At 38.6% G+C, this 72,089-nt stretch overlaps 1 long non-coding RNA gene across 1 annotated transcript; it reads right to left on the reverse strand.

Moving 5' to 3' along the window:
* Positions 1-1,413: 1,413 nt before the first annotated feature.
* On the reverse strand, positions 1,414-37,866 carry LOC144050634 (uncharacterized). Its single transcript, XR_013293891.1, has 3 exons — positions 37,723-37,866; positions 32,609-32,736; positions 1,414-3,660 (listed from the first exon to the last, which is right to left on the reverse strand). It is a non-coding gene; the product is annotated as an uncharacterized LOC144050634 (long non-coding RNA).
* Positions 37,867-72,089: the final 34,223 nt, after the last annotated feature.

Consider the following 72,089-nt stretch of genomic DNA (forward strand, 5'->3'; position numbering starts at 1 on the left):
AAAATAAAAGCAGTATTCTTACTGTAACAGTAAGACTCTACTGTCAACACACAGGCCATTGTCAAAGATGAAATGTTTTATTGCTTTTATATTGATGATTCTTAACGTTGGTTAAGCATTGCAGTAGTGATACATGTTGGAAATACTGGTGAGAAATGGAATTTTATCTCTGCTGCACCTTGGGATAAAACGAACGAAATAGCTTTACTTTGGCCTCAGGACCTGAAAAACAATCAGGACCTCCGAGCAGACAGACCATGGATAAATAATGCAAATACTAGAAGACACCATTTTATTGAAGTTTCTTGTGTGACGAGACTCCAGATGTTTATAATGAGCATCTATCTGCCATGGGAAATCTGCTGTCACTGCCAAGTACGTGAAATGCTTTGGCATTTGTTAGTGAGATGGACTTGAATTTCAAATTAAGCTTAAAAATATTTTTGAGAAGATAATAATGGATCACAAAGCCCAACACCCACACTAATCATAATTCAGTGATAACAGGTGAGACATTTAATCATGCTTAGCAGATGTAGGTATATTTATTGTGAATTGATTGATTCATTCATTGTTCAAAATTATAAATGCAGTGTTTTGGACATAATTGGAAGGTTATGTATAAGTAGTTCTGAAAGTCAGTTTCACACATTTGAAATACAGAATTAATTAATTAATTTGTATATTTCTATGGATTATGAATTCTAAAGAACCTACAGATAACCATTCACTCCCACATTTGCAATTTCGCTTGATGGGAACTGAACCCACCCACCTAAAGTGAAGTCAAGCGAATGGACCACTACGCCATCAGAGTGTTTCATGGATTAAAAGATTTATATTACCAAATCATTCAAAAGCCCACAGGAATAATTTACTCTGTCTAATTTAGCGCCATGATTGACTTTATTGTAAGATACTATGTGTTGCTCTGAATTTATTCATTATTCCAAACTATGTAAAATATGATTTTATAATTGTACTGTAAAAGGAATTGTGACCTAAGAAAATGATTACTGTAAAATCCCGTGTATAATACGCCCCCAGACCCCAATATCAATCTTTAAAAGTTTTTTTTTTCTCTGTACCCGTGTGTCTAATATGGTACCCTCAATTGCTGGAATCCATTATTAACTCATTCACTGCCATTGACGGCTTTTTCTGTTAGTTTACATTTTTTTCCACTTTTAACAAGAGTATGAAAACCTAGAAAAAAGTTGTTATTCTACATTTAGAACAAATATAAAATTTGTGATTAACCGTGAGTTAACTATTGAAGTAATTTGATAATTACAATTAAAAAATGTAATCGCCTGACGACCTAATTTCTAATAATCTTTTTTCTTTTCTTTTTTAAAATAATTTTTTTTCAAAAAACTAATTTTTAATAATCTTTTCTTTTCGTTTTTAAAATTATGTTTTTTCAAAAAAATAACAGATTATTAAAATTAGGGCGTCAGGCGATTATTATTATTTTATTGTAATTAATCGGATGACTTCAATAGTTAACTCATAATTAATCACAAATTTTATATCTGGTCTAAATGTACAATATTTTTTTAACAAAAGTGGACAAAAATGTTAAACGAATAGAAATAGATAAAATAAATGTTTGATGTCTATAGCCGTCAATGGCAGTGAATGAGTTAATATCTGGTGCATCAAATTAATTATAAAATGTTTCCACGTACCCCATGCAATGTGCTCACATACAAATCTTTGCTTTTTGGTGCATTGAATAAGTATTTCTATGGATGCTTGAAATGTGTATTACTATGCGAGTGGTCTGTGAATGCCAACTCCTTAAAATGTAACACAGGAGGAAAATATTCTCTCCGTCTGGGAACATATGAGGAATGAAAAGTATTTGCTATCTTAGATATAATAAGCCAAGTTTTGTTCTGCTTCTGGTGTCCTCTTACACACTATTAAATGTATGGTGGGAGTTTATCAATAACACCTCGCTTCCTCCTGCCAGTTGTCACTTCTCTTGCTAATGTTTTTGTGCTACTGCGCAACAAGCTGCATCACGGAATGCAAAGGAGCGCTGTTGCAGACTAAGGTCGAATAGATTCTTTGTTTAATTATTGTTCTATTTTAGACTGCAAAGTCATATTCGCATAGTTGCTTTGGTTGACACCAAGTCAAAAGTAAATCGTTGTTTTGCTCGTGAATGCTATGCACAGCGGTTCTAGCACTTTGTGGTACCAAATAATTAGGACACTTTGAAAGGCACCATGTATGTTTTTTTTTTCTTCCTTTAAATGAGAACATTTCCACCATTTTGGTATAGCTATTGTGATCCCAGAACATTCGTAATCTTTTCAAGGTAGATGCACTTTAACTGGATGGTTAGTCAAAAGCCAAATCGTATCCATTGCCAAGTAAATGGTACGGAATGTAGCGGAGGAAGTGCAAAATTATTAATGATAGTGTGAGAAGCAGATCCAATTTCATAGCTATATTATTCAAGAAATGGTCAGACGTGTGGCACATAATTTACTGTTATTACACTGCTTTTTAATTCAAGTAAAAAGAAAAGTAAACCCAGCTTGGATTCACACGAATGTTTAGTTTTGTTTCAGTATTAAATAATGCACGTGTTGTCATTCATAATAACAATAATAAAGGTGTTCATTCAGTTTTACACAAAAACTTGATGGTTACTCACTGCATCAATTTGTTTACAGTACCACAGTGACGGTAAGCAGATTTTATTCATTCATAGTTTTTGTGCGTTTTGTTTTTTGACTTTTCAAGGGCAGATGTTGAGTAGAAAGTAAAGATTATTTGAGCTTTTTGAATTTGGATTGCTTCCACAGCTCCACATCTATAAAATCTGTACTGTAGTCCACATTCTCTGGTTCAAAACAGTTGATGTAACTTACATTGGTCTGTCATTTTGCGGTACAATTTTAAGGCTATTTTAAGTTTTACATTTTAAGGCAAATTTAAGGCTTTGTTACTGATAAAATATAAATCTACCTACCTTGCCGATTTAGTGGTGGCTTATGTTCCCTTCTGAAACCTTTGTTTAGTCTTTTGGTCACTAGAGCTAAAATGAAGGATGCAGGTTCTAGAGCGTTCTCTATTTGACTCCAGCACTCTAGAATGCCCATGACGAAATGGTTTAAACCTTGATTTAAGACTTCTTCATGCATATACTGTACTCTTGCAATTACTTAATCCACGCTGCATTGTCGGCCTGTTTTACTGTCGCTTTTCCTCTCGTGCCCCATCCCTCTACTGCTTGAAGAGGAGAGGCAAGGTGGGAGTGACTGAATCTGACGCTTTTGCTGCATGGATTTTGCATCGACTGACCAGGACAAGATCTGAGGCGGACCACTTCCCCGAGGCGTTGTTATGGAGGATTTTGCATCGACTGACTGGACCAGGTCCTGAGGAGGAACCACCCTGATGCCGTCTCTCTGCGGCGCTTCATCTTATTGAATGGACTCCCACGTTGTCCTAGTTAACATTGTATAGCGTCACATTATGTGTTAAATGTTGCCCACTCTTCTTCCATTGGAGCCTGGTTAGCCTGGAAGAGGATCCCTCCATCTGTGGTCCCTTCTCAAGGGTTCTTTTTCCATCAAATGGGGTTTTGCCTTTTTCCTCGCCCGGTTGGGGGGTTTAGATCGCTGTGGTACTGCAAATGGGCTGCATCAGAGACAACAAAGAGGATATGCTTATCTGTTTAATTAATGTTCTATTTTAGAATACCAAGTCACATTTCTACAGTTGTTTTGGCTGACACCAACCCAAAAATAAATCCATTTTTTTACTATTGAATGCTAGGCAGAGGAACCTATCTTAAACTATACAAAGGATCAGCTGGCAGGATATTTTATTTTTTTAAATAATTTGTAAACCTGATGCAGATTAAAAATAAATAAATAAATAAGCATTTTGTCAGTTGCTCCATTTGTGGTTCTTGTCGCCAGTTTTTAGATGGACTCTTGATTTTACTTCCAATTAAAATTACCATGATAGTAGTCATACAATTTTTCATATATATATATATATATATATATATATATATATATAGTCAACAAGTGCAACGAAACAGTAAAGTGCAGGCCATTCGGTGCAAAGACAAATAAGTATTTAAAAAATATTATACATTATAGAACGCAGACTAAAACAACTATCGCACAGATATCTACTCTTCTTTAAATTCACAAACTGGGTTTTAAAACACTGAAAAACATATCAGCAGCTCTGACTCAGTGGGCATCAAAGAGAGTGCCAAAAGCATTTTCCCAATTCTAGGATAAGCTTGGTTAATATTTTATTTGTTTGATATGAAACTGACCTCTCTCCCACACATTCCAATACAGATACATTAATTTGCACCGTTGCAGTCATGCAAGTTTTGATTGCTGCTCACTTTTTCTTTCTTTTTTCTGAAAATGGCTCTGCTGCCCCAGCATGCTCATTAGAAACAAATGATAGATGCTGTTAAGAGAAAACCACTCTGATAAATGTTTCTCACAAAGTATCCACGTTGCTCAAAACCAGTCTTCTAATCAAGTTTTTTCTTCTTTTGCCAGTTGACCTTTGTTTTTCTTTGCACTACACTGGACCATCATTTGTTACTTCAAAAGCCCATTTTATTTTGTTGTAATGTTTTTTTTTTTTGCAATAGAATGTCCCCATGTATTTAACATAAAACTATTTACTAATTGCATTTAAATGTGTATTGAATGCTGGGGGAGTAATTAAAGGCACAAACTCTGATAAAATGAATGCAAGTTAAATAAGTGCCATCAATCCAAATAATTTAATGCACTGACCTTAATTTTAATCTTATTACGAAGGAAAAAAGAATTGGTGGTCGGGGACATTGTTTCCACCAATTTGCACTCTGGTGTACAAAATGTACTTTCTCTTCTAATAGTTTAAAGGTATTGATTGTATTCATTTTTGCTTCAAAGTAAAATAAGTGTTTAATCATTTATGCATTCCTCCTTTTTTATTTTTGGGCCATTCTCTGAGCTTGGTCACAAAAATAAACGTGAGGAACAAGCAATAAAACCAGGTGAATGCCTGTTTGTTTAGTAGATTTATGGAGATAGCACATCTGTGTCTCACAAGCTAAAAGTTTCTGGATTTGGGTGGAATTATTTTCTAGCGTATGTGGGTCTACTCTGGTTTCTTCCCATCTTGGAAGAATTCTCATCAAATTGATAAACTGACATATTGAGGCTAAAATGGCTCGCACACACATCCGTACTTCATCACTGCACACAGTTAGGAGATTGCAATACAAGTGAGATATTTAATGATAGTAGAAGATGTGTTATGGGGTAATCTGTCTCATGCTTTAACTTGCTACATACAGTGGATATAAAAAGTACATACCTCAGTTCAAATTTAAGGTTGTTGTGACTTCAAAAATGAGACCAAGATAAATCATTTCAAAACTTTTTCCAACATTGTGACCTACAACTTAATTGAAAAAAATATATATTATTATTATTATTATATCCACATTCTTTTCTTTCTTCCTTTCCATCTCTACGAAGAGAAATGCTCTCCAACCACTTTTATATATATATTTTTTTTTAACTGCCTGCTGTGATCCCTGATTAGCACATATCTGATTCTTATCCACATTGGAGATACCTAATTCCATTATGATGATATCCAATTCTACAGTGTTGTTTTTTTCCATACGCATGAATGATACCAAAATTGGGTCATATGGAGCAAACCAAAAATTGTAGTGTAAACTCAGCAAGTATGGTAATGATCATATTTAATAAAATAAAATAAACACACACACACACACAAAAACACAGCAATATTATAAGAGTAAAGATCAAAAGACATATTTTTCATTTCATGTACACTAGATTTGACTTCACAGCTATGGAATTCATGTTTTTAATCGGAAACGGTATTTTGTTGTGTGGCTACAGAAACTTTTTTCCTACAGTAGACTACATTGTGCAGTTGGTCAGATGATATGACGATATTGTCTGTCACCATTTGTAATTAACACAAAAGGGTACATACAGAAAACCTGCGGATCTGACAGTATTCCCCTTGAACGGGCTGAGGGCCCAGGGACACCATTACCCTAACTGATGAGGGCTATTTCTCATTCCTGGCCAGTCGCTCCACAGCCATTAGTGTGTGCATTATCGACCTGTGGAGAGGTCTTGGTGCTCACGGGGAAACCCCTGCAGGTCAAATCAACCTAACGCCCCAACCCTCCCATGGTCCTCCCTAACCCTCATCAGCAGGCATTAAACGTGAAAAAATGCAATGAGACCGGGGCTGAGACTAGACGAGTGTGTCTGAATAGAGGTAGAGGAGGCGTTAGAGCGCCTGATTTCAGACGCAACAGCAGAATAATTGAGGTAGCCACACAGCTTAACCTCTGTGTTTTCATGGATATTTATAGTAGTTATTATTGGGGAAAACAACCTTCACAGTTATACAAAATGCTATCCATTTGTGGCCACATCTAACGAAAGGGATAAAGCTTACAATATTAAATGTTATGTACAAAAACAACCACAGTGATTGATCTTTGCTCTGATAACTTTGCCTTTTATGAGGACTTCTATAGATAGTACTCATTGACATCACGAGATTGCGAGTCGGCCTCTCATGGTGGGTCAACTTTCCAACAGTCTCAGCTGTGTTTCTATTGTGTTTACACCGAATGTTCTTTTGTTATGGATGAATGTCACTTCCTCTAACGTTACTTGTTGTAAGCAAGATGTATACGAAAGATTTAGCTCAACACTCTTTGCAATGGAACACGTTGAAACTTTTGATTGGTGGAATCGATTGGATTACAAAAATTTGCCGATGTTACTGCCCGGACCGGACTAGATGGCAACACCACGTAAGCTCTGAGGTAGGATGGCTCGATCCCAAAGCACGGACATACATGCGTCTTCTGCACTTTCGGCTTTTATTGGTTGCTATATGCATTTATCATTTGTGAGTTTGAGGTGAAGAATTATTTATTTCATATCCCGACTGCGGTAGCTAGTAGCGCTAGCATGTTACAGCAAAAACAACAGCAACATTGTTGATTCATCATTTATTTTCGTACACTAACAATAATTTCAATATTTGGGCTGTTGGGAAAGGAAAATAAGAGACCTTAATGGAGGGTATTTGGAGAGATCTCAAAATCGAACATCTTGCCCACCAGATCTGTTTTTAGCTAGAGCTAGCAGCTCACATATATCATGATCGCATTATGGTAAAAGCATTTTTACCATCTTACAATGACATTTACCTTAATCAAAATGGTCAGAACACACTTAGGTGGACTTTGTCCGTTGGAAATCCTTTCCATTTAATCTTTTCAATTCCGGGCCCGTCTTTGTCCGTTCCCATTCGACATTCCATGGGCTCGTGAACGGCACACAATGTGGGGCACATAACGTGATGTGAATACTAACTATAGACAGGTGGGAGCAAGTCATGGGTAATAATTTGTATTGAACACAGGTGAACTCGAATCATTGTGGATAAATATTTTAAAGATGGTCAAGAGAAATTAAAGGACAGCATCACACACCCAACACATTCCTGAAAACTTTTTTTTTCTCTCCATTATAGTATAGTGGGTGTAAAAAGGTTCCAAATACTCTCAATGCACTGCATATTTTGCCATTATTTACACATGACATAAAATTTATGAATACAATTATAGCTCTTCTTTACTTTGTAATTTTTAGGGATGCATTACAATCGCATGATTCGAATGTGCAGCCTTTTAACATTTAAGATGCATTGCATAGCAAATCTTGACCAGAAGAGCCACTGTCAACACACTCAAAGATGAAGGGGGCTCTCACAAATACTTTATATTGCTTAGCAGTGAGCCAACCCTCTGCTGGACCAAGATGAAACAAAACCAAGCTAGCATTGAAACATTTGCAAATTGAGCAGATTTTATGAGTGAAGCTCAAATTTGTGTTAAATGTTATATACAGTATGTCCTCTTTTTCAAAGAAAATCAAGTATTTTAGCAGCTGTGATATGAGTAGAGTTATGAGACATTAACTCCAAAATGTTAGCATGCAGTGCACCTGTGCGGCAATACCAGCTTTCAAAAATGTTTTCCTAATCATCCATTTATTCAGGGTTGTTCTTTCACTCGTCACCCATCTGCATCCCATTAGAAAAGAAAGGCTTCGTTAGCATACCGGTTTTTCTCAGCTAAAACTCATTCATTGGTCGTGAAATTAACACTTCAAGCCAGAAGGGCAAATTGCAGACGTGTCAGCGGTTAGGTGTCATTTGTTGCATAAAAAAAAAAGCCCATGCATTCACGGTAAAAAACTGAGTGTGTACTAAATTACAAATCAGTCACATACCAATCATATTGGATCAGTTGTCATTGTTTACATTTATTCGAATTTATCTGCACTGAGGACTCTGTACTTTGTGAACACTGGCAGAAGCTGAGATTTTAGCTCATTGTCATTTAACACAAGTTACCCTCCGCTTACAACAGTCAATAATCGTCATCTATTTTTACATTCTTTCCATTTGACAAAAGTCACCTTTTGTCTGCTCACTTTGCCCTGTTTAAACACGGATAGGGGATCCAATCAGGCTACTGAAGAATCCCTGACAAGAAATACTGTACACAAGTTTCAAGAGCCTCAAGCTGTTTGTCTTAACAACCCTTGGGAACCACTTGGGCAGACTGAAGTTCTCTTCAGCTAAGTGGATTGGCAGAGGCAGGCATTTAATGACTGAAGTCCCCACATAGCTTCTAGAAGAAAGCATTAACATGCAGACCGACCTGATCCAACTGGGCTTTTACTATTCTCTGTCCCAACACTTAATACTAGTCAAATATTGGGAGTGTTTTGATTGCCTCCAAACGTCGAAACACTTTGTAAACCTCCAATTACATTCTTCTTCTACTTGTTAAAAAAGCATAACGGCCCGATTTCAAGGGGATTATATTATATGCTGTAATTCAAATAAATACATATCGTAGTAACAATAGCCTTTTATTTATTTTATTTTCTGGTATTTCAGTTTAGTGGCAGGTTCTCTCTCACAAACCATTTGAGGGAATGGCAGGTCCTACTTTTTATGATTATAGTGTGAATTCAGAGATAAAATAATTCACATTAATGCTGTTATGTTAAATGAGTCCTTGTTGTATGACAGCCGAGAAAAGTAAGCTTTCACACAATGTACTTCTATGGGAAAAAAACAACTTCCATTGTCATTCATCAAAGGATTCAAATTCAATCAAAGACTGAAAATGCATTTCTCCTCCGATATGGGAAAGCAGTTATTTTCTTCAGTCCAAACACATCATTTCCAAAAAATCGGAACTGTAGGAGTTTTTCTGCAAGAAGATTGAAGGCAAGATCACAGACTGAAAAGCCATTACGGTTTGTCAGAGCAAGATCAAAGTACTTGGGCATTAACTGTGAATTAAACAAGTTTCAAACCATATTCCGAGTCAGCTGAGTCACTTCAGAATCATGCAAGATTTCAAGTCTTCTCGAGGAGTCATTGGAAATTCTTGACTGGTTGTACAAATGTTGAATTAATTTCTACAATGTCAAAGAGTTTTTGAATGTTTTGGACGCAGGTAAAGGCATATAGTAAAAAGAAGCACGCTTTGTTGTTTAGTGTTGTTTTTACCATTCGCATTTCCAGTCTAATAGGTTGACCTTTTTTCTTTTTCTTTTCAAAAAAGAGGGCATCTCGAAATACTAAAATAATACTCAGTTTACCGGTACTCAACGATGTATGCCTACTTTGGATGGGTACAAAATAAAACTTATAAATTACTTTATGACATATTTTTCTAATTCCAACAATTTTGCCCCAAGATGGGGCGGTGAAGGGGTGAAGAGGCGAAGGGGGGGATTTAGCCCACGACCTCCAGTTTAAAAGAGCACAGATCCAACGATACAGCTCAGGTTGGGAGTTGCATAAAAAGCAGGCCTACTTTTATTTTTATTTTTTTTTAAAGTACCAAATTTATTTTTAACAATAATAACAATCACACACAACACCCCGCCTATTTCCCCCCTACACCCTCGCAATCATTTTGAGATCAGTCTGCGGTCTACCAGTCAACAACACTGCACACCGCCTTTCATTTGTCGCGCAAAGCAGCAGTCAAATTCAACACATGCTAATTGGTCCAGTGAAAAAAAATGAAAACCGTACATATTAATGAATTGATAAATCCACACCCAGACAGGATGTAAAAAAAAGTGGACATGACCGGGCAAAAGAAGACATTTGGTGATCCTAGCTAACTAACATTTGAAAAGCATGTCCTTCACGAGTTAAGTGGAACAACAGTGACCTAAATGTAGTGGCAGTCATGGAGTATCTTGACTTTGGATTGCATTCTGTTCCTTACTAAACTTAAGCAACCAGTCAAGTTGGTCTAATGACATTACCTGGACAGGTCACAGCCCATGCAGGACGCAGGAAACAGACATTGCTTTCTTTGGCATATTAATATTCATTTCTCTTATGGGATAAATAAAATATCTCCATTAAAAACAGCATTAGCTTTTTTTTCAAAATGTACACGCAAATTGTAGTTATTATATTCAGAACATCAAAATCGGATTTAGATGACATGAAAGGACCGTCGGGCTTTTCAGGAGTTGACGGTGCATCTGTTTTGCCTCTTAGTGTAACTTCAAAGCAAACGTCTCCTTGCCATAATAGCTTTTATCCACTGTAAAGAAAACGAGATAATGCGGAGGTGCGTGCATGTACGTGTGCATGTGCATCTCGTTTGCCTGAAGAAACGAATACCTGATGTACACTTTCAACCTTTATTCACCCACTCATCAAGAGTCTTCTTTTTTTTTCCACATAAATGTAACTTACATTTTAACATTGTCCTCTGCATAAGCCAACAAATGTGGTTGCCCCCTCTTTAGTGCTACACAGGCTGCTATAAAATGCTAATACTAATTCTATTAACATTCCAAGCATGCAAAGTGTCTCACTAATGGCTGCTTCTATGGATTGGATGGAAGTCATCTTATTTAGGCAGATCCAACTTAAGGCATTCAGCAGAGCAGAGATATCATCACACATTATATGAGCAGCTGCATATATTTTTCATTGGCTTGACATTGTAGGGAGATGCGAGTGTGGCGCCACATAAATCAAACTGACAATACAATGGACCTGAAATGGATCAGGGTGAGACGCAGAGGATACAAGTAGCATGCACATTTTCGTGCAGTGACACACACAAAATACGAAATGCAAATGTTATCGTTCTTCCACGGTTCATTTCTCCAGTATGGATGTTATTAGTCAACATTTGTTTCATAATTCATTGAGGAAAATATCTTCAGCTGCTCTTTGGCGTAATCAACTCATTATGCTATAGGAACAAAAGCTTTATGACATTTAAAATCATTACGTTAAAATATTTCCTGGATTCAAATCACATTTTGTTTAACACCAAAAGTACCAATTTGTAATACTCTAAACCAGTGGTTCTTAACTCTTTCACTGCCACTGACGTTAAAAGACGTCAAGTAAAATCCTACGGAGGGCCGCCAATGACGTTAAAAGACGTCATCCAATTTATTTATTTTTTTGAAACGGGTAGAGGGAACCCTTCCGCATCTGTGGTGAAAGTTTCCAGCAAGTCTGTTGTGCCTAATGACTATTTTTGGCCCCTAGAGGGTAGCGATGACTCTCGTTTGACAAGATTGGGTGGGCGTCAGTAGAAGACGTGAGGCGGGGCTAGAGTGTTGAGGGGACATTGGCTGACGAAGCCATAATGGCGGCCGCTTGCAAGCAGCTCACGGTCGAGCCGTTTTTTTCAAAGACATCGACCAACAATAAAGAGCACATTGATGACGACGATGATCATCATCGATGATGATGGTGACTCCGAGGTTGACGCCGAAGTTGGAAGCGCTGACGCGGCGGCTATGACGACGTTATAAAGGTTCACGGGCGAGCGATGCTGACACCGGAAAACACGGAGCACAATGCTCAGGCGGACGTTCAATCGGACGACGAAGAGTGCCCCGAGTCCAATGCATATTCATCGGAGGAGTGTGTACAGTCTGCTACTTGCTATTTATTCCCCGGAAAAAAAGGCCGTCAAGAAAGTGTAACGTCTGCACGCGAAACAGACAAAGCGAAAGTGAAACTGATCTGTTGTGCGAATCGTGGTCCCTCTCCTTGCACGCAGGAGAGCGTTATAAAAAGAAAAACTGTATTTGAAAAATCCACATAATTATAAGTAGTACCAGAGCTGCACACATTTGTAAATAGTTTGCGAAATTGTTTTGTCAAATTGTTACACTGTTGAATGGAAATAAACGTATTTTGCAAACTAAAAACACTTTTTCATTGTTGGTGAAAGCGTTTTACAGAAGTAAAGCACTATTTAGGTGTTTGTGGCATCATTCATGGACAAAAATAAGTGTACAATTCACTAGAGTGCATGAAATAACATCGTTTCACAAAAAGCTCTTTTTCTCCGCTTTTTGTTTCAAAACAGAGAATTATCTTATTATTACATATCTGTGCTGTAGGAAATTTGGTGTGCTGAGTAGTTGAACGAATATTTGCAATAAAATTAACATATATAACAGAACGTATGGCATTCCACAGGGTTCAATTCTGGTGCCTCTGTTGTTTTCATTGTGTCTGCTGCCCCTGGGTTCCTTCTTAAAAAATAAGCAGTGGTTGTCTAAAGTACTATAAATGCATAGTTAAGTTGACTGATTAGAGTTAGGGCGTCCCAAGTGCATGATTTGTAATGCGAAGTTGAGCAATTCTAGTCTAGTACAACTAGCTATCTAGCAAACTTTAAGGAACATTTCCTGAAGCCGAATGGAAATGGGGATGAAAAGGCTACTCTCCCTGTGCCTTTTGTTCACAAGTAAACCCTTTACCTATCTCTTGAGTTTGGAGGAAAAAAAAACTTATATATTTCAATAAAAAAAGGTTTTGGTGAATGCACATAGAAAACTGATGGGGTTCAGTACCATCAACAAGATCAAGAGCCACTGCTCTAAACGTATTGGAAGTAAAAAGCCCTTCAATCCTGATCTGTGGTTGAGTTTGTTGAAGAAAATACAGACATTTTAGTTTCTGTAAAACAATAACAATTTATATTTTTGTCATGTTCTGATTTGGAAAACAACAGTGATTGTCAAACGTTTAACACCAAATACCACCCAAAAAATATTTAACACTCCAAGTAGCACGTTGGCTCCCGGTTGACATGTAAACAGCGTGACAACATGGGTAATGTGTTCAAACCAAATTGACGCTGAACTTAGTGGTTGACTTTTGGTGCGTTCTCATCCGCGCCTTTGATGAATGAGTAAAAACTTGCGATGCCATTGCGATGACCTGAAAAAATATAGGCACTTAACTATTGAATATACCTATTACACAACTCCGGGTAATCACACAGAGATTATTTTTCAGTCAGATAGAATCCAAGTAGCTTGTAACATAATGACAGCGGAATCTTGTTATGCCATCTGACCTCTGCACCAGAAAAAACTTCACATATGTTGCTTTGCATAAGGTTCGTTAAAGTGTAAATCATTTGCAGTATCTTTTAAAACTTGCATATTGTGATTTGTATAGTATATTACCTACACACATTAAAATTAGGGATGTTCATTACCACTTTTTCAGACAGATACCAGTACGAGTACTCAACTGTACAAAGTACTGATCTAACCTAGTACTTTTGATACATAAAAAAAGACAGATAATTTTTAAAGGAAGACATCAATCCATCCTTTATCTGAAACTCTTATCCTATTGCATACATCAAGATAACTTCATAATTTATCTGACAAAGTGTTATTCCATGGGAACTGAGACAATAATTACCTGAAACTTTCCAAAAGATTCAAAGTTGAGGGCACACAGCGTATAGCAGCACTCTATATTTTCAAGAACATTCTATTTCATTCAATGTCTTTGGCCCGAGAGCAAGGGCTTAAATGACAAGCAGGTAAACAGATAAAGTAAATGACATTTTATATCTTGCATGGAAAATGAAAGTATCCAAGAGAGAACAAACATGGAGTGTGTCTTTCTATTCCTCGTGAAAACACTTTTGGTGCAGAGGCTATTGTTTAGACTCATGATCCCTGTAGCTGCAGAAGCCTTAATGAAAAGTGCTCTAAACCCTTTCCCCCATGCCTTCACTTTCTCTAAGACTCTATGATAGATGGTCCATTTTACAGCCTATTTCATCTGCAGTGCTCTTCTAAACTGTATTTTTAGGGCGCTTTTACGTGAACCATAAGTTTTTTGCGACTTAGTTATTCATCAGAGAGGTGGCTGAAAGAAACATTGGCTTCCAGGAAATTGTAGTCCTAATCCATCGTCCTCTCCCTGTTTCATTGTTGTTTATCCCCCTCAATGTCTTCGAAATCTCAAAGCTTGCACCTGGCATTGTCCATTCTTGACCTTGCAGATGGCTCAAAGTTGAAGTAGATGAGTTTGCGAGATGAGAAGATAACAATTTAGACTGAAATTCAAGAATCAAAAGCCAGGGAAAATGTTGATTTAATTATGGGCAAGCCAGCCTCAGCCTCACTACGTTGGTCATAAACTAGTCCCTCTTATGTTGTGACACCCTGAAGCGAAGTCCGAGTAATGAGGCGACCCAAGGGGAATGTGGAGAGCCAGTCATCCAGTCGGTCCTTCAGGTCACACTAACACAAAGAAGGGACATTAAATACGATCCGTGGGACCTTGTGAGGGTTTTATATGGTTATAAGGTCTCATCTGCGTACGGTTGTGACAATTACGGTTGTGATTTCCATTCTGCCTGATAAATGGCATCTAAAATTTTTACTTGGGTGATTGCTTTCCATAAATCTCCTCAGATTAAATAGTGTACTCTGTGCTGATGGCACTTAAAAAGCAATCTCTTTTTCTAATGCATCCCAGAGTTCAGGAGGTACAGTCGACTCAAAATCTACTCCCCGGCCTTATTTCATGGTGATGAACTAAGTTTTGTTTTGGATCGCACACATTCAGTATTTCAAGCCACCAGTGTGCTCCATGCAACAATGTACTGCACTGAACCAGTGTCCTGCCCCAGGGGGAGGTCACGTCAACCAAGGCCACAGTTGACGCATGGCTCCGAGGTGTTCACACATCTGGACCCCTTCGCCCTGCCCCCCCGCTGGTTCCCACAGGCCGAATTGCCCTCGCCTGTGGACAGTCAGTGTGTCGTGGCAGCTGGGAACTACACATGTTTTTCTCCTACCCTGTCAGCAAAAGGTCAGGAGGGTTCCACAACACTAACCAGAGCACGCTCACATAAGGGACATTTGCACTTTGTTTCTTACAGTAAGTACAATGTGGTGAGGTGAATAATGATTTTAATACAGTCATCATGGACCACAAAAATACAGTATACAAATTGTATATTGTATTTCACTAATATGGTGTGCGTACAGAAAGACACTTGTAATCTATTGTATTCTCCCCCTTTTGTCTAGTAGGTAGCTGAGCACTAAAGCACCACAAGGGAGACGTTGACCCTGTTTGAGAATCATTACCCCAGCATCTGTCTGCAATACAACAACACAAGCTGGAAGCTTGCCACTAGGTATAATCCAGAAAAGCATTTTTATAGCAAGTATTGTACAGTATAAGTTTTATACGGCGTCTACTATAGTCAAATTGGAGTAAAGGGTCATTTAAAATCCTCTGTTTTGAACAAATACGTAAATTGGGAAAAAAAAAAAAGAGCGTAATACAGTTTGGATGAAAACACAGCTTGACATGTTTTGATAGGTAAGGGCATCCATTGGTTCAGCGCATTTAATAAGGGATTAGAAAGTAACACGTTTGTGGTAAGCATTAAGAAGATTATACATGCACAGTCAACCTCAAACATAACAAAACTGACTTGATACAATTTTACCTTCCATCTTGTGTGATCATGAATCACAGTCAAGAGATGCTGTGTTCAAATGTCAGCTCATACCCTCCTGTGTGTGTGTGTGTGTGTGTGTTTGATTTGCATGGAATATCACTGGGAAATGAGGCTGCCATCCACAGGTGTAAATTGTTGCTTGTCTTTTAGTGCCCTGCGATTGACCAGTCAGGGTGTGCCCAACCTCTCGTCCAATATCACCTGCAAGAAAGACTAGCTGACTAGCACCCTAAAACTAGGAGCGGAATTATGTGTTTAAATTAATAAATAAATGTTCTGATCAGTGACCAGTAACCAGTTACCAGTTCAAACTAGCAGTTTCCTTTTTTTTTTTCTTGAAAGAGAGCACAGTATTGTTCATTTGGCAACGGTTTCCTTAACCCATGGTTTGTGGGTTCAATCCCATGCCATTGTTACCACGTCGCAGTTGAGCAAGATACTGAGCCGCTGAATGAGTAGCAGAGGTGAATGAGAGTAGTCTAAATGTAAAGCACTTTGAGGGCCTTGTAAGGTGGAAAAGTCTGCCCCAAGTGAAGAGAATGTTTTTAAGTCCAGTTTAAAAACTATTCTTTTATGCTTATGATGTAGCTCTTTCAATGCATTTTTAAAATCTTAAAAAAATAAAAATAAAAATTCTTGCACTGTATGTTCTTTTAGTAAACTGTCTTTTAAATATATGTACTTTGTTCTCAAATATTTTAAATGTACCTGTAAAAGCACATTGCGTTAACTTGTGTATGAAATGTGCTATATAAAGGTCACACATTCAGTCTCTACCATCTCTACTTGGCTATTCTTGTCATTGTGTGACAAGTTTTAAAGAAATAAGAATTTAACAGAGGCATAAGATGATGGCAGAAAGGGATGGATTGTTGTGAATGGAGCATGTTAATATTCTACTGCCAGGTTATACAGACATTGTTTATACATGCAAAAAGTGTTTGTTTTTCCAAACTGCAAATTTCACCTTTAAGTGACAGTCTCCAAAATGTTTTGACAAAAAGGGGAGGAATAAGAGAGGTTATCTCCTCTGCATCCACACAGAAGGCGGATGCTGTGTCAGTCACAATAATTATATTAAAAGCAGCTGAGAACTGAGAAACAGTGGACGGTTTAACCATGTGACCAATACTGTGGGAACACATTGTTTCTCATCATTTACTGGAAGAAACTGCTTTGGGGGTGAAAACAAAACAACGACAACAAACAGGCATGTGGTCTGATTGGATCACATTATGACATTACAGACAGGTAAACCATCCATAAGATTAGACAAGGTCAACAGAGTGTCCGTGTTCATGTGCTGGACAAGACAAAAATGACGCAAACTTATAAGAATCAATGACATTTAAAATATCTCTGCGGTTTGTTAAGACAACGGACATGAATGTTCATGTCACCCAAGATTAAAATCCAGTCAACATACAGTCATGCTGCTCTGTGCGATAATGCAGGTATTGACATTATGACTGTCTACCAAAAAGTCCAGAGAATGGTTCCCGAATCAGACCTAAAGCCTGTACCCCCCATTGAGAGGCGAACATTTGCGACGCTAACGAATGTTAATTTCATGTCAGGGTTCGTTCAAGATCGATGTTTTTCCTGCAAAAACAGTCTAAATGGTTCTTTTAACAGTTTTAATGGTCTTTCTTAATGGTCACTAGGACATTTGAATGAATGAATGTTGAATTAATTAATTTTATTTCTCAAACACACACACTTCCATTGTTTTTAAGTACACAATATCCATACATTTCAAGATACCCGATCCTATAAATAACTGATAGTTGTTTTCCTGTCAACAACCTTATTTCTTATTCGAATGACATGTGAGGTAATACAAGTGAACCTGTTCAACAAAACAAGAAAGACCATTAAGAATATTTGCTAGCGTCGCAAACGTTCATCCCTCAGTGGGGTTTTTAATTTCTAATTAGAAATATGAGAACATCAATACCTCACATATGGAGACGTCAGGTCAGAAAATAATTATACGAGCATATTAGAATCGTGTCACTCCCTCCGTGAGAGTAAAATTTGAATTTCATTCAATTTGTCACAAGGACAATCTGAACATGAATTGAAAATGACTCATGGGTAATGGTTTGGCTGTAAGTTTAAAATGGATCTGCCCAAGTTCACTGACTAAAAGTTCGACAAATCTGATGAAAATTCCGTGCATGACTTTTGAGAAAACAACAATGGCCTCTTATGCTGCTGTCGCGCTGTGAGTTGAATGTTAGTGGAATACAAACCATTCAAAATGATCTGCATTTGCTATTAGTGCGTCTAAAAAATAAAGCCCAGCAAATAAATGGAACAATTACACATAATGAACTCACCTTAAATTGAAGCTATTACACAGCCGCTTGAGTTCATTACATTAAATGCAGAACTTTGAGGCACTGCTCTCTGGTAATGCCACAGTTTACTCAAGCTGCTCCCTTCTCCAAGTCATCCAATTCCACTCCCTCCCTCATGGCCTTTGTAAATAACATCCAATCATTTACAATAAGTCCCCCGCGGAGATCTAAGTAATATGATCATGCTGTATTTCTAAAACTGGGTAGTATAAAACAATAGCACATGAAAAATAGAGATGGAAGGCCCAAATAGAGGCCCTGTTTGGCTATACAATACACTATAGAGGCAGTGCAGGGAAATATGCTGACACCAGGCCTCTGCCTTCCTTTCTTGCCCTCCGTGGACACTTCATAAAACAAACAGCGGGTGTAAATTTAGAGTATGCAGCCGTAAACAATGGGCCACAGGGAAAAGTTTAGAGAGTTCAGCTTGGATAACAGTTTAGCCGGAAGAACCTGCTGATGATGAATAGGTTTGTTTGTCACCTTTCCTCCTTCTCTGGGGAGCAATGATATGGATCACGGAGGAAAAGATGAGAGAGGGATACAAGGGGGAAAGACGAACAGCGTCCTAAATAAAAGCATATTGCAAACAGAAAATATCTGCACTTACCACCACCATCAATATGGCGTATTACGTTTTATTAAATACTTAGTGGCAGCTGTTTTATCGCGCAAGTCCACATTTTAGCCAAAAGCATCTACAAAAAGACCAAAAAATACCTGAAAAACAATAGACACATTTATCTAGATACATACAACTGTGCATTGTTACACAAAAACACAAACCCTGCCTTTGAGTTTATAATAACCTTACCTCTACACAGATAAACAAGGTCCCCAGAGATGTGAAACACACTGTTCATTGAGTAGAGAACACACATAGCTTAACAAATAATGCATCAGTGTTTCACTAAAAGGATTTTTTTGTGTGTGGAATAAGACCGTGTGCAGGCGCGGAGGCATATGAGTGTGCATGCATGAGAGAGACGGGTGAAATTACATCTAAATGTGAATCTTACGTCAGAGCAAAATGTGTTGTTTTAGATAATAACAGCACCCGCGCGTTTGCTGATACCTGGCTCTGCAATATGCCATGAACAATCACCATTTTCCGCTTGTTGTCATCTATCAGCTACACACGCTCTGAGTCAGTAAACAGTTGCTGCTAGCCTATAAAGCTTACATAAATTGGTTGTGATGTTGATGATAATGGCATGTGTGTATGCACACCTTTGAATCTGACACATTTTCCACCAACCGAGGATGAACATTAGACCGTGGTAAAATACAGTAGGAATTTTTTCGCAATTGACTGTCATTATGAATAGTTTAGATGAAAAACAGTGTAAAACTTCAAACAAAATCAAATGTCATTGGATATAATTCATTGGTTGGGATCACAAGCAATTGTTATATTATATGAATTTGGGTTCAAAAAACCCTCTCTGTGCCGCCAGATGGTGGAGAGGTCTGTGAGTCCCGACGATCCTAGGGCAGACCTCGGCAAAGGACAGCCCAGGGGCCACATCTGGCCCACCCACAATCAATACCTGGACCATGACGTCAACGTAAAATGTAAATTATGCAGGCTTTTATTTGGAAAGTTTTGCTTTTATTATATATGCACATGAAGGGACATTGGTACAAGGTACGAGATAGTAAGCAAGGACATGGCAAGGCAAGACAAGGCAACACTATCCGGTGGCTAGCTTGCGGGGTATTAAGCGGAGCTGTGCAAAACCGTCGTTACCTTTCGGCAAGTGCGTCCACATTTTTGGCGAGTGCTATATGAAGCCTCGTAAAAATATTTACTGACCTGGATCAACGGACGTAAGTCTGCAACAGTCCGGTTAAAGCCAGAAAAAGCTAGCCGCTCACTGCCAAGACATAAGATACAATACAGTATGTATGCACTTAGTCATATTTACAATTTCATATGTACCAAGTGATAAATAGTGAGCCTCGGGGTAAACATTTTTGCGAATCGTGCGTACGTCGCTAGGTCTATTCTCATTAATTTTGACTTGGTGAGAGGCAGCCCTATCTTTTTCACCTAAAACCAAGAAACGGTATGTGCAGTGGAATTTTTGGCCGCTTCGTTTAAAGCATAGATGTCAAACTCCGGTCCTCGAGGGCCGCAGTCCTGCAGGTTGTGGAGGTTTCCCTCTTCCAACACAAGCTGATTCCAATCAGCAGGATCGTCAGCAGGCTTATGCAGAGCTGATCATATATCAGCTGTGTTGGAGAAGGGAAACATCCAAAACCTGCAATACCGCAGTTTGACACCTACGGTTTAAAGAAACAGTTACATCTGTCAGTCAATCAGATGAAAGTGACGTCATGGTCCTTCTTATTCTGCGTTCAATAAACAGGTTGGAAGAGGTTTCATTGCAACCACACGGACCCGAAAATGTGTAATGTGACCACACCGGTTGGAACCAGACTGTTTTGGGGTAGAACCGGTACAATAGAAAAGGTGCTTTTGAGTGACAGGTTAGAGTGACAGGGCATGTTTCTAAAATTTTCAGGAGACACGTCTACAGCACTTGAACACTAGGGAGAATCCTAATTTGTCACAAGTTTGAAGACTGATTTCATATATTTGATGTTCATAACACTCTTCTTCTTTGTGGTTTGCCAAATTCATAGTACAGTTTGATTTTCACCTTTATAGAGTCTTAAGTAAAGTATTTATATAGTATCTATCTAATTGTGTGTGTTTAAAATTGTTGCAATAAGACATAGGAATTTATTTGATGCTGGGTGAAATGAGGTCTGGTGAGGTGGGCTGATGTATTGCTTTTTGACAGAATGGGGGGGGGGGGAGTGCTACAATCATTCTCGACTTCAAACATTATGAGATTTAAGACCACTTCCCAATGTATTTAGCCATTAAGGAGGCTGTGTAGAATTCTAACCTGGGAGACTACAAGCTGATGCAGAAAGACCTTCGCAAACGTTGGCTGTATCTTGTCAAAAAACTATTTCAAACTGAAAAAATATCATGTGGTGTTTGATGTGTTTATAGCCATAGTAGCTGCAAAAAAAGCTTTTAGAAAACACTTGGCATGTTTCTTTGGAAATGTACATTTGTGTCAATAAAGATTTACTTTTTGGCAGCTACAGGCTGTAAGCGTGACAGAATAAAAACTACATAGATTTTGCGAATGTTTATAGGGGGTACTTGAAGGTGCAATCTTCTCTCATAAAGAACCAAGGAGGAAATAAACTGGGGAGGCATGTCTTCATGATGGATGAGTTTTCTGTCATGAAAAGGGCATTTTTCACTGTTGTTCCGCTGACTGCTGTTTTGATATACAAAATGGGCCTTGTCCTTCAAGAATACAGAATTTATTTTGCTGGCTCTGGGCTGAGCAGACTTCACAAAAATATCAAATTACATATTTGGTAACAACGGAGAAAGGGCAAGCTTACTTGCACATTCAGGCTAAAATCTGAGGAAGCTGTTTGAACTGTCTTTCTGAGTTTAGATCAAGAGTGTGCTTGGAGGAAGAAGAGGCGCTGGAATATTGAAGACGCGACCTTGCCCTTTGCTGTCTATCGACTGACTGTGGGAATGTCTTCACTAGTAACTTTGAGACAGATGGACATCATTGATGGAAATATTGGAAAACACTTGCCAGCAATCTAATGACAAAAATTAAAAATAAAATAAAAATCCTGCTGGATATTTTCACTTAATGTATTAATGCTGTCTACTTCAAGACACAAATTTATCTTTCCAGCAGAAATTATCTTTGGTTTGATGTGAAACAAAATAACATTACAGCGCAATTAAATGGAATGAACAAATGAAGATTTTAATTTATTAAAATATTTCAAATCAGTGGCCAACTCTTGGGTAGAAAAAAAATAATGATTACATTTAATGTCGTCTTTATGGCCACTATTGGATTTCCACTTTGCCTTTGGCTAATAGAGTCTAACATGCTTGCGCTAAAGAGACCCAAGTTTTTTTTCACTCACTCCAAATGTATTTAAAGGCTATCCAGGCTCAAATGCTATATTTTCCATTCTCTTTTATTTGCTATTGCATGGGTAGCTGGTATATAAATTAAATGTTGCCACTTCAATGACCTGGCAGTTAATAAATAACTTATCAACTTATAATCACTTATCAACCACACTTTTCTATATTAACAGCTTAGTCTTTCTGTTCCCATTTACTGTAATGAGGGCGGGGTCAGAAGAGTGTAGTTTCAAATGTAAAGTGTGTTTTTCTTTTATCTAGATTTAGAAGATTTCTTCTTCACGAGGGCCACACCAGCATATAGAGGAGGGCCTTGCCTCAAGTACAAATGCCATCAACACTCATTGATCAAAGGCAAATTAAGTTGATTTTTTTCTGTAGAACTGAATTGAATCATAGCACACTAACTCCAACCACAAAACATACGTTATACATGTTTTCAAGAAACTTGTTGAAATCATATTATGAAAAGAATGATAACAGTGTATTTACATGTTGAATTGTGGAAACTGCTCATCACCATTTCAGTTTTCCTGATGTTTTTTTTCTTTTGTTTGAGAGGCTAAAACCATGCTTAGTGACACACTTGGTCTTTCTGGCATGAGTTACTCCAACCCCCATTTTGCGGACTTGCCCCTAGCATTCAAGAGGTTTCTTGAGACTGTAGCTTGATTTGTCACGGTTTTTAAACCTCTTTTTTATCGATATTTTTTGAATCATTCAAATTTGGCAGAATTGGTAACACCCCTCCTCTCTGTGGTGTGTTATAAGACACAGGCCTATTCCTTTTCACTTTACAAGGACCACTAGAGAGATGTTGGCAAAGGCAGGCAATGCACAAGTATTGTCTGGTACCTGAATATGCAGTCCTCAAAACCTGGCTGAAAACTGCAGTGACCCTTGGCTGAACCTAATTGCCAACCTGAACAGACACCATCACTTCTTCTGGCATTTTCATTACGTGGAATCCATTCAGTGGTGATTCTACACCTGCATGTCAACAAAGCTGCTTTGACACACCAAATTTGTCAAACTAATGGAAACAGCATCCAGTGAAGGTCAGTGATGTCACATGGTGATGAATACTAAGAGAAAGGGAAGAGCGGCTTAAGGAGGCTTTCAGGTGACTACATTAAAATGGGAGGGTTTTTTTTTTTTGGGGGGGGGGCATAACTATGACTCAGGTCAATAAAAGAGGCAAAACGATTATAAGTAAACACAGATACTGCAAAGACTAGAATGCTGGCATTTGGCTGGCGAACAGTCTAAGCTGTACCCAGCCTCTTACCCAATGTCAGCTGAGGTAGGCTCCAGCTCACCCGCGATCCACCAGAGAAAATGGATGGAGGGATAAGCACATTATTATGAGCACTGAATTATATTTGGCTTTTAATTAAGGGCACTATCATGCATGTTACCTCGACTCATGATGGTAAGTCTTTCCGATTTCGCCATCAAGAATGACTTTTAAAAGACATAAGCTGCATGAAACAATCCAGATGGCGTATAAAATTGCTTAGTATTTTTGGACTAAACATCCACCAATCATTTCAAAGATTATGATAAACTAAAGTCAAGTGCATATTTGTCATTGCCTGCTTGAATTAATAGTATGGATTTAGATACTTCGGGCAAAATAGAAACGCTTTACTTGCCAAGGAAAGCCAAATGTCTGGACATTTCGATGAATAGCTCATTTTAGGCCACGCTCGCGGAGATGCACTGACAGACGGAGTGAGGTGCCCGTCGGTCAGGGCATTGGCGAGGATTCATAATGACCCCCGGCCAGATTACCAGCCATCTGTACACTGTTACAGATATGTGTAGTGCTCTAATGGTGGAGGATGGAAATAGTCAGAATGGAAGCATGAGGGAATGACCTTTAGGTGAATGAGCAAAGAGGCCAGGCTCATAGGAAAGACAGAGCGTGTGAGACAAACAGAAGAAAAAAGAGAATCGTGACTGACAATGATCGATGGAGACCCTCACAATCTGGAGGAAACGGAAGGAGCATGACTTACACCCCAGCCATGTCCTACAGTATATCACTTATAGCGACTACGTACAGCCCAATGCTTGGAGAAAGAGGAAAGGTGAAGGAGTCTGTCAGTCCCATCTTTTCACAGGTGCTTGGAGACAAGCCATTTGTCAACGTTTGTCATTGGCTCTGAGGTTATCTTGCCTATTTGATAAAAGATGATAGGAGGAACAGTTGTGTGTGTGTGCATGTGACAGGCAGATGTGTGGAAGTGTGTGGGGGATTTTCATTTAGTCTTTATATATAAAACATCCATCACCCATCAGACGTGTAGGTGTCACCTAACCAGGCAAATCTAATGATGTGATCCTCTGGAACTGAGGAGGAGGAAATCGATCTTGAAAAGTTGTGAGTAAACTTTAACCACATCGGCTTTGCAAACATGACCAGCCAAAATCAATCATCAAAACAAATAATAATGAAAAATGAAAAATGTGTCCAGTCATGGTAGATTTGTTATTAAAAACAGTGTCAAGATATGAACCACAGTAAAACTGCATGTAGGGGAGCGCAACTCTCAATCACAGTAAAATGTGAAACCTTTTAGACACCCATCTCATACATCATCATCAATTATGTTATTACATTTCATACAGTACAATTATGTGCACTATTTATTGAAACATTAAAGTATAAGGCTGAAAATTTAATCCATTTGAGAAATGAAATGAAAGCAGACTTTTATCTGAAACTGCCCTAAATTAGCCTTTCATTGGGGGTTTAGATCAGGGAATGTCATTAATATTTGTCAACTGTGAAGCCCTTGGAGGCTCTTTTGTGAATAAGGGCTATATACTATAAATAAATTTGACTCGACATTGTGTGTCCCACCCCACAATATTAAAAAAAAAATGAAAATAGGTTGAGTTAAGTTTTGCTGTTGACAGAATGAGATGGTAAACATTGGAGGAGGATTACTCTCATTGCCACATCTGGGCCACCCACACAAGTGTTCTTAATAGAAATTGTAAAATTAAGGTCTAATTTGGAATAGACATATTGGCGTAATTAAGCTTAGTATGATTTTAAATTAATTTATATTTTATTGATCTTCGTGATGGCCTCTATCAAGGACAGTTTAATAATGTATTTCAAAATTTGGTGGAAGAGCCATTATATTTTGGTGCAGGTCTAAAAAAGTTGCAAATTAGTGCATACCATCATTGTCGGTGAAAATGTGATCTGTGCCCTCTTTGACCATAGCTGCCTTTCCAACAAAAAAAGCCCAGGATCTTTCAGTTCTGGGTAAAGAAAAATTTTTGGTTGTTAAAGTTCCACAGGGAATTTGTAATTGTGTTACCACAGCGTCTTAGAGTGATTGGTAATTTATTCAAATGAGTTTGGTGAGCTTAAAAACGACACACACACACCAAATTTGACCAACCAATCAGCCTTGGTCAGTGCAGCCCGCCCCCTCAAAGTTCCAATCTGGCTAAGAAAGACCCCGCTGCTGAAATGCCCCTTGGGGAATTTAATTACCCCGGAAATTGTTGTGGGTGGAAAAACACGCAAACTGAATTTTACCAAGGTTGGTTTCTCAGCGGCTGGATGAATCGACACAATCCTAACATACATTCCCCTCCAAAAGTATTGGAACAGCAAGGTCAATTTGTTTGTTTTTGTTGTATACTGAAGACATTTGAGTTTCAGATCAAAAGATGAATATGACCGAAGAGTTCAAAATTTCATCATGTAATGATAACTGCATCACGTCTGGGAAATGCTTTTCTCCAGCCTCTTTCGACTTGTTTGTTTCTGGGGCTTTCATCCTTCAGTCTCCGCGTCAGGAGGTAAATCACATGCTATATTGGGTTAAAGTTTGGTGATTAATGTGGCCAGTCTTAGACCTTACGTTTTTTTCCTTGATGAAGTCCTTTGTTGTGTTCCACTGTTCCCTGTGTGTATTTAGGTGTCCATCTATTACCATGCACCGGTTGGTACTATTCAAAACTACGATTGTTTAGAACCTACAACCGTCAGCATTCTTCTGCATGCAATTATTTGGGCCTTTTTTTTTTTACATGCATGATGATGTTCTCCTTTGAAGCCTCACTGTACCCATTGGCAAATGTAAAATGTAACCTGGTCTTCACATCACTATACTGTCATTAGTGATCCACTTGGCTGTCGATCAAGACTAAGGCTGTCAAACAAATCTCACGTGACTTACCTTGCTCTTCTAATCATACATGCTCAGGGAGAGTCATCTGACATTTGCTTAATGCATAAACATCCAACATGACCTCAGCCATGCATGTCTGAACCCCTACCAGTAAGTCGACGTTCTTTTCTATATGTAGAAAAGCCAATTGAAATAGATGTACGTATCTTTACAATCACACTATCCAAAGGCTGACAATCTTCACGCTTCATGCAGTCTGTCTCATTTCTCTCCAAGGCAGCACTTTGTGCTCACATTTCAAACACAAAAGGACATTTGGCTTCTGATGAGAAACCAGTGTAACCTTTGTAATTACCACTTTGAATATTCTATTAAACCATAACAGAAAATGGGCATATGGAAAACAGACTCTTAGAGACACTGGCAAAATGATTATAGAAATGCCGTATAATGCAGTTGTTCAGCTGTTGCCAACATGGCAGAGCGCCCGAGACAAGGTTGGCTTCCATTCTCTATGATAAAATGATATAAAAAAATTAATAAAAAAATAAAAAAAATAGAATGACCTTGAATTAGCAAGGCCTAGCTCTCTGGCACAGCTGACATGAAGTCTAAAATTACTGCTGGGGGGGGTCAGTGAGGGCCTCTATCGAGGGAATAGAGAAGCACGGACCGTGTTTTGCTCTGCCAGTTAGGTGGAAGAGAAACCCTCAGTGACATGAGTGAAAGAAAAAAAAGGAGAATATATCCTCTAAAGATGTTATGTTTTTTTCCCCTTTCTTGGTCCAATTTGCCCTTGGCAAATGCAAGGTTACATTGAATGTGTGTTGCAAACATTAAACCTTGAAAGCTCATATATAAAATCCCATAGTACTTTTAATCATTTTATGGAAATAGAAAGCAATCCTTCTAACTTTTTACCAGCGATTGAAAATTGATGTAGTAAAATCTTTACACGACAATGTAAAGATAACCACATATATTTAAGTGGATGGCTGGAAGATGAAAGACTGATAACATAAAAAGGCACCTTCCGCAAATCACCCAGTAATTTTTATTTATTTGTAAAATCTAAACATAAAAGTAGAAAAGGCAGCTTCTAATGTTTAAAGTTCTTGAGCAAGGTGATACAGCTTTTGTTTTGCACGGTAGAGCCTTACAAGGCTTAATATGTACAATGGTGTTAAATGCACTGTCGGGTTGATGAGATCCTGAGGCTGCACGAACTTTTCACTACCTCTACAAAAGATAAAACCGAGAAAAAAAAGGAATTGCTCATTTTCAACAGCAGTGTTATTTTTCTTTTACTATCTCCCTATGCCAAGCGTAATGCCTAGGTCAGTGCTAAAAATCGAAACAAACAGTGTCAAGGAAGGTATTTTCTTTTTTCATGGTTTGTACAATGTCCTTATGGAAACAGTCCTCCAATAAATACGATCACATACTGTAGGTCGTTTTGAAAAGGTGCCAAATTACGACCAAGTGTTACGTATTTTACTTTAGCAACCTCTATCGTCCAAGTTAAATTGGATTTAATTGAAAATCCGAAAGCAAGATTTGAACCCGGATCGTCTAGTCCCAAAAAGAGTGTTTATCTGACTGAGCCATTAGGCCAGTGGTTGTTTTAGTGTTGTCTACTTGTTTTGTAAGCGTTGACTACATGTTTTGTAGCGGTCTACAACCTCACTGTGCCTTTCCCTATCCTCAACCATTAGTGTCGCATGTAAAGACGTAACGTTTACTGTACAACATGGCCGATAAACTATAATACGTAACACTTAGTCATATTTTGGTGCATGGTAAAACGACCAATATGGTCAAAATTGTTGAAAAGTTTGTTGTCCTTATGACTTGCTGCCCATTGTAGATTGTGTAGATCACAGTAACAGTCAAGTGATAGCTAGTGCAAATGATGCTCAGGTGGCTACATCATTAAATCTGACAGGCACAAAGCAGTTACGCTTGTAAATTGTATTGGTTCAATAAAGTTGTTTGGAAAAAAAAGCTTTGGTTGTTTATTTTATTTTGTATTTGCCTTATTTGTTGTTCCTCTGCGTTTTGATGTACAGTACTCACCCTAATTGTCTGTTGACATCTATTTCTTCGTTTAAAAAAAATATATTATTATTATTATTTTGAACAAATGAGGCAGTGTGGACGGAATTTTAGAGGAGGGAAATAGTCTATTATAAAAAATACCCGGCTACTTGCAGACAATGCCTCAGTCGTAAGACACCCGCAGATTTTCTTTAAATGTTTTTGTAAAACTGCGACATTTATTTTAACAAATTTTCTCTTAGCATGTTCCCCGCTGGCATAATTTTCCTAAAGGCATTAAACCTTTCTCACACCTTTCCTCTGAACACTTAATCAGTCCAAGTACACATCATTAAGCACGTTATGCGACTGTTGCCTGTTACAATATGGAATGTTCCAAGTCAGTGTCTTGTTTAGATTTTTTTTGCCCCCAAACTACATGGTAGATTTCAGAATGGTTTGTTACAAAAATATTTAGAATATTTGATGATTTGTAGATGTATCTTTTGCAGTATGAAAATATTTGCTCTGTATACAAGGACAACACTTGACCTTGTGGCAGTTGTAACATTCCGTTTACAGCCTCCTTTCTTCACATGGCACACTGAAAAATGGGAACATTTAACCTATGGTTGCACCCATAACCTTTGACTCTTTACAATCATAAGCAGCTGAGGTATGGTGGATTTTTCTACACATAAATGAAGAGCTGAGGAAGGCGTTTGGCTCAAGATGGTGCATGACTGTAGTCTGGAGGATGGCAGGGCAAATGAGCATGACGGGTCTTTTGCCAGCCATTTAATTAATGTACAATGACAGAGGCAAACACAATGCATCAGAAGTCATACATCAGTTCCTGGCCTAACAAATGAGTTAGCAGCGAGAAAAGGAAAATTTCAGGAATTAGCTATTCCTCAGGCTGCATGGCGTGCCATAGATATATATTCATATATATCTATATGTATACATTATTTCTGTTGGGCGGAAACCTTGTACAGTATGTCCAAAAAAAATGTTTTTTCTTTTTTCTAAAAATGTATACTATTAATCTGCCCCCACTTTCTTTTTTTACTTTTCTTTTTTTTTTTTTTACACAATATTAACCAATTTAAAAAGCAGTGAAATTGCTTCAGAACAAATCTATTAACGGTGCAAGACACACACATACACAACTGCCATAAGGGTTGGAGCTGTCTCTAGATTTCAAACGTTTCTCATTCAATTTCTCTCAAAGTGTAATAATTTCCATCTTAGAAGAGATTATATTGGAGTGTCACAATGGCTTCAATAAAATCGCTGCCCCCTGAAGCCATCTGCAGTCCATCTCTATTAGAGTCAAGGATCCTCATGAAGGCTGCCTCTGTTTATTTCACCTCTCATAAAAATGTTTCCTCATTGCCACTATTCACTTGGTTTTGTTATTGAGGCCAACAAAGTGGCATACCTAATATAGTCACATAGGTAAATAAAAGCAAAGGCAACAAAAGGACTTTTCTTTTACTGGTAATTATGTAACATCCTGCAGATTTCCCTTGTCACAAGTCAAACACAGGAAACATGTGGAGACAGGCAACCATTCACATTCACACTGACAGTGACTACGTTTACATGCCGTCAATATTCGGGTTGAAGTCTAAATTCCGGTTTCAGAAATATTCGGGATCATTTACGTGACTGAGCGCTACTCCCGTATACGTGGCAATTTAAATACCCTGACGTAAACAGTGACGCATGGACGACAGATGCGAATAGCTCCGGTAGGTTGCGCACCAGACGCACGGTCTTATATATGCAAATATATGTGCGTATCAACATTGAGGCATTTTCACTGAGATGGAAAATAACATGAACATGCTGCGGATAAATCAACAATCAAGGTTGTTTAGTGTGTGGCAAGGCAAGATGGCCGCCGCACAGGTTTTTACGCGTTTACATGGCCTTTGACGAGACTGTCCGCCAATTAATACGGCCACATAGGTTGTTTTGAAATGTAACCAAGTGTTACGTATTGTAGTAGTAAATGGCCCAAAAAATTGTCAACTGAACCAAAGGGAGTTAATGGGACTAAAACCCAGGTCATCGTGTCAGAAGACGAGCGACTATCTGACTGAGCTAACGGGTCAGTAATTGTTTTAGTGTTGACTACATGTTTTGTAACATCAAATATACTATAACCAGCCTCTTCCTAACCTGTCTTCAACCATTCGAGTCCCATGTGAAGACGTAAGATGTACAACCTTACTGAAAGCTTAATACTAACCCCAACCTTTAGTATCCCATCCCAGAAGTGACGACGAATTCCCAAAAGTGGCGATGAATTCACGTCAAGAAGGAGCATGCGCAGAACGTACAGTTTTGTTCGTCTTGTCGTGGAATATGCTCTATTTGGTCGTATTTTCACGCATGGTAAAACGACCAATATGTTGACTGCATGTGTACGTAGTCACCGAGTTGGAACTGATCTCCTGCTGTCTGAACCAAGAGATCCACTACACTGTCAGAGACAATTAGGTAACATTCAAGTCCCAAATTGATTGTCTGTATGTATTTACTCATTTAAAAAAAAAAAAAAAAACACCTAGCTATTGACCAAAAAGAACACCAGGGTATTTTTAAGCATATTGATATTGTGTCGAGTAGAAACCACTTACACTTGAATTAACCTACATTTTACACACTTGAATAAACAAATATTGGCAGCTAACTCACTTTACTTTGAATAGGGAGTTAAATGGTTGAGTGTGTTCCTAGGGTCCAAGGTGGAATATGAGCATGATGTGACGATCAGAAAAGTTCATCTCTGCATCATTCTGTTCAACTTTCCACCTGATACCACTAAACTTTTGTCTTACATCGGTCAGCAAGACTCCTGAAAAACGAATGAAATGCTGGTGCATTGTTTACACTAATTTAACATCATTTGCCCACAGTGATTTATTTGTGTGGTTGCATATATCAATTTGCGGCTAACTGTCAGGGCTGGTACAATTAAGATCTTTCAGGCGTGTAAATGTGGTTTGCACTCTGGGGAATGGAAGACTAGAGAATGCATTCATTTAAATATGCAGCAGTCTCCCTACTTGTATGAAAGTGTGATCTGCATGACACTTGCAGTGAGAGGGAATTTCCTGCTCAATTGTTTTTGTCATGGTGAAGCTTTTTGGAGGTTTGTATAGCACTGGCTGGACGGTGAGTGGGGCATTGTATTTATTTTTTTAAATCAATGAACCAAAACCCCATATCTAATTGATTTTAAATGTGGTGAAAGTGAAAGTATACAACGCAAAATGTGGTTTTGTTGCTAACTATAGTATCTTCAGTGTTGCATGGCAAAGGCTTGTCTAGCTCAAGGGGAATTCACTTTGACTCTCAAGGCATCTGTGCTAAACAGTGTTCATAATTCTCGTCCCCAAGCCGTGTGGACTCATCTGCTGCAAATGCATGGCAGAGTGATGATGCTTATTATAATAACACTTTATTAATTGCATAATTGAGGCTGTGTGTGCATTTAGAGAGATCATTACTTGACTGTTCGGTACTTTGTGTAAGATAATTAAAATTATTTTAGTCCAAGATTAACAAATAATTATCAATGAAAAAAAAAAAAGGCTATTCAATCAGAATAATGAAATGAGGCCAGTGAGGGAGTGAAGACACTATTTGTCGGAGTGCAAGGTGTGGATGGTTATTTCCCCCTCGTCAGGTTGGACCCAATAGCAAGGATCTTTTCATCATTACAGGAATCATTTTATTTAGTCAAAGGACTTCAGTCTAAAGGGAATTTAGTCAAATATCCTGCTTACAACTTAATCAGACATAATCAGAGAAAATCAAAACTACTCATTACGTAGAATAATTAAATATTCCTGTCCTAAGTGGGGCATAGCACTCTAAGTAACCATTTTGGTGGCACTATTATTAATTACAGCTGCAAAGAAGTGAAGAAGTTCCACATTCATTGTCATGTCAAGTTGTGCGTGACTGAGGAAATAATTGTTTTGGTCTGCATTGTTTCACTTTAAATCTGAAGTCATGATAAACAATTCAGTGTGTCATGCCTTAATTGCCTTTCCTATAAAGTTCCCCTCTTAAAGTGAATTAAACAAAAAAAAAGTTTCCTTACCACAAGGTCTGCTTTTCCTGCTCATTATTTTAACTCCCTAATCCTGGCCTCTATTATGCAGCAGTCACCATGGCTGATCCACATTGAAGCCCGAAAGATTTCAGTATACCACTGTGAGAATCTGGAAGCTAGAAAGAAACACACACACACATACACACACACACACACACATGCTTAGTACTAAGCATAAATTGGGGGGCATCTGAGGATCCTGTGGTCATGTTGGAATTAATGTAAATTTTCTGTTCTTCTCATATCTAATTTGACGTTCATGATCATAAAACAGCCACAAGAGGGCCTTACCTTGGAAATGGACAGCACAATACTAGGCATGGGCAAGTATCGGTGTGTATCGGTACTCGTGACGGTAGCCGATACCAGTATTGGTCACCCTCTAGTGGCCGCTTTATAATCTGGAAGAAATTAGATTTTAGAGGAATAGAAAATTGCCATTAATTTCATGCAATTTTAAGGAAAAATAATACATTGTGATTTATAAGTCTTTCTTTAAAATTATGTCATATTTTTTTTTTTTTGGGGGGGGGGGGTTGTCTATTGATATCGGCAACCGGTATCGGTCAGAAAAAAAGTGGTATCGAACATCCCTAAATAATACAGATACCTGGTATCTATCCCCAATAAACATGCTTGAGTATCTTCAAATACTGCAATTAGAACCTCGTTTAATGCAATATTTGATCTTTTCTGTATTGTATTGCGTAGTTCATAAACAAATGAATCACGGTTAAGGCAATGGCCTAAAAAATTAAGCGTCATGATTAGACATGAGATGACAGTAAATGTTGGGGAGTGACACTTAAGAGATACAGCATGTAGTCATAGTAATGTCACATGTAAATGACATGCATGAGAAATTACAATCATAATGCAGCAAGAAACAACATAAGACATCTTTTTCTCATCACACATAATTGTCTCAGGCATAGGCTCTGTAATCTGTTTACGTGATTAAGTCTTGCAGAATGAATGTGTCGTCTGCAATTCAGAAATAGATGAACATTTTGTTTATTAAGCATGACGACATAAATCACAAAAGGTGGGGGTTTTGCAAAGCACTTTATTGGCACCTTGCCCCTCATTATTTTAGCTGTTCATGTTAACTAGTGTTTCCCTTCTTGCAGCCATCAGACAGTCCATACGGGAAGTCTACAAGGTCTATAAAACAAAACAATAAGATGATAATCATCAGTGCATTACGATAATACATTGGTATGGATAACGTAGACACAAGCCCCTCCTTACCGCACCTGACTGCCGTTCCATATACAAATCTTTTAGAGCACACAGCAATCAATAGAGTCACACAGATAAGAGCTTTACGCATCTGATAAGGCTCTTGAAACATTCCCAAAGGCTAACCTTTCATTCGAGCCACTACAACGAGTTGGAGATACATGTGAGATAAAACATAGGTGCCTTGCTCTGATTTTCCTTTAAAGTAACACACGCAAATGTTTTTTACCCCACAACAGCAAAGTTACTATTATTTGCATTAAGCTTTAATATATAAAAAAATTCAATAAATATTTGATGGTTACTTCACGGATTTATTCTATTGCGAACATAGTATGGAACGTAACCACGCCATAAACCAGGGAGTGGCTGCTACGTTTGCTCATCTGGTATTTGGTTTGGCACTACGTCATACATGCTAAACAAGAAATACAAAGACAAGCAGTCTAAAATTTGGAAATTAAATTGTTAAACTCATTCACTGCCTTTGACAAGTATACTTGTCAATTACATTACAATGTGGCTAGATTGGGCAGAATCTGATCCAATGTAAATGTCAAACTTGGTAACAACTTTACTGATGACCGACCACCAGTAGATGACACCATTGCCCCATTTTATACGAAATGAAATCCATGGGAATAATGACATTTTGTGCAACATACATTTTTGTATTGTCGATTATAAAATAACGTAAGGAGAGAATCTATTCTGTCATTTGGCAGATTTGTGTATAGATAATTATTTTTACATAATATTGTTAGGGTATTGAAAATGTTGAATTTTTTTTAAAATGGCTGGCAGTAAATGAGTGTTAATAATTAAAATGTAAAATCAATTTAAATTGAAATAAAATTAAGAAAAGTGATTTCATCCCTATATCTTATTGATATTCAAATGCAAATTTTAGGTCATTTTTGCATGAGTCAGTGATGATTGAAGATTACTTTATTCAATTCTGTGTTGACTTCAATTGGCCCTCCTTCGCCCCTAACCCCAAAAAATTATTTAAATAACTGCAAGATGAATAGATCGATAAATACACCATACAGGACTAGCTGCCATCATAACTTACACAAGGGATCAATACACTCTATTAAGGGGTGGGGAGAAATAATTTGCCATTGCAAATCCCACAAATCAATTATTAATGAATGTCCTCTTTATATGTTTGTCTACCATCATTAGTGTTATTTATTTATTCATTTTTATTAAATATCAAAGTGCAGGTGCCGTTATTGACGCCAAATTATTATAAGACAACTTACAGAATGCTTAGGAGAAGATTGTTATTGATTTAACCTTTATTTATCCTGGTAAATCAATTGCGATTATAGACGTACCGCAGGCTGAACCTGCGGGGTCATGCCTATTGCACCATCTGTTAGATGACCATGGGCAACATTAGCCGCGTTTCCACTGCAGGACGTTGGGGTATGGGAAGGGGGGTAGTGACTTTCGCTATATATATATATATATATATATATATATATATATATATCAAATGTCCATAGTGCGTTATAATTACATCTATTATTATTATTATTATTATAAATACATCTATTATTATTATTATTATTAATTTGACTTGCAGTCAGGAATCAATTTTGACTAATGGCATATTGTCTAATAACTCTCCTGCCCAACCAGGGTTACCGCAATGGTCACTGACTTTCAGTATTAACAATAACTGTGTAAGATATGTACATGAAGTTAACAATGACATATAGTGAGGTTTTACTGGTGAGGTATGGCAGCAGCTATGTGGATCCAGTGGAATTTTTTAATGATAGAAAACCTTAGTCATTCACAGCAACACAATAAACCTTTTCTGTGAAATCTTGTTTCTTGAAAAGTTGTCTCACAGCATCTCAGGCTTTACTTAGAGTAGAGCCCAGTACAGTTGTGCTCAGTTGAACATTTAGATTGACAACATTTTTGTCAATTATAGATGGAACAATACCTGAAACATCACTTTTCCTTTTAACAACATTCAGCAAAATGATTGGGAAATGAGGATCTACATTGTTCAATTTCTGCAGGTGGAATTCTTTCCCATTCTTGCTTGATGTATAACGTCAGTTGTTCAACAGTCCAGGGTCTCCGTTGTTATATTTTGTGCTTCATAACAAGCCACACATTTTCAATGGGAGATAGGTCTGGACTGCTGGCAGGCCAGTCTAGCACTTGCACTCTGGATGGTCTTTTTGATGGAGCCCAAGTTTTCCAAAAACTATTTAAAATGTGTACTCATCAGACCACAGCATGCTTTTCCACTTTGCAGCATAGAAGGGTGGTGTGTAAAATAATCCTGTTTAGTGAAGAAGATTAAGAAGACAAAGGCAGAGCAGAGAACCATGTGGTGAACACTGAGGAAGAGTGTTGTGTGGCTTCTCAAGAAGAGGTCAGACGGGATTTTGATGTACAGGAGATTCTAGACGATTGGACCTCTACAGCCAGGGCGATTAGAGACAGGAGAGTACTAGGAATGTCTTCTGGTAGGAAAGACGAAAAGGAGAGTTGGTGGTGGAAACAAAGGGCAGGATAGAGTACAAGGAAATACCTTGGATAAGAAGAAGTGGGACACTGAGAGGACTGAGGAGAGGGGATAATAATACAAAGAAATGTGACATAAGGCAAAGGTGGAGGTAAGCAAAGGCCAAAAAGAGGGATATGATGACATGTATGCTTGCTTCACAAAGAGAGAAAGATATTTTCAGGTTGCCAAGGCAGAGCGCTTATAGATGGAAAGGATAGGCAGCAGGTTAGGGTAATTAAGGACAGAGACGGAAATGAGTTTACCCGTGCCCATTTTTAAGACCAACTGTTTTGTGCAGAGTTTTGGGAACGATCCAGAAATCAAGTTCTGTGCAACACTATGAAGTTACAGGAGAGAGTAGTGGATGCTAGACTGAGGACAGAAGTGAGAAACAATGTCATGTCTTGGAAGAGTACAATATTTGTGTAGCCCATCTGATCCCCATGTAATACAGAGAAGGGCCCCAGATTAGTTTAATTATTTTAGGCTGAGTTTTAAAGTGAATTTGTCCCAATTATCAGATTGAGAAAACAACTATTGCGCTAGAGTAAATGGACAAGACACCCAAATATCAAAGTTGTTAAGTTGTGAAAATGTATGATTAAGAGAGAGAGAAAAAAAAATATTACAATCAAATGACCTTATTGAATGGGGAAAAACACAGCTCTTCAAGTTGACTTGAATAACTAAAGAAATGGACTCACTTTTAAGCAAAAAAATAAAAACAAAAATCTCAGTTTCCTAAATTGTACCAACACAAACCTATTTTACAATCTAAGCCGGCATAAAATACAAACAAACCCCAAAAAATAATGTTGCAGGTTCTTTGTGCACAAATTGTTTAGATGGAGTACTCACAGTTCCGGTGAGAGATGGACATGGTGTGCTCCACGAAGGGGGGGAAGAAAGGGAAAAGAATAGCAAAGGAAAGAATGTCAGGAAAAAAGGGGCAGAGAGGTTGCGCTTCACTCGGTAGTACAAACTGAGAATGCGTGGCAAGAATCAGCCCTCAGTCCAACCCAGTAGCAGAAAACGGGCTCTCCAGACGTCCAGCAGTGTTTGTTGTTTTCTCACAACTGACCACGACTGCTCCCGAATTAACAGGATAGTACTGACTGAGCTACAAGTCCATATACTATTTCGTATAGAACTAACAGGAAATTGTCTCTCAACTCACATTATCATTAGCAGCAACAGCTAACTAACATCACTGTACAGGTAAGGCTAATAGCTAATCGCGATTAGCAACAAATGCTAATTCAAACCAAACGGACAGTAGTAGTTTTTTTTATTTTTAACATAACCAGACAGATGTAATTACCTCTTCGGCTTCCGGTATGTACAAACATCCAGTGTAGTTTGTCCCGATGTAGCGTACAACAAGCTCACACAGTTCGGTGAAACAGCTTCACTCTGACAGGTGCTCAAGCATTCTTCTCTCACGTCTACTGCAATCGAACGTAGCGTCAGTTGTAGTAAGACCCGCCCCTTCGATCTCAACGTAACTGACATTGGCTGAACTTGACATTTACCCAATGACAACACAGAATAAAGATGAATGACAGTTTGCTGTTAGGCTGTACCCGTTGCTAAAGAGTGAATATTACGGTAGAAAATGTACATAAACTGAACAAATAAGGAACTCACATACTTATTTGTAACACCTATTATTTTTTATTATGTATTTATCAACTACTTCTGAACAATTTGTCTCAGTATACACTGGGCTGCGTTTGCCTTGAGGATGTTGATGGAAAAGTATAGGCGAGAAGGTCAGAAAGAGCTCAGAATGTCTTTGACAGGATACCCAGAGAGGAACTGTGGTACTGCATGAGGAAGTCTTTCTTCACACAGTGTTATATCCTTTATGAAATATTGACACATGATTATACTGCATTCTATAAAAACATGAAATTAATGAATTTCTGTTAGGTGTTATCCATATGATGAGCCCAACACAAATCGATTGCACATCTACTATTTCAGCCATGTATTCCCCGCACTTCCATTATTTCCTGTTGTCAGGCTGTGTTTATTTGTAGAGCTTGCCTTCCAATGTCTGCCTGAGAATTACCGTGTGGGTATTGTACAAACCATGACCTTTCCTTCCCCAGCAAATTGTCTAGTGGCCAAACCATTTATCATTTTATACTTTTGGTCTGAAATTTTAATTGCTGTTATCATACAGACACAAACAATACACAAGAAATGGTTTGCCTTATCAAAAAGAAACAATATCAGCTTCCTTACTCTCACTTTCTTTTTATAGTAAAACTTTAAAAAGAGAATAAAATAGCCTAAATAAATGCAATAATTGAGAGCTGTGACCATGTGTATTCCAAGTCAAAACACATTTGAAGAAATGGTACTGAACATTAATTTTGTAATTGTTCAAATAGTTGGATCTCTATTATGCCTGCCTGCCTACCAAATATGAAACTAAACAACCAAATAAAGCTTTGTTAAGTTGCATATTGCTGGAAACATTTCTGTGAGCGAGCCGAATTGTAACATTGTTATTGCACAAACTGAAGATTTTATATATATATATATATATATATATATATGGAACAACCCATATAACGAGTGTAACCGTTTATCCTTTAGTGATTTCCATAGACTTTAGCAGTTGTACATTGTGCACATAAATGCCCATTCCCAGATTTGTTTTGTGTTGGATTAAGGCACAAAATGTTGGCATTTTTCGAGCCTTGCTGCAATGTGACATATCCACGTACTGCCTGAAGTTGTGTGTATGGATTGGTTTAAATTTCTACATTCTGTGAAGGTGTCTGAATGTACAGTAATTGGGTGTGTGAGTCCAATAAGGCTATTTAAGAGACACTGAATTAAAATTCAAACAACATATAAGTTAAGGGGTGTATACATTGCTCATCCCAACCCTAATATAGCATCTAAGGCTACCCAATTCGTATTTTTTGTTAAATCCGATCTTTTTATGTACCGTTCACATTACAAAAACAAATGAGACATCTAATGGGAACGCAACACGCCCGTGATGCGACTCGCATGCGCAAAGAGCACACGTCGAGTGACATACACCTAAAACAACGTCACGTTGCAGTGTTCACGGAAGTAACCCGACTCGCAACGTTTCACCGCCAGCCAAGCGACTTTTATCAGCGTCATATGCAAATTTAGCTGTGACAACACACGCTTACAGATTGGTGGACTGGTGGACTCGTTTCTTGTCTGCATACCTTATGCAAATTCAGCTGTGCGAACGCCTCGACGAACTCCTCGACCTCCTCATTTCATTGAGAAGTCTACCGAAGATGCAGGGCTGAATTTCTACTATCGCCACACGTCAACTTTATGCTTCATGTTTCAAGTGTGATTAAATTAAAGACAAATGAAAATTTAACACTGTTACTAAAAACAGCTTTGTACATATTCACAGACGTGTCAATAGTCTCTCTTCTAAGTGCAAATCACATACAGTACATATCCGATTTATATCCACTTACGAAAGAGGCCCAGTTCGGGTGTAAAAAAAAAAATCTGAATTGTACCGTTCAAACTGCATGAAAAAATCTGATACTTGTGAAAAAAAATCGGAATTGAGCTGCAGTGTGAACGCAGCCTAAGATAACAGCCCACCGGAGTCAAAAGCAGTGCTGTCATCCACGCTCTGCTGCACCTGGCTGTGAAGTGAAATGACGACATCTGGTTCATTAGAACATATTATTCTGTAACAAAATACACTTCTGACATATGGTTCATTAAAACATGGTTTTCAATGACATTCAAATTCCTTCACATCTGTTGCTGGGACTTTTTTTATTTCATCAATCTAATAATAAAAATAGCTTCTTTATAATAAGAATATTTTATTGCTGTGCATAATCTCTACAAAAGTATTGTCATGATATGGTGTGCGTGAGAGAGGGTGGAGCCAAATGAAACGGAACAGACTTAACTGCGACTTGAAGGAGACTTAACAGATGACACCAACACTAATGAGACACACCTGGGGAACACAATAGGCGGAGGGCACTGATTGGTCACACACCCTGGAAGGCAAGAGACACACAGGTGGACGTGATCAGACATAACGAGACAGGGAAAGAACACAGGAACACATGACAAACACCAATCACAGACAAACACACCCAAAACAAACAAAACCAAAACATGACAAGTATCCATCCATCCATTTTCTTAACCGCTTTCCCTCACAAGGTCACCGGGGGGCGCTGGAGCCTATCCCAGCTGGCTTCGGGCAGTAGGCGGGGTATACCCTGAACTGGTTGCCAGCCAATCACAGGGTACACAGAGACAAACAACCATCCACACTCACACCTATGGACAATTTGGAGTGTTCGATTAACCTGCCATGCATGTCTTTGGAATGTGGGAGGAAACCGGAGTATCCGGAGGAAACCCACGCAAGCACGGGGAGAACATGCAAACTCCGCCCAGGAAGGCCGAAGCCCGGACTCGATCTCACGTCCTCTGCACTGGGAGGCGAACGTGCTAACCAGTCAACCACCGTGCCACCCACATGACAAGTATCACCTTTATAATAACCACCATGTACAAGATGGATGGATAAAACAATGTGGTTTACTTGGTTGTCATGGAGATGAGAGACAAAGCTGCACCAGCATACTAAGGTATTTTCTCTTTAAAGAAAAAGGAAGAGAAAAGTTTTTCTTTTTTTACTCTCGATTTTTCACATTGAGTGACTCAATTTCACGCTCCATTGGCATATCTGAGGTGACGTGCCATGAAACCAACCCAATTCTGGAATTTCAGAGGAACAGTGTATTGAAACCTCCTGAGATATGTGGCCATATTACTTTCGCCACGTCTCAACAGATTACACTATTATGTGACAGTTCCAAAGGTGAAACTGTCGCAATGGCGTGTTCTCCTCGTTGGTTAACTGGCTTCCAACAGCGCTGAACAGAAACTATTGAGGACGTTGCAAATGAGTCAGCTAAAGCACTTTATAACTTCTGTTTTTGCACAGGGCGCTGAACCGATGAAGAGAAGTAGTCTTTGTTTTTGGTTGTTGTATAAAATGTGTGGAAAGCCTCCTAGTCACATATATAATACTGTAAAATCCCATAAATAACACTTTTTTTTTTGCCTAAAAAGATTGAAAATTGACCGTGTGAATTGTGGCTTGATAAAAAAAACAATGCATTTTCACGTATAGACATTTATCAGTACCTAGGCAATTCTTGGGGTTGTAAAAAATCAAATAAAATCAGTGATTTATAGCAGATTTTCATCAATATTGGCAGAAGGTCCGTCAATCCGTCAATGACAAACGACATTTTGTTGACGATTAACGAATGACAAGAAACTTTGAAATATTGGCGGACTAAGCCTTGCTGGAAGTGGGTTTTCGTTTGTCAATATAATCATTAATTTTCTTCGGATCTTCTCAGTTCGTCAATGACAGACGGACGTTTCACTGATGAACAGACGGACTCCCACTTCATTGACGCCCTGCCGAGTACTTCCACTTCTTTCCTGGGACTGCGGCCAAGCCACTCTTATTTTCCTTCTGTAAACAAACTATATTATGATAAATTCCTCGCACACCATTGTCCAAGTCTGATCTCTTTTCAAGGGATTTCACGCTATATATAAATTCATAAGGAGGTTATTAATGCGCATGTTTGATTTGATGAGGTTGAGTGACTATAAAGACTAAACTGTGCTTATTGTTTTGGGATTTGAAAACATCCATATTCAATTTCCAGTTCCAATATTGTATATTTTGCTGACGTTTTAAGTGTCTACTTTCTATTGCAGGCCCAGTGTCACTTCATGGGAAAGAGATGAGAACTTACCCAGGGAAGCTTGCACGTCAGCGGGGGTCACCGGCTGAAGACAAGAAGGAGGAGGCACACTGCTGGGAGAGCCTGTGTGCTAATAAGAGGAAAACTCAAGACTAGTGAAGTCACAGCTGGTGGCGAACCATGGGAGAGATGGTAGACTCTCCAGTGAGGAGAGTCATCTGGACACTGGTGCACTTGCCACGTCAGGGAGCAGCGCTGATGGAAATGGAGATCAATAAAAATAAAATAAGAAAAACAGCAACCATACAGAGACAAGAGTTGTATTGGAACGGGCCTCATGCTGAGATGTTCATGTGCATATACTGGACATAAAGTCTTACTGTTGGCGCAGCCATGTTATATAAATTTGGAAATGCCGGTAGACGGAGGAAAAAACACGACACAGTAGCTTTTGCGTTCGGCCTGCTTGCAACTCAATTTGCGAACGAGCGGCAGCCATTTATTGAATAAACAACGGTGTGTGACCCCGCCCACACTCCCACAAGCGGGTCACGTCGATTAAGAACACCTGACAACAATGCAAGGCCCCCACACTTGTTCTTAATTTTTGCGGATGAGTCGGTTCTGTCTCTCCTTGAAGATGACTGTGGCTCCCTGCGCTGTTTCCGCTTTGACTGAGAAGACATTGTGGGAGAATGACGGAATGTAGAGCGTCTCCTTCAGGTTCACGTCGACTTCGCGGCCTTCGCTGTTCCTTGAGCGCACATTGGCACTGCCTTTCTATATATATATTTATATACACACACGCACATGTACGTGTGTGTGTGCGTAAGTGTGTGTGGTTGTGTATAGTTGTGTCTGTGTGCAGGCGAGTGTCATGAAATAATAATGTGTGTCTAGCTAGTTTAAATCACACACGGAGAGCATTTTTGTTCCTCTTGACATTTTGATCTCTATATTGTCATTTTGCGAAAGGATGTGATGAAATTTACATAACCCTAATTTTTCAGCCTGCTGACATCATGCACCCCCCAAGCCCCCCCCCCTCCCCCCCCGCACCCACCCACACCCTAAATGACAGTCATCTTTAATATTTAGAGAACATTTCCCAATGCCCTTCAACAGTGCCTCAAGTATTAATGTATCCTTAATGGGAGAGGTCCCATAAATGAGGCACAAATGGAGCCAGACATTTTAATGGTTGGTAGAATGACTGTTTTCCACACATGGCTGTAATGGTCTGTATTGAATATTTAATCAAGTTCTCCTTCATAGTTATTGTTTCGAAGACAATAACTGTATGATTGGGATGAGTTTGGATCCCTTTGTCTCTTTTCAAACACTTAATTGAAGGTTTTTTTTTTTCCGCCGCAAAGGAAGTAGCTCTAGTTATGGTTTATTTATTTGTAATTTGGTTACAGGTACAACTTCTTCTAAAATAAATTGTTACCTAAATCATTATATGTATGAAGGTTCCTTTCAATATACATCCATTTTTTTTAACCGCTCATCTTACTTTATAAAGAAATCAGTGAAAGTTGATTAATTTGTGAATAACACATCTGGCAAATCTCTCCAGCTCTGCCTGCTTTTCAACAGCATCATACCAGGAACCATTTGCTGTTTATGATTACTGACTTGCTCCCCTGTACTTGAGCCATTCATCACCATCTGCTATGCTTCCTCTGTACCTACATCATGGATCGGGTTACTCTACATAGCTCCTCTACTATAATGTCGGTTAGTTTATTTGCCACAGTAACGTACTCCCACTTCACCGATCCTGACACAATGACCTGACCCTTCAACTCGCTTGCCATGGGGTTGTCATCATCCTGTTCTACAAGCTGTTGGTTGACAGAAAACCACAGAATCCCCTTTACGGTGTTTAAGCTAATTAAAGAGTTGCTAGATTTGCACATTGGAGCACATGCCTTTTTAAAAATAAAAAAAAAGTACATACATGCATTACACAATAATTATTAGGGATGTAAACAACATCTAAAGCTCACAGTTTAATTTTATCATCTCAGTTTGGACTAAAGAGGATGATGTTTAATGCTTAATAATCTCAAGTGGTGAAATAGTTTCTATTATAACAAATCAATCAGACTAAAAAAATGTATTAACATTACGAAGATGTTAGATGAATAATTTTTCCAAATTAGTAGCGTTAATGAACCTTAAAAAGGAAAATACATTTCTTCCTCTAAAGGTCATTCATACAAGAGGTTGGGATGTCATTTTCGGATTTATCAAGAGTTTCTAATCACTGTCCTTTCCACCATTTTGAACTTGAAATCAGAGGACAAAGCACCGTCACACTCTTAAGGACAGACTGATTTTTGTCCCCTTTCACCATATATTTCAGTGAATGGACTCAAGCTAATTGGAGATCATCATGATAATATAATGCATTAAAATAGCGCTGTCCTTCTTAAATGCCTATATATGTATGGAATAAAAGGAGAAAATGGGAAAGGCTTAACATTCCCTACATGAAACTTCTCATCCTCCAATGATAACTTTTTTAAACAAGTGTCACATTCATGCCTAGTATACAAATATTTCGTCTCCAAATACAAGTGCTGACTTAGCGAACAAAGTGGCCAACAAGTTGCCATTGCGCCCTCTTTACTACAGTAAGTGACTCCTGAGTCAACAAAGGTAGCAATTGCTTCCTGTTTGTGTGCACTAAATCCAAAGGTGATAAACCTGTGATTCAGCACATCGTCTCCACTACTAAGTTTGATAAGTGAAGGGCAGAATCACCCTCATGCATTTTCATCAGCAGCCCGTGGACAAGACTCAGACACTCATTTCAATACCTCAGAGAGTCCTTACACAACAGAAAGGCAGACTGTAGCCTTAATGTACATCCCACAGTAGCCATTATCGGAAAGTGGTTGTGAGGGTGTTCAATTGGTCGGATAGTTAAAACACCTTAATGAGAAAACGGACACTTGCTTTAATAATTTATAACTGGGATGAACCCAGAGAGTCCATTGATAGACAACCCCAATAAAGTAAAGATCACCTAAATTTGGATTAAGAAGACATGCCTGTGTGCTGTGTGGTTGTAGAATGCATGTCTGTGCACTATACGCAGTGCAATATTTAACAGCAGTTTTCTAAAGAGGTCGTTATTTTTTCTTCTTTATTTGTCTAAGGCTTATCTGAACTCTCAACTTATTGTCCGTCTCAACAGTCTTTATTGACGACTAGAGAATGTCAAATAGTTTGCTAGCTACGAACATGACAATAAATCCTAGATCACGTAAACAATTGTGTTTTGTGGGAATGAGTGAACTTTTGCGTTATTGTTTAAAGATAATTTGTTCAGAAAATATGGGAAACCTTTCAACCCATTTCACTTATAATCTTTCCTAAACACTAGTGGCTTTAAAAGCACTATATGAATATTATCATTATCATTATCATTATCATTATTATTATTGTTATCGTCTGTCCGTCTTCTTCCGCTTATCCGGGGTCGGGTCGCGGGGGCACCAGCTTTAGCAGGGAAGGCTAGACTTCCCTCTCCCCAGCCACTTCAGCCAGCTCCTCCGACGGGACCCCAAGGCGTTCCCAGGAACGCCGAGAGACATAGTCTCTCCAGCGTGTCCTGGGTCGTCCCCGGGGCCTCCCGCCGGTAGGACATGCCCGGAACACCTCCCCAGGGAGGCGTCCAGGAGGCATCCGAACCAGATGCCCGAGGTGTCCCAGTTGAGGTGGCTCGGGCATCTGGTATTATTATTATTATTATTATTATTATTATTATTATTATTATTATTATTATTATTATTATTATTATTATTAGATAGCTTTGAGGTTATAGGAAGCCCAAATAGTTCATCCACACCGAACTTATTTAAGCATGCCTTTATCGGCTTTGCTTCCTGCAGAAAAGGGCCTTCCCCAAATTAATATTTGGGTTATGTTCAAAATAGTTGCATATGACCTTATCCGGCTCTCACTTCTTATCGTTTTATGCCAGGTGAGAAACAGTGGTTATCTTATTATTTAATTGGTGCCACCAAGATTCATATTGAGCGTGGTATTCTTTTCTACTAGTGTTGATTGAGTAGCCATCCCTTGAAATTCACAAATCACAAAATCATGAAAAAATATATATACACAAACTCATTGGTGAGTGCGGAATACAGCTTTAATGAAAGAGGAGCCTTGGACTCACACGTATTGTACATCCACTATGGTGGTAGGCGTTAATCTGTCACTGTGGAAAATATGTGGCATTGGAGCAGCGCATTCCCCTTTCACATGGTCAGTTTCTTTAAAGAAACAGGATTTCAAGTGATGGCTTAAAAAGTTTCGATTCCTCCATTTCTAGGCAGGTTAACGGCAAGATTTAGTGACTACACAGGCAAAGCACCATGAACCAGTGATGTGAATGTGAAAATGTGAATTTTCCACTGACAAAAATAAAGGGAAATTCTCCCAAAAAGAGTATGACGAACTAAACTTCCTTCATCACCCTCATGCTGTTACCTGTAAATAAGTCTGCCAAAATAGCAAATGATCACGTGCAGCGGCACCCAGCAACACTCCATTCTGTGCTCTCACCACATACACAATGAATGAGGTTGACGACGCTGCACCCTGCTATTCAAGAACCGCATGACGCATGGATTACATGCCAGTGAATGTAATGTCTCTGATTGCCAGAACGCTCATATTGTCCAATTATGCAGACCTTAGAGTTTATTACCAGGAATATTCCATTGTTTGACCCTGGATGTACTGAAATATGCACATCCTAAAAATATGTATATGAAGTATCAGAATAAATAAATATACAAGCAAAAGATCTGTGCTGCATCAGGACATCGACACATAGTAACGAAAAAAAAAGCAATGCCACTTGGTTTGCACTCCATAGCTCTGCACAAGGTGCTGAATTGGACTCAGGGACACTCAAGGTGCACTTGTGGTGAGTTGAAACTTGAATGTTTACACCAATATCCCGCTTAAAGCCTGCAGATTTTCTCGTGGCCATCTGCGAGCGCAGGCTTGTGTCTGGTGCGATTATGAGAGAGTCACCTTGTGAGTTTAATATCCAGAGAAAAGCAATATTAAAAACGTACTGTTCTGTTTCAGCACGAAACACAAGACATTGAGAAGATGTTTTGTTTTGTTTGTTTTTTTGTCCTACGGGTGACAAGGTTCTGGCAAAATACAGAGATCACAGTCAAACACATCAGTCATTTTTAATACGGGTTTGATTCAACCCAAGCGTTTCTGTGAGTCAGTCTCAGGTGTTCGGCAGAGGTAAAGGAACACTCTCTAAAGATGCATAGAGATGGGAAATGCAAATGATGAAAAGACTAATATATATATATATATATATATATATATATATATATATATATATATATTTATTTATTTATATCCGTCCGTCCGTCTTCAATTCCGCTTATCCGGGGTCGGGTCGCGGGGGCAGCAGCTTTAGCAGGGAAGCCCAGACTTCCCTCTCCCCAGCCACTTCACCCAGCTCCTCCGACGGGATCCCAAGGCGTTCCCAGGCCAGCCGAGAGACGTAGTCTCTCCAGCGTGTCCTGGGTCGTCCCCGGGGCCTCCCGCCGGTAGGACATGCCCGGAACATATAAATATATATATATATATATATAAACTGTGACAGGTGACTCACAGAACTTGCCATTACAGAAGCTTGTCACTGTCACAGCACTGTGATAATTTGGTGCTAATTTGGTGAGAGTTTAATGTCACCTTTCATCACAAGAGGGATTTCACATAGCAACACTTTATAAAACACTGAAAACAAACCAATATTATACCCATATGTAGTGATTGAGCAGGGTGGGGGGGGGGGGGTTGATTGAGCGAGTGATCAGCATACAGTATGTGATTGATTTCACTTATTATAATTGATTTTATTATTTTTAGGGGTGACTTTGTTTCATGTGTTTTAGATTGTGTATTAAGTGCAATAGATCAACCAGTTACGGGGGTTGTAAATTTGCATTTTCTAAACTCTGTATTCTCAACATCAGCTTCTAGCTCTGCTTAGTGTCTATGTCCGATTGCATTGTCCCTAGTTAAATAAACTAATAACATGTAATGAAGGAAGTGAACCGAAAAGTGTCTTTGTGAGCACACGCATGTTCGGAAGCCATTCGAAATATTCATTGCAGCTGGTAAACATTTGGATTTGATGATGTTTTATTTTATTTTTTAAACTCTGCCCTTTACTAAGGTCAAAAACTTTGTTGGGTCCATGCATTTACAAGAGTGTGGCATTTAGAGGGCGACAGGATTAGATTTAACTAAACAAATGATTATACAGGAGATAATTAACATTTTGTGATTTTTCAATTGACACTCAAGCCGCAACATCGGCCAAGCATCAATACTTGCATAATGGGATATCGCTCTTTTGTAATCCGTATTTGTCACCAGCTCCTTTGCTACGGTTTTGTTAGCAAATTCTACAGACAACTAGTGGGCGCAGAAGAGTGGGCAGAACACGGCATTATGATGCAGGAGACAAGCTCACGGGCTGGACACACATATTTACACAAAGACAATCTAACAGCCCAAAGACCAACACTGATTGAGAGTCTGTTTGTTTCCAATCTGTCTCTTCCTTTCAGCCCACTGAGCCGCTTGGTCTCTTCTTCCAGGGTGATTTCAGTCTTTTAATTGATTTGTGGCTCTGTTTGCCATTCCTGCCACATGAAAACAAACATGTTGACGCAATAGTTATTTTTCTCCATCCATCCATCAATTTTCCACCGCTATATAGACAATCATTAATGCTCACTTTTACGCATATGGCTAATCAGGGTTGCCACAGTTACCCTTAAAAGGAAACTTTACTGATTATGTGCTTTACATATATATATATGTATGTATATATATATATATATATATATATATATATATATATATAAATATAATTTACAGTTTAGTTTTTTCAGACCAATACCAGCACAAGTAATCAATTTTTCATTCCCAGTCTACCTTGTAAAAACGACAACATTACTCTGATTACGTGTTGAATTGATTTGTCCCCAAAGATGATGCTTGTCCATCCACCGAATGTCTTGAAAGAGTTTGTGGGATTACACAACATTCAGCCTGATGCTTCACAGCGTAGTGAGAGCAACCACACAGATCTTGTTAAGGGCCTGAAAAGCCGACAAGTATATTAAGTGTGATTTAGTTCCAGTGAAGTGCACAGACTTCTTTAGGGTATGTGCGAGTGTGTTTGTGTTTGCGTCTGTCTTTGTGTATATTGTGGTGGAGCACAGGATTGGGGGTCACACTCCAAATCACTGAAAGCCTGGAGGGAACAAGCTGAGCCAAGTTAGAAATAGCACAGACAAGACTAAACTATTTTTTAATAGCTCCTCCCACTCCATCATTTCATATCTAGGCCTGTCCTCAGCAACACGAAGCTGCGCCAAGGTTAAAAACCATCAATACGCAGACACTCAATAAAATCATCATAGTAGTTTAAGACCATAATAAAACATTTTACGTACATTGTAAATATGCTGTGAGATGTGTATTAAAATCTTGATGTTTACACAGTATATCAGTACACTTTTGTTGGTTGTATGCTATTTAATCGATCTAATGAGCTTACGTTGTGTAGTCGTTATGTTCTGAAGAAAATGAGGCATCATAAAAAACGAAATGACTAAGATTGTTGAAGCCAGCACCTCAAATTGTCTGCTGGACTGTCGCTGGACTGCTTTCAAATGTTCACATGTTAATATTCCTCAACAGAAATTGGTTGGATGGAGTAAATTGCTTTCCGTTCAGTTGGCTGGTGAATTTTGAAGACGAGACGTTTTTTGCGAAGCCTCAGGCAAAACGGAGTACGTTTACATGCCGTGAAAAACCCTTTTAAAACACGAATATTGGCAACAGTCGGTTTTTGACCGTGTAAATGCACAATCAATCAAACCTTTATTTCTATAGCACCTTTTATACTTTGAAAGCAACACAAAGTGCTTCACATAAATAAATAAAAAACCTGAATAAGACATCTGGGTTACTACCCCGTTTTTTAATGTGAATATTTTTTCATTTAAACAGACTTTATTTTTGATCACATGGAAAGACAGGGGTTTAAATAATATCTTTTGTTCCCCCTTTTTTTGGATGGAGGGGGGGGGGGCGGTGCTGTGTTTGCGACATGCCAGACTTCTGTGTTGCATTATGAAGCTTCGAACTTGAAGGATCATTTAAGCTGATCATGACAAAGCAATTCCTAAAGACAGCAAAATGTGAACATGTAGAAAGATTTAGTCTACTAAAAACAGATTGTTTCGCTTTCAGAGGCACAATTCTTGCCCCTTAAAAACTCTTGTGTTGCTCTCATAAAATGTTTTTCGACATAATTCATTTTTCCTGTCAAGAGTCGTCCTATCAGTTTTGTAGCATTGTAGCAAGTGAGCAGGGAGTAAAACTCTTTAGAGTTCAGAATTCATCTTGTTACTTCTATGAACAGTCACATCATCAATAAGCACCAAACAATGTGATTCAGAGCACAGGAGGCTTTTTGAGATGTTTTCTGGCAAAGTCTCAATGACGCTGCTGAAATTGGAGACTGCATAAAACAGCTCTAAATTTCTAAATGGGAAATGTCTTAATTTCACACTGAGAATCGACACTTTTGTCACACCATGACTGCTTCTTAAGTGCATGCAGTTCTACGTACACCTCTGTAAACTATAATACTGTAATACAAATACGGTTCAGGAATATTTACGTTAGATGAGTTTTGATTAGATAAGCGTGTGGTTAGTGAGGACTTGAAGGACGACAGGAGGCTTTTCACGCTGGTCGGTCTATTTCAGTTTGCAATCTGCAAGCGTCATTTGTAATCTACAACTCTCATGTTGGGCCCATCATAAACAAAGTCATCCAAATAACTTCTGTTCAAGAAGTAATGAAAAGTTTTACTGTAAGAAATGACTTTAAAATGCACTCTTTAGAATGTTCTAAGGCAGTAGTTGAGAAATCAATCTTTAAAATGACAGACATAAATTATAGCAGTTTCCTAATGCCACAACAATAACATTTTATTATGACAGGTATTTGCTATTCAGGGAAGCACGTCAATTAAGCAAATGGCGGCGGAGGTGTCAGCTACTCCAGCGAAGCAGATCTTGATCAGGCGGAGGTGCACCATTTGTTGTACTGTGACACCAGCTGCAGTGGCTTCCCAAGGGGAAAGAGTTTTGATGCTGTCTATAAATGCCACTCTTCAGCTTTATCAGGGATTCGCAAAAATGTTTTGACAAGTAAACAAGCAGTTTGAGGAAACAGCTTGACAGAGTTGCTAATAAAGGCAATTTAAAGTGAAACTTCTTTAATCTTGCACTCTGTCTCTGACAATACAGATGTTCCTTAAAATGAATCCAGACAAATTGGTGCAATAAAACAATAATGGCAAACTGATTTGCAAGGAGAGAAGAAAATGGACACATATGCATTAATCATGCAAGTCATCATGGTTTCATATTCTTATCGTGCTATGTCAATTATACTCTACAGTATTTGTATTTTATGTCAACCCGGAGAGGAAACAAATTCAAATAAAAAAATAAGTTTGTTTTTTGTATAGTTTAAAAAGTCAAATTGAAGTCATATAAATACACGTGGACAGGTGAAAACAATTTTTTTTTCACGCTGTTAGAAGACTATCTTTGTCTTCCGCGTGTTGTTCGGGTAGAGAGAATGTTGATTTTCTGAATACAGACTGGAGATCGGTGAACAGGTCCTTCGAAGGATTTATTTTACAGAATATTCTGGACACAAGCAGGTTTACAGACAAATGGCTGCAGTTCCTCTCGCAAGTGTCAAGTTACAGCGGACTCACAGCATTCTTATACTATCTTGAAAAGCAGTATTCCAAACCCCCAAACCCCCAGGAAACAGCCCCCAGCCCTGAGTTCAATACACATGACGACAGCCGGAAGTAGATAAGACTTTTTACACTTTTACAGCATATCATCCAATACACATTGACTTCAACCCCAGACACTGGCCCATTGATGTGGAAACAGACGAGGCCCCCTCCCCAGACCTCATTCAATACACTCACCAAGCTTTACTGAGGAAATTAAAACAGTTATGACTAAACTAAAAGTTATAACTAAATCTGGGCAAAAGACACTCAACAACGCTTATTTGCATTTTTTGACATTTTAAACAATGGTCTTAATCTTGCAGCCCGGGGGCCATTTGCAGCCCACATGCTAATATGTTATGGCCCACTACTTGACATCACATTTTATTGTTAGTGCATAGCGGCCCACAACGTTTTTGCTGTCTTGTTGCTCTTGGTGTTTTGTGTATTTTATTTTTTAACTTATGGGCTAGCGTAGCTCAGGTTCAAGACAGCTTTTGGCAAAACATAATTCTGAAGTGCCATCAACAGCAAGGAAATGATATGCGGTCACCCAGACGGAATATTTTTTGTTGAGCACCGGGAAACTCCGACAAGAAATCAGATGTCATCACTCAACTAAACATGCTGAGGAATATGCAAAGTAGCAGGAAGATAAGTGAGAGGATGAGGGTCAACAATCTAGTTCACACTCTGAAGAATCATTAATCCTCTGAACTGTTAGAGAAAATTGGATTCGTTTTACTTTTTTGAATACGTGAAGCCTTTTTTTGTGGAATACTTGATGCATCCCTTGTGAGTATTCTTCCAAAAATGCTCTCATTAGTTTTTGGTGAGAATCCACACACTGTATTGACACTTTTAAAACTCATGTCAAACTATGTTTCTTGTTCATTAGATCATGATTGAAAAGCTTTTGTCTGTTTCTTTGGTTTGATCTTGGTGTATTTATGTCTTTATATCCATAAGACATTTGCGAGGCAGATGAGACGAGTGAGATAATCTAGATTGCAGAAGTCACCTATTTTTATGGTTAGCTCTACATTCTTTGAATTAATTTTTCTTTTGTTTGATTTTATGTTGCAAAATACAACAAAAATATCCAATTCCACAAGTGGAAATGTGGGCGGGTTTGAAGGTGGAGCAGGTGTATATGCATGCAGGGCCGAGTGTTAAGAGGCATGACAGTAAGTAGGAGGCGCAGGCGGGAGAAGTGTCAGGAGTTTTCGAGGACTGTCAATGGAAACACTGGCCTCGCTTGTCCTGGCATTGCACCAGACTCCCTGAGCACAGCCTTGTTTCCGGAAGCTTCACTTTTCCCCCCGCCGCTGGTACAAGACGTCCTCTCTGCGGCTGTCGCCGCTAACAGACGCCATCCGTCACAGTTGCTCAGAAACCGCTCGCATCCAATCTCACACCACTGCTGTGAAGGCAACTGTTCGAGCTTGTCTCACAAATCTGCTCCAAAGGCATATATTTACACACTGTCACAGCAACACTGAGACACAAAGAGCGACAGAACATTTTTTGCTTCACTTTGCCAGAGTCACTTCTGCTGAATTTGTCACCGTCCTGCTTTTTATATCCCGCGCTCTGTTAGTTGGCTGCTGGATATACAGTCAGAATCCACCTCATATTGTCAGCGTTTCCTGGATTTACTGTCTTCATCTGAGCATTAAGGGCTGTCATATGGCACATATCCCAATGTACACAATTGCATGGAAATGTCCTTTGAATAATTAGAGATATTTTGGTTGCGTTATGTTAAACATAATTTTTATCTTATATGACCTGATGGCATGATGGGCGAGTCTTTAGCTCAAACGGATAAGCTATAACTGTAACATAATTCTCATACCTCCAAAATCACCACTTTTCAGGAGAGAGAAAAAACTTCATGGGCGAGAAATTTTGGATTCCCATGTGCCCGCTTCACCCATGTGAAAAACCTTTGATTTGCCACAATTGAAGTCGGCTGTGATCAGTCCCACAGTGGGGCAGAGCTCCCTCTCTCACCCTCCTGCTCGAGGTTAGCTCCTAGTGAGAATAAGCTGTATAGAAAATAGATCAGGATTTTTTTTTTCGGCCGATCAACGAGTTTGAATAAAACTATAACTGATTTGATCAGAAAATGGAGCAATATATCTATTTAAAAAATCTTCATATTTACCTCAGTGGTCCCCAACCTTTTCTGTACCACGGACCGGTTTAATGTCTGACAATATTTTCATGGCCCAATCTAAAGGTTTAGCTGATAAAACCAAAATAAAATGACAAGAAAAAAACTGTGGTATTTTCTCTATAATAATAATGAACGTAAATCTACTGTGTAATCATGTGCAACTTTATTAACGGTGTCCGTAACGTCGCACCAACAACAGAACATCACATGAGCAACATCGTTTCTGCCCCAAAACAATGCAACATACTCTGGTCGCTATGGTAGCGTTTAAACATACCTTCAAAATAAGGGTCCAGGCTCCTCTTCTGTCCCTTCATTGGACCGTTTCCCCTTCGCAAAGAAAGTTTGTTTTTTTGCTCATTTTGCTAGCTTGGAATTCAATTTAGCGTGACGTATCGCGTGACGTGTGGTGTAGCGGCCTTGAAGTGCGTCAAGTGAGACGGATGTGACAGACAGAATCCACTTTTCAAAATAAAACATCATTTTCGAAAAAAATAAAAATAATGCAATTTTTTTTTCTTTTGGTACCAAATGACCCACGGCCCGGTACCGGGCCGCGGCCCGGTGGTTGGGGACCACTGATTTACCCTACAGTCGACCGCTGCCCTTCACCTGGAATAGCACCAGCCCACAAATAGCAAAAACCCGCATATAATTGACATCAACTGAAATGCATGACGGAAAAAATATTCCAAAAAGGCTGCTTAACAATAAATTTCACATGTAATGCAGTGGCGGGCGGTACTTTTTCGACTTAGGCCTTCACTGAGCCTTCATCCATTGTTGTACAAATACATGCAGAACCTTAAAATATTAGTAAAAGCGGTGAATGATGTTTTTAGTATCCTGAAGGGAGAGGTCACCTTCATTCTGCGCTGCACTTTTACCAAGGGTCTATGTTGACAGACAATTGCATTATGCAGTGACCTTGTCATGATGAAAAGACTCTCTTACACAACCCAAGGAGAAAAAACATTCATTCATTTGGGCGGAGATGGCTGGATGTGCATCAGGTTTTATGTTAACGCTGACATTTTTATGTACACTGTATTTTATGTGATCTCATATGCATTTCATTGTGCTTTATCTGTCTCATGTTTAAGACTGAGCACCGTCATTGTTTCACCTGGCTGCAAGACAAATGTACCCCTGGGGAGGGGGGAATATAAAGTTAAACTCTAAAGTTAATGTGGTATTACAAAAAAAAATACAAAAAATATATATATATATATATATATATATATATATATATATATATATGTATATATATATATATAAAGGAAAAAAAAGGAGAGCAATGATGACGACATGCCAAATCGGTAAAATTACCGAATGAACAATACTGAGCTCTCCAGAAAAAATAAAATAAAATAAAGTTAATGTAGTACCCATCACATTCCAAAACTATAAAATATATAATAATATAATATAAAATATGGCATATGTGATGCGTGTTAGGAAACTGTCTACACCACAGCATACAGTTGCCCAGTTGACTGATCATGTGAAGAGATTGGGATAATTTGTTTGTTACTCTCACAAATTTGATGAGATGTGGTATCAAATTGAGGACGCAATTCAAGAATGGAGAGCATTGTTATAGCTTTCACCACAAATCCATTACATTATCCATTTGCTTTTTCGTACCTCATAGTCAGAGCACTTAATCTAACAGTTCGTGATGCATACTGCAGGTTTTCTATCCAACACAAATTGAACAGTTCTTGCACTTTCCTTTAAAAGCTGAACATTGTTTTGGATATTTGTTTGAAAAAGAACTAGCGAAAACAAGCAGAAAACAATGAGCTGTAGATTCAGATGAAAATGAAAAACAAAAAAATATATATTATTTATATGCTGCATTTTATGATTTACAACTCCTCCAATTCCAATGATCTAGTTACTAAGCCACCTCTCCACTCATTAGGAGTGCTTTATACCGACTAGATGGGCAGCTTTCTTTTTTTTTTCCTTTATCATATTGGATGAAACTCCACTATCCATATCATCCATTGCATCTGACAGTGTTCATCAGTTCTTCATTATTTTTGTAGAAGGAGCACATTTTCTTGAATCGAATCTCTTTCTGCCGTGCAGACGAATCCGATGCTTGCATTTATTTGAAAATATACGTATTGATTGCGGAATATTAAATGTTTTGTATTCCTGCTTGCATGGTGTTTGTTAATGGAGCGCTCCAAGTCTGTTTGACATGCCTATGGCTATTGGCGGCTTCATCACAACTGCGCTCGTTGAACTCATCTCATCATCTCTCACTCTTCTTCTGTGCCGCTCTCCCTCCTCTCAGCTGCCATTATTTATTCAGTTTGTTTGGCGGGACTCAGCAGCGGCAGCAGCCCCCGCCTGGCAGACCTATTGAACTGAGGCATAATAGATGTAATACATCAATGCGTTTGAGCTGAGAGCCTTTAATTAGGCCTTCCTGCTCGTTTCATCAATTCCCCGTGCCCTCCTGGGATTTGGGGGAGGGCTGTTGGCGATACAGACAGGCCTCCTGCGCTGCATGCGAATCACACTGCCACCTCCTCAGCCGATCGCTTTGACTCCTCAGTGGCTCCGTTGTCCCTGAAACCGCCAGCCTCTTGTCCGCCTCCCTGCCAGCCCTCTGCCACCCACGTACGCAGGGTCAGATGACACAATTGGATATTGTCACCCGAGTGTCCATATTCAAAACAAGTCCACCTTTTTGGATGTGACGAGTAAGCGTGTATGTTTGGATCTCTTTGTGTGTCTTTTTTATGCAGTAAAGGCGCAATTGATGTTAAGTGATAAGGCGGTTAAAAACATGGAGCAGCAAGAGAGTGGAGAAAAACAGTGTTTTTTTTAAAGGGGTTTTGTTTGACACAGACGAGTGACCATGATTCCGGGGAAGTAAAAATAATAAGCATGTGTTTGATGGAATGGATTTTAAAACTAAGATAAACATCCAGTTAAGTCAAGTCAAGACTTGACTTGACTTGATGGACATCTCCACTCTATCCTTAGAGATCAAGGTTTGTTATTGTCCGTCCGTCTCCGTCCGTCTTCTTCCGCTTATCCGGGGTCGGGTCGCGGGGGCAGCAGCTTTAGCAGGGAAGCCCAGACTTCCCTCTCCCCAGCCACTTCAGCCAGCTCATCCGACGGGACCCCAAGGCGTTCCCAGGACACCCGAGACATAGTCTCTCCAGCGTGTCCTGGGTCGTCCCCGGGGCCTCCTGCCGGTAGGACATGCCCGGAACACCTCCCCAGGGAGGCGTCCAGGAGGCATCCGAACCAGATGCCCGAGCCACCTCAACTGGTTCCTCTCAACGTGGAGGAGCAGCGACTCGACGCTGAGTCCCTCTCGGATGACCGAGCTTCTCACCCTATCTCTAAGGGAGAGCCCGGCTACCCTGCGGAGGAAACTCATTTCGGCCGCTTGTATCCGGGATCTTGTTCTTTCGGTCACGACCCACAGCTCGTGACCATAGGTGAGGGTAGGAACGTAGATCGACCGGTAAATCGAGAGCTTTGCCTTTCGGCTCAGCTCCTTCTTCACCACAACGGACCGATACAGCGTCCGCATCACTGCAGACGCTGCACCGAGCCGCCTGTCGATCTCCCGCTCTAACCTACCCTCACTCGTGAACAAGACCCCAAGATACTTGAACTCCTCCACTTGGGGCAGGACCTCCTCCCCGACCCGGAGAGGGCACTCCACCCTTTTCCAACTGAGGACCATGGTCTCGGATTTGGAGGTGCTGATCCTCATCCCAACCGCTTCACACTCGGCTGCGAACCGCTCCAGTGAGAGCTGGAGGTCACGGCTTGAAGAAGCCAACAGCACCACATCATCTGCAAAAAGCAGAGATGCAATGCTGAGGCCACCAAACCGGACCCCCTCAACGCCTCGGCTATGCCTAGAAATTCGGTCCATAAAAGTTATGAACAGAATCGGTTTGTTATTGTGTGAACAAAAATCAAAAAACACAAATAGAATTAACCAAAAAGAAATGCAACACAAAACACACAATAACCCTTCACACACTCCATATCTACCGATATCCTAGACGAGCTCGTATGTTACACGCGAAAGGGACAACGGCCACCAAACAGGGAGGAGCAGGTGATTAAAGATTAAGATTAACCCTCACAACACATAAAACACAATTAACATCCATGAAAAATTGAGGTCTATGTCTTTTTTAATGGTTGCATTTGTGGCATTATGCTGTCATGACCTTGCTCTGTCTCCAGCTGCTGTAGAAACATGTCATGTTTTATAAAAGCCACACGGCACTCAACTGGACCGATCTCCTGGGGATGCTGCCGTTTTCTTCATAGTCGTTCACATTTCAAATTAATCATCACAACAAAAATGATAGAAATCACACTATGTGACAATTTGTAGTATGCGGTCGCGTGCAATATTGTATTGTGGTAGAGCCAAGAAGCATATTTTTTTTGCCTATTAATAAAGTGAGTGGACTTTCAGCCCATTTTTTTTGCTCTCTATTTTATTTTTTTTGCCAACACATATTACAACGTGCCCATAAAAATGTGAGTGGAGAGTAGAGGCACATGAAAGTACGGAAATGGTAAAGCGACCATGACTCTTCAATGTTGCGTGTTTGAATGAATGTCCTCTTTTAATGTTTTCTCTCACAGGATTAATTGAATAACTTTTGTGTACTGACTATCATACTGCCAACATAATGACATACACACAAACATAACCTAGCAGCTCTATTGTTAGAATATAAGATTTCAGTTATCAGAGCCACTAAAGGAAAAAAAAGACAGTAGGAGTGAAGAGTTTTAGTGAAACCAGTCACATTATTCAAGAATTAACCCTGGAGAACCCACAGGGTCAAATTTGGCCCCTATAAATTCTGCTACTCAAATAACAAAGATCCTTTTTTTTTCTACAAATTTACCTTCAAAAGTCCAGAGTGCCACTCTTGACCCCTGCATGGGGCCATCTAGTGGATGAATATTGCACTTACATGAGCCAGAGTGGTGGTGACAAGATGGCTGGCAACATGCTGTTTTGTTGAGCTGGAAATCCATCCAATCAAAACCATCTTCTCAACAAACCATCAGATGGTAAAATTGTGGGGTTTTTTTTGTTAAATTATTTCATATCATGTTGCAGAATGCCTAGGAGTATGTTTTATATATATATATATTGATAAATTAGCAACTCTGAGCTAGTTTAAAAAAAAGGGTTAAATTTGAAAAAACATATATTTTGGTGTTCAGTGAATTTATAGCAGTCATTTAATGTATAATTCATAATTTTTCAAAGAAGAAAAGGGTTCTTGGGTTCTCCGGGGTTAAACTGTTGTCATGCTGGGACTGAAGGCCAAAACTGGAAGTAGTAAAAGGGAGAACAGCAGTCGAGACCAGTGATTCCCAACCAGGGTGCTGTGGCATTTATGCTGGAACGTCGATAAGAAGAAAAAAAAAAAACTGAGCCTCTATCACAGCAGTCGCTCAGGCGAAAAAAAAAAAAGGTGTTTGAAACTAAGGTGGATGCAAAGAAAAGGATATTGGCCCGGAGAAAAAAACCCGAAGAAACGGCAGGAAGACACATGTAAAGGTGGTGATCTTGCGCTATTCATCCACACCTAGCTTTGAACACCAGTCGCCGCCACCTCAGGGTCCGAGGAGTGAGGTTTGGCTGAATGTACAGTTTACACAGCATAAGCTTGCATTTGTTACACAGACCGGTGGGATAGATCACATGCTTGCCAGGCTGCAGTTGATCAGGCAGCGACTGTCTGAAAGACGCGCGACTGTCTTCACCTTAGATCAGGGACAAAAAGGTTGTCATAAAGTCTGACTGGGAGTCAGCAGCTTCTCTTTGTTAAGCTTTCATCGGCGATGTTTATTTTCCGAGACAAAAATCTATTGTCTTGTATTGTTCCTCTCTGTCAGGAGGGAAAATAAACTCTTTGTCTTTCTCAATCAATCCTACTTTTGCTATTTTGTTCCTATGATTAAACTGTTAATTCTCCTCAACAATACTATCATCATAATTGACATCTCAAAAAACACAAATTTATAATCAAGTATCAATATGATGAAGAAAAAAGGAGTGGTCACTTTGTCATCCTCTTTGTGGAATGCTGCTCTCACATCTCTGAGGTTGAAGAGTTTATTTCACATAGAGGGAAGAGAGAGAGAAAAACGCTCAGTGGTTAACTGCATTCAAAATGTCGATTTGAAAAATGATCAGCGTCTATGCTTGTCCCATTCTCTTTGGGGTCAGAGGTCGTTGCTAGGACATCCTGTTTCACACTGTACAATCTTCAAGCTACGAAGACTGTATGATAGGAAACTCAGCCATCTCTGGTATATGTGAACGGAATGAGACGGAAAGTGATGAGACGTGTTCATTTTATAGTTATTTAGGACAATCATGGTAGGTAAATGAAGTGTTTGACTCTTTTTTTGAAAGTTGTCCATTAATCGTGCGAACAGTGTGAGCTGGGTTATAATTAGAATTTTAATTTGTAAGTAAAAGATATATCGATGAAACACCGTTTTTTGCATTAAATATGGGTACGTACAATTTAAGCACAAATGTGTGCGTATGCAATAGGCCCAATGAACCTGTGTATCCACATTATTTATATGTATATTTATATTTATATTTTTATTTTTATTTTTATTTTTATTTTTATTTTTATTTTTATTTTTATTTTTATTTTTATTTATTATTTATTTATTTTTAATTGGTGGTGGTGTGCCACAAGATTTTCGTAGGCAAAAAAAAACTTAAAAAAAAAAAAAGGTGCCTTGGCTCAGTAAAGGTTGAGAAACGTTGGTCTCCACTGAGTCGCATATCTGATGTGAATAACAGAAATCACAAGTTTTGAGCGGCATCATTATAAAACAAAACAATATGAACACTGTTTGTCACCTATGGGTAAACAAATCCAGTCTATTGCCTGGATTTAAAGATAATGAGAAAGAGAAAAAAAAAGTAATGTTGGGAAAAAATTTATGATAACATATGTATGCACATATTTACAGTACTTCTTTATGCACATACAAATATGGAATAAGTAGGCTGAATATTGTACGGTAGTGTCCAGTGTTTTACATCCACTGAAGCTAATCCCTTCAGTGTTCTGCTAATACATCCATTACATGAATGAGCCTCCCATAAGACAACCCCAGTCAGTAAATAATTCTGGTTAATTATAGCCAAGACATCCATCTTTCTGTGTGTGCAGGCTCCGCGAGAGGCATGTACTATTAATAAAACAATGGTTATTACTACTGTTGATGGTGTAGTTTCAAGCCTGTTAATCACAATGATTCCAAATGAAAATAATCTTATAATAATCCATTGGAAAACAGAGGATGACACTTCCTATGAATTACAAAGCACCCATAGATCTTTTATGTAAATATTCATATGCAGAGGAGGTTGAAACTTAATAATGTGCCAAAGGGATGCTGAAATGTGGTACAGTAGGCCTATGTAGTCTCAATTAGAATAGCTTTATTGTCGTCGCACCTTGTCGTTGCACGAAATGGAACAGAAACAACCCATTCAAGAGACATAGAAAAACAATGACCAACAGGGGGGATATAAACAGGAGCCCACCAGGTTGCCTTTTACAGTGTTCTGTTTTCTCATATGAAAAGGGGAAAAAATGAAGGGGGATGATACAATAATAAATAAATAAATAAATAGTCCCAGACTAAGCTCCTGTATGTGGTATGGATTTGGTAAAAAATAAAAAATAAAAAAATGTAAATAAAAAAACTTCAGCAAAAAGAGCAGCAAGATGGCTATTAAATTCATTCTATTCAATTGTGTCATGTTTTTATGAAGTACACTATTATGGAGTGCTATTTGTCCTCATTAAAATATACATTACAACAATGTTCACTTTTTGCGGGGGCTTATTCATTTCAATGGGAGAAGATGATTGAGAAGATGATTTGAGATACATGATCGGTTGTTTTGAGTTACGAGGATGGTCATGGTTGGAAGGATTTAAAGCCGTATCTCAAGGCACCACTGTATTTGTGCATTTGTTTTAACCTTAAAAATAGCATGGAAAAGGTGTGGGGTGGATATTGGTGTAATACATGATCAGGGTTGGGAGGGTTACTTTTAAAATGTATTCCGTTACAGTTACAAGTTAACTGCTAGAAAAATGTAATTAGTAACATAATCCAAGTACCATAATATTGAAGTAATGTAATTTGTTTAGTTTGGATTACTTTTGGATTACTCCAATACCAAGTATGCTCATGTGCATGCGCGCTCTCTCGCTCTGTCTCTCTGTCCCTCTCTATCTCTCTTTCTTTCTTTCTCTCTCTCTCTCTCTCTCTCTCTCTCTCCCTCACTCTCTCTCTCATCGTAGAAATTGTAATCCCTCGAAGTAATCCCCATTTTTAACAAATGTACCTGTAATCTAAATACATGTTTTTTTTCCTGTAAATGTAACGGAATACAGTTACATTTGTTTTGTAATCTGATTATGTAACAGCAGTACATGTATTCCGTTAATCCCCAGGACTGTACATAATATGCATGCTTTCAAAAAGCTAATTTCCCTGTGTGGTAGCGATTATAAATCTGAAAATATCAACTGACGAAACGCTCCACAGAGGGAGATGTTGCCGCAAAGTAAGTTTTGGCAGTTTAGGTTTTGTATTGTTATATGCTGGACAAAATAAGGCCTCAAAAATAATAAATGCAGTTAACTCCTCCTCAGTTAAGTCCTGCATGCTGATGTTATACGTTTTAAATACAATAAACAGCTAAGAAACACATTTATTTGACAACTTTGGTGGTAGACAACAGGTTATGACAAATTTACTTATTTATTGGAAATAGCTATTTGGTTTGATGTAGGTCAATTTAACGCCAAAGAACAGTACAACCAAAATAATAAACAAATTGTTATATCTTTGATGGTTTTATTAAAAGGTCAGGATTTTTAATATATCTCTTGTATTAGATCGTACAACTGTACCTAATTTTATGGCCTGTGAGCAACCCACAGAATAGCTGTATTCCATTGGCAGAGCAATCGAAATAGGTCATTGCAATCAATCACGTTTCGCATAAATAGATGAAGTAACTAGAAAATATCGTAAAACATTCATAAAAAGAAAACTTTGAACTTTTGAGCATTTGCATCACTGTCGCTACAAATGTGGGTCATATCAGCTATGATGCCAGTTACAAGAACTTGTCAAATCTTTTTATGTGTCCATCATAACCAAGTTGACTTTTCAAAGTTTTTATGGAAGTACTGCAAGTTTGTGTCTTTCATGAAGTGGTGAAACGGCCTACTCTAGTGGTAAATATATTTATTAAATGTTTTTTTTTTTGTGCAAATATTACTATTTCACCTACCGGTACTCTAGTGGTAAATTATTATTATTTTTTATTTTCTGCTAATACTATTAATATTTCACCTACTCTAGTGGTATATATAAATATATATATATATATTGTTGTTGTTGTTTTTTGCTGATACTACTAATATTTCAGTCAGCATTATAACTGCATACAAATATACGTTAATAAATAATGAATAATTAGTAATGCATGTACATACATGCACATTATGAAAATATATATTTTTTTTAAAAAAAAGGACACGCTTCATATATGCTGTTCAGAAAGAAGGCGACTGAATTGTGCGGCTATTTTGACTCAGACCTTTTATTTTTTGAGCATCTTGCACTCCGAGGACGTAACCATGGAAACAAAATGTTTGTCAATTTAACACAGTAGAGGGAGAGCATGAGGACGTGCAGCCTCTTTCCTAACGAACCACGCATGACCTCACGCTGGCAGTTTTATTGTGCTTCAGTACTGCAGCCTCCACTTCCCTTTTTAGCCTTTAAAATGAAAAGGCTGGTGCTACACTAGGCTGGTGCTACACTGCCCCTCGGCCACAACCCTCAACAGCCACATCAAATCCAACATACTAAACTGATATGCACCTGTGAATACACATCCCCTTAGATTAAAGAAGGCACTACTTTTTTCCCCTTATTACCGCTGCCAGCAGAGGTTCACACATTGACTCTGTGAGCTCATCATATGGTCACAGATCTCACAGTTCACAGTTTTCTTAAATTAACTTTCTCTGGTTTACTTTAAAGTAAGTGAGCTTTTTTCTTCTTCTTGTGCTTAAGCAACTCAATGCTTAAAGTAAATGTTAACACTTTACAGGATTTTCGGAAAAGGCAAATCTTTAAAAGGGGAGATCAAATTCAACAATTGTTTTACAATAATATGTACACAATATTTTTGATTGATATTGCGTTTGTGGAATATGAATTAAGCAGCAAAATCCACCTGTTTTTATCCATCTGTGGAAGATTTTGCCACTTGCTATCGACTGAAAATGACCTAACAAAGTTGGAGATACTGCTGTAATAAACAATGACTCACCCAGAATTGCAAACTGCAATGTGAAGAATGAGGAGAACATGGGTCACAATTTTGTTCATTTTTTTTTTTCCACCAATATTTGATTAGTATTGTAATTGAATACAAAAATATTATTTGTCTTTCAAATTTAGGGTTGTCAAAATTAGTGCCTTAATTTTGAGTTAATTTAAAGTTCCTTTAAAGCAACAAATTTTTTTAACGCGCGATTAATGACCGCCCCTTACTTGGAAAGCGAGGAGAATTCGTCGTAACACAGCAAACAAGTCCACGTCAAAATTTAACAGTAATACATGTGATAAAAATGCATATATTTGTGGAGACTGAGGTCAAGTTGCATTTTACAATTTTTAAAATATGCTGAATTTCACAAGCTACTTCATGTTAAAGATTAGATAGCTCTTAACTCTTTGACTGCCAGATGTTTTCAGAAAAGGGATGCCGTGGGTGCCAGCCGATTTAAGCATTTTTGACTGATCTTTCAAGGTCCACAGAAAATTATGTGTTTGGACTATGGAAACAAACATACTACCAAATGAAAGATTGGACTCTCATCTTTCATCAGAATTTTTTTTTTGTTTCTACCTTATTCCGTTTTTCAGTAATCAACAATAGAAAATGGTTAGTTTCACCTCAGTTTTGAAAAAAAAAAACGTCTTTTAACGTCTTTGGCACTCATCCATAGGATTTTACTAAACGTTATTTAACGTTTTTGGCAGTCAAAGAGTTGAAATGAAAAGAAAAATGCACTGAGCTGTCACCAACGTTTTAAAAAATGCAATTATGCTATCTAATGGCAGAAAAATGACCTCAACACAAATCAATAACACACTTGTTTTTTTTACAGTACAGTACATCTTTTTAATTTTAACTCAATTTTATGAATTATTATAAGATAATCGTATCAATGACGGGAAGATGCAGCCATATTTCTATTAGTTTAACAAGAGGCTGTGATTGGTTGGCAACCAGTTCAGGGTGTACCTCGCCTACTGCCCAAAGCCAGCTGAGATAGGCTCCAGCATCCCCCGCGACCCTTGTGAGGACAAGCGGTTAAGAAAATGGATGGATGGATGTTAACAAGAGTATGAAAACTTAGGAAAAAAATTGTTATTGTATATTTTATTGTACATTTGGAACAGATATAAAATGTGCGATTAATCGTGAGTTAACTATTGAAGTCATGCGATTAATCACGATTAAAAAATTTAATCGCCTGACACCCCTAAAATTAATCAATATTGCTCTGAACTAGCTTACTTGAGATTAAGAATTGAAATTTTAGGGGACCAAAGATTCCAACTTTGACAAAAGTTTGAGAAATGCCCTTTTCTGACCCTTGGTGTACATTCCATCAATACACAAGTTCACAAAGGAATGGTTGGACGGGTCCGTCAAGCACCGGCGGTAACAACAAGAACATGTGACTAAAAATTCCCACAGAAGTAAAAAAAACATCTTTGAAATCCTAATAGAAAGTCCTCACAGAATAGAAGAAGCTGCAGCGGTGGATTCACTCTACTATTGTTTGTCTTTCACAGCCTGTAAGTGTTGCAATACCTTGGTCAAGGTTGAGGTCAACTTTATTATCCCTGGTGGGCAATTTGTTTTATAGCTAGCAGTGAAAAACAAAAAAAGACTAACACAACAACAGTCTCTCTCTCTCTCTCTCTCTCTCTCTCTCTCTCTCTCTCTCTCTAAGTCTCATATGCACACACTTCCATCATGCCTGTTGAGGAGTCCTATGGGTCATATAGTACGCAAATTAAATGCTTCCTATTGACTATACAGTATATCACCTCCACCTTTCATCTTTTCTCTCCAAGCTTATCCAGTGAGGAAAAAAACAAGGCGAGGGTTGCAACATTACACAGATGAACATTAAAGCTACAATCTTTATCAAGTGCAGCAGTAAGGAAAAAAGAGGAAGTTGCTTCGTCTGACCTTAATGTGAGAAAACAGTAAATTGTAGAGGTTTCTATCAAGGTTTGTTTGATTTCAAGGTCCATCCAACTGCGGCGATATTGGTACGTACAATTATTCAAACAGGCAGTAAAACTTTATTCATATATTTTTTTATTGTAATAAGTAATATAATAAGTCATTTTTAGGCGACTCCAGAGTCCCACAAAGGAGATTAAAGTACAATTCTATGGTTTGTGAGGTATTGCGCATAATACGTTCCATATGATAGAATTTAAAAGTGGCTGACACATTGCATAGCATTCATTACGCAATAGAACTGCAAAACCTGTAATAGAATACTTCAATTCCAACAATTGGATGTTTTTTTTGTTTTTTTTCTCGTCAAGAGCTCATTTTCAATTTTGTTACCTTGTTACAAGTATTATGAGATACTCGGAGGTACGGTTTAAAGTAGATGGTCAGTTGGCGTTCCAAGCTCTAATGATACAGAATCCACTGAAAGCACTGCTTGTCTCTCACATTTGTTGCCACCGCTTTTTCTTCTGAGTTTCCACAAGTATATCATTAAGACTGGATGAACTGCCAGAATAAAAAATAATAAACAGGTTAGGATACTGACACACAACTGTTATCGAAACCCTGTCCACTGTTTTGTTATGCCAATGTGTCCATTTGGCAACAGCAGTCGGTTTTGTTGCTGCCATCAGAATTCTCCCAAGTAAAATGTCTACTTACCGCAGCCGCAGACTGGCCAATATTTAAATTTTATTCAACTCAATTAAGTAGAGATGTAAATACAATTAAAGGAGAGCTATAGCAAGGACAGCATACATTGAGGATTTGAAAATTACCATCACTAGCCCAACTAAATGCCGTTAGTCTGTTTGTTTCTCATTTTCAGCGGTCACATAGATTTATTTTTTATTTTTATTTTTTTATAAATAATATGATTCAAGGTTTAAAGTAACAGTGTTCTGTGCAGTAAGTATGGCATCTGCTGTCAAAGTAAGACAAGGTCCAGTTCGCTTTTTGACTCTCTCCGACTGATGTGATTAGCTTCACACACAAGAACATTTGATTCCAGTATTATTCGTATTCCTTCTTTTGCGGGCATTTAAAAAATTGAGCAGTTCCATCAAAAAACTCCTCACGGACAAAAAGCTGATAAAACAACAATCTTGCAAGCTCCAGCCATGTATTTTCTAGCGGATTATTGAATTCGCATTTTTGCTGCGGGCCAGCCATGACACTGGCCACCAACTTCTTTTGCTGCACTGCTGCACTGGCACGGGAAATTGATCAGTTGCTTCCAGTGGCGAAAAATAAACACACCTTGGGGGGAAAAATGGTCAATTACATGTAACTGAAAAAGCGTAGTGCATTATATCAGGATTACGGGACTGAACACAACAGCACACTGTGCACATAAATTATATTTAAAGGTTATTATCAATTGTACCAGCTATGCAATTATGTTAATTTGCTCAATTAAATACAAAAGTTGTTAATGAAGGGTTGCTTAAAAGGGCATTACAGCCGTTACCTGTTGGGCAGTCACACTTTTGCTTGGTCGTAGATTTTTATTTATTTATTTGAGAACCTATCATCATTTATTCCCTTACAACTCACATATTTATTGTTTTTTTTGTGGTCAGCGGACGACATACGAGCAATTGAGGTTTGTCAAGAGCATTGACCGGTCCTCCGGTGTGTGCCACATTTAAAGGGAATGAGAGGAGCCACTTTGATAGGGGCAACGGAAGTCAGCGGTGTTCACGCCCACAACGGCACAAATCTTTTTTTAAATATGCCGGCTCGCACACATCCGCGATATTACTAACCCACGTCTGCACAGATTTTGATGTGTGTTTGTGAAAATGCAATACCGATTTCTGTCCATTCCTGCTCCAGGCATGCTTGATCTCTACAAGTCATCAAAAATTAATTTGGAAAGTGAGGGGGGGAAAACCTGAGGCAGCAAAACACCCTCAACCATCCACAAGATGTTTACTTATCTCATCATAGCGAGATCTTTTGAACATTTGCTGCAAGGTCACCCATGAAATGACGTCCATCGTCATCCCACAAAAAAAAAATGGAGGGAAAAAAAGCCTTATCGTCGTCACGTGGGACATAAACTGCGCGCGACATCAAACACATTTCATTTTGCGCCGTGCATAAACAAGAGCTTTCCACAAAGCACATCACTACTTTCTATAAATCTGCAATGACAGTCGAGAAGCACATAAACGTGAGTCCACACGCCATCAAAGTATAATATACTCACACTCCCTCTCCCTTAGAGGGGCACAATTATCAACATCACAACTGCAGCCAAACTGAGGTCGCAAAAGTAAGTCACACATTATAAAGCCTGGATTTCTTTCCTCCTATTTCAACCTTGCTGTTTCAGTTAGCCCCACGTGAGATGCACGTGGAAAGTAAAATGTAAGTCACTTAACAAAATGAGACGTTTGTGTTGTCATTTCAAAGTGCGGTCAATTACACGAGTCTACGTGTGAAACAAATGCAGCAGTGTTTTATGATCTCTGTATGATGATTACCGCAACCATCAACGCAATGCACAAATTTACTACGAATTTAATTCACTGAGTGCCATAATGTGACAAAGACAAATATAGAGCTTACCCATTGTCATCCATTACTGAACATCAACACATAGCAGACTTCGAGAGGCGGGGTTTGCCTTGACCTGGATGCCAGCCAACCACGGGACCAGGGTTATTATAGTTTTGGAAATTTAATTATAGTTAGTTATATTTAAGTTTTTTTAATTCTGTTAGCTTTTATTAGTTTTAGTTATTTTTAAAAAATGCTTAGTTTTAGTTTTAGTTAGTATTATCCATCCATTTTCTTAACCGCTTAGTCCTCACAAGGGAGCCTATCCCAGCTGGCTTCGGGCAGTAGGCGTGACACCCTGAACTGGTTGCCAGCCAATCGCAGGGCACACAGAGACAAACAACCATACTCACAATCACACCTATGGACAATTTGGAGTGTTCCATTAACCTGCCATGCATGTCTTTGGAATGTGGGAGGAAACCGGAGTACCCGGAGAAAACCCACACAGGCACGGGGAGAACATGCAAACTCCACCCAGGAAGGCCGAAGCCCAGACTCGATCTCACGTCCTCTGCACTGGGAGGCGGACGTGCTAACCAGTCAACCACCGTGCCACCCAGTTTATTTATTTATTTATTTTTAGTTTTAGTATTAGTTTTAGTTTAAAAAAAGTGTATTACTTGATACTTACTTGACTAAATAACAGGGTAAAAAAAAAAAAAAAAAAAAAATACGCACTTCTTACCGAGCGTTGTGTTTATGGCTGAATGAAATGAAAAAGCAAGCAAAGTGAGCCATTGGAGCCTAAAGTCAAACTTGTCAGCCAGGAGCGACATCATCTGAAGGTGCTTTTCTATTGGCTGCTGGTAGATGACATGAAAAACACTTTCAAATGTCCTTATTCCGGTTAATATTGAACTAAATTTAGTTAAATCGCATTTAAAATCAACCCCAAAGGCTCATGTATTACGGTAAATTAATAACCAAAGACGAAAACTAAGGACATTTTCACTATAATTATAGTTTTAGTTAGTTTTGTAAATGTAAAATGTAGTTTCAGTTCATTTTAGTTTTTAAAAAAAGCATTTTTGTTTTTATTTTTATTTTGTTAGCGAAAATGCTTTTGGAAGTTTAGTTTTAGTCATTTTGTTAGTTTTAGTTAACTAAAATAATCTTGCACAAGGCACATATATACAAACAGGAATTCACGCTCACATTTGGACAATTTAAGGCTGGGGTCTCCAAACTTTTTAATTTGAGGGCCACATACAGAAAAATGGGAGAATACGATTTTTTTTAATTTTTTAAACTAGATCAACCACTGCACTCAACCGTGACCAAAGCCCATCTCCACATTCAGAACCAAAACAAGAGTACAAGAAACAAGAAACAGTTACTTGAGGATCCTTAATGTTCGTAAATCGGACTTTGACACAGAGAAAAAAAGTGGAAGAAACAATTTATGCTTCAAAAATGTAATTACATAATTGACCAATGTGTTTTATTGAAAAGTATTCTTATTTTAGTCCCAAATATAAATGACGTTTATTTGTATATTTGGGGATTGATTGTCAGCAAATGAGGAAGCACAAATTAGATAAATTATAAGATTTCATGTCTTTCTCTACAGAAAACAACAACATTCTTAGATGTCTGGTTCTCAATTTTGACACATCATTGCAAGCATGTGTCACATACAAGGTTGGGGCATTTATGCAAGCTTTGGCCATCACTCTTTCGAGAGGTGAGTTAATGACTCATTTTGAATTGAATGTTTGCAACACTTTCAAAAACAAGCTGTGACGGGCTTGTTTACCACTGTGTTACATCACCTTTCCTTTTAACAGCGCTCGATAAGCGTCGGGGAACTTAGAACACTAACTGTCGAACCTTTAATCTTTCCATTCCATTCTCTGAACCGCTTATGGCTCAACATTCAGGGGTCTCCATTGGCATTTTGCGCTTCATAATGTGCCACAAATTTTCAATGGGAGACAGGTCTGGACTGCTGGCAGGCCAGTCTAGTCCTCACACTGTTTTAGTATGTAGCCACGTTTCTTAGATGGAAGCATACTGTATGTTGTTCCAGTACCAGTGTGAGCTTTTCACATGTTGATTTCAAGAAGTTACCCAAGCCAGGGGAACTACCCCCCCCCCCCCAACCCCCAACTACCCCCCCACCCCACCATATGCACTGATACAAATCTCGACAGTCCTCACAACACCCATGGTTTCCAAAAACAAATTTTAATGTGGACTCGTCAGACCACAACACAGTTTTCTGCTTTGCGTCAGTGCTTCTCAGATGAGCTCAGGCCCAGATAAGCTGGCAGGATTTCTCGGTATTGTTGATATATGGTAGTTTTAACTTAACATTTTAAGATTTGTCAACAAACGGTGTTCACTGATATTGGTGTCCTGAAGTGTTCCTAAGCCCAACTGGCAAAATCCTTTACACAATGATGCTGGTGTTTACTCTGCATTCCATTTTGGTTTTCGGCCTTACCGATTGTTAAAATAGACGGGTCATTCAATGTAAGATGTGCCAGGCAACAGTGTTAGAAAATTCAATGCCTACACGTTGCCACATTGGAGAGAGATTATGAATATCCAGTGACAGATAAAGTCACAAAAACTGATGTTTTCAAACAAGCTGGACCGCCATCAATGGTAGATCTGTTAAGAGATGGCTGGGACGTGTTAGGATGAACAGAGCGAGGCTGCCAAGGCAACTCCTCTATTCATAGCTGCAAAATGTAAAAAGAAATCAAGGAAAACCTACTGTAGATTGAGATTTAAAAATACGGTGAAGAGAAAGGACCGCAACTGATGACAGTCTGGTCTGGTAAAGACTTATGATGACAATACTACAAGAACAATCTTTGTCATTGTAAGCTTC

The sequence above is a fragment of the Vanacampus margaritifer genome, chromosome 4 (assembly GCF_051991255.1).
Source record: "Vanacampus margaritifer isolate UIUO_Vmar chromosome 4, RoL_Vmar_1.0, whole genome shotgun sequence".
Classification (NCBI taxonomy): domain Eukaryota; kingdom Metazoa; phylum Chordata; class Actinopteri; order Syngnathiformes; family Syngnathidae; genus Vanacampus; species Vanacampus margaritifer.